This window comes from Gossypium arboreum, chromosome 3 (genome assembly GCF_025698485.1).
Source record: "Gossypium arboreum isolate Shixiya-1 chromosome 3, ASM2569848v2, whole genome shotgun sequence".
Taxonomy (NCBI): domain Eukaryota; kingdom Viridiplantae; phylum Streptophyta; class Magnoliopsida; order Malvales; family Malvaceae; genus Gossypium; species Gossypium arboreum.
The window spans coordinates 6,449,923-6,522,011 of record NC_069072.1 but is presented as its reverse complement, the minus strand read 5'-3'; the positions used below and the strand labels follow the sequence as shown (position 1 = coordinate 6,522,011).

At 33.7% G+C, this 72,089-nt stretch overlaps 2 protein-coding genes, 2 long non-coding RNA genes and 1 pseudogene across 5 annotated transcripts; 3 read left to right on the top strand and 2 right to left on the bottom strand.

Moving 5' to 3' along the window:
* The first annotated feature begins 7,587 nt into the window (after positions 1–7,587).
* On the top strand, positions 7,588–11,795 carry LOC108474975 (G-type lectin S-receptor-like serine/threonine-protein kinase At4g03230; annotated as a pseudogene).
* Positions 11,796–17,180: 5,385 nt separating this feature from the next.
* Positions 17,181–21,626, top strand: LOC108476258 (G-type lectin S-receptor-like serine/threonine-protein kinase At4g03230). Of its 2 annotated transcripts, none has more exons than XM_017778412.2 (8): positions 17,181–18,644; positions 19,008–19,514; positions 19,676–19,819; positions 19,944–20,143; positions 20,219–20,429; positions 20,574–20,811; positions 20,939–21,089; positions 21,161–21,626. In XM_017778412.2, exons 1-8 carry the CDS (start codon positions 17,420–17,422, stop codon positions 21,461–21,463), a joined length of 2,979 nt encoding a protein of 992 aa, XP_017633901.1. In that variant the 5' UTR covers positions 17,181–17,419; the 3' UTR covers positions 21,464–21,626. The 2 variants fall into 2 exon arrangements, with proteins under 2 accessions (XP_017633901.1, XP_052881428.1); XM_053025468.1 differs by having other exon boundaries at positions 17,203–18,644; positions 21,140–21,243.
* Positions 21,627–31,193: 9,567 nt separating this feature from the next.
* Positions 31,194–32,240, bottom strand: LOC108476259 (uncharacterized). The gene is made up of 2 exons (XR_001870092.2): positions 31,787–32,240; positions 31,194–31,470 (listed from the first exon to the last, which is right to left on the bottom strand). It is a non-coding gene; the product is annotated as an uncharacterized LOC108476259 (long non-coding RNA).
* Positions 32,241–35,475: 3,235 nt separating this feature from the next.
* Positions 35,476–40,147, top strand: LOC108476257 (G-type lectin S-receptor-like serine/threonine-protein kinase At4g03230). The gene is made up of 8 exons (XM_017778410.2): positions 35,476–37,498; positions 37,705–38,169; positions 38,245–38,403; positions 38,511–38,728; positions 38,820–39,030; positions 39,132–39,369; positions 39,444–39,594; positions 39,691–40,147. The coding sequence occupies exons 1-8, from the start codon at positions 36,100–36,102 to the stop codon at positions 39,997–39,999; spliced, it is 3,150 nt and encodes a 1,049-aa protein (XP_017633899.2). The 5' UTR covers positions 35,476–36,099; the 3' UTR covers positions 40,000–40,147.
* LOC128290240 (uncharacterized) lies at positions 38,998–39,564 on the bottom strand. The gene is made up of 2 exons (XR_008279913.1): positions 39,429–39,564; positions 38,998–39,338 (listed from the first exon to the last, which is right to left on the bottom strand). It is a non-coding gene; the product is annotated as an uncharacterized LOC128290240 (long non-coding RNA).
* Positions 40,148–72,089: the final 31,942 nt, after the last annotated feature.

The following is a 72,089-nucleotide window of genomic DNA, read 5'->3' as shown; positions in this document are numbered from 1 at the left end:
AAAGGACTATTTTCCCCGAAAGCACGTCTACGTCAGTACGGAGTCAGTGTCCATGTCAGCAAAACGCGTCCCTGGAGGAGCGTTTTACCCCGCTCCAACAGTCACTTGAAGGTTTGAACTCCAACGGTAAAAAAAAAAAAAACTATAAAAGGCCCCTCCCCCTTTTCATTTTTTTCACACAATAGTCCTCTCACAACAATTCTCTCTAAATTCTTTCCAAATTCTCTCAAATTTCTTTCAATTTTTGTCAAAGTTGTCTCTAATTTTTGCAAAAAAACTGGGTTTAATTTTTTTTGAATTAGTTTTATTTTTTAAATTACAAAAATATTCGATCATGTTAGCAATGGCCTGTTTATTAATTCATCTCGATAAGAAACACATCTCCGTTGAGCAAATAACAATCTGTAGATCGGGTGTTGCAATGCTATATTCGTAATATGTCTGGTCCTCTATCGCCGTTGATAGAGAAGTTCCTACGGGAAGCGGGTTTTTGGCATGTGGCCACGATAGGCCGGGGGTGCAAGTTGGACACGAAATTAATCATTATATTGATAGAGAGGTGGAGACCCAAGACGCACACTTTTCATCTTCCATGCGGAGAGTGTGCTGTCACTTTAGAAGATGTGCAATTGCAATTGGGGTTGCCGGTGGATGGGTACGCAGTCACCAGGTCCGCATCATCTACTGATTGGGGAGCCGTATGCTACGAGCTTTTGGGTGCTATATCGGATAATATTAACGGAGGTCGGATCGAGATGGGCTGGTTACGAGACACATTCCCAGAGAAGAATAATGATTTGACTGAACTCGAAGGAATACGATATGCTCGGGCATACATTCTTAAGATGATTAGAGGTTATCTGATGCCAGACTTGTCACGAAACCGCGTACATCTGAGATGGCTGTTGAAACTCGTTGATTTTAGAGCAGCAGGTGAATTAAGTTGGGGGTCTGACATGTTAGCAACATTGTATCGGGAGATGTGCGGGGCGACGCGATCGAATAAAGCCAAAATCAGAGGATGCCTATCACTACTGCAATCATGGGCACGGTTTCGCTTTCTATTTTTACGTCATCGAGTGAACCACCTATATACATTCCCATTAATAACGAGGTAAATTTTATATTAGATTTTACATTTATTACGTAGTTTTAAAATATAATTGTATGCTAAAAAAATATTTAATTAGGTGGAACCATTCGATGAGTTATGTTGGAATACCCACATCTCTTGAAGATATACGGCTTCTATTAGACCAACGGTCAGAAGCACAAGTTTTGTATTAAATAAAATATATATACATAATAAAATAATCGTTTTGTATTTAGTATTTAGTATTTAGTATTACCTATATAACTAATATTATTATCATGTTCATATAGTTTCAATGGACACCATAAGAGGATCCGACAATTCGAGCAGTAATTCTGGATGAATTTTTTCAAAATCCGAACATTTGGCATGTGAAGGTCCTATTGGTAAACTATGCTATCCTGGAGATACACCAGTTAGATAGGATATTGCGGCAATTTGAATTTCGACAACCGATTCCCGTGGAACCTGAGGTACTCGATGATGAACACAAAGTCGACTTACGGCTATTGAATACGGATTGGCCGAGACACTGGTCAGAATATATTAAAATGTGAGAAAATCGATATGACTATATAACTACTCGGGAATCGATCATCGTTCTTGAGTTAGCATGCGTGCCGAAATACATGTCATGGTTTAAGATCCATGGCAAGCTATATTTACTGTCAGAAGAGGAGAGGCGACGACAAATTCGTGTGCAAAGGGAACGGCGAGGCCCTTTAAATCCAAGAAGAAGGGATGACGACGCGGGCCCATCAACAGCGTCCACACAGCCACCTGGCTCGCCAACACTTCAACCGACGACAACCATATCACAGCCTTTTCAGACTATGCCAGGTGCGTATCCTAGCCCTTATATGTATCCTAACCCTTTTATATTTCCTTTTCCCAGTCCTATGGCAGGTTGGAATGCATGGCCCGATTCATCTCTGTTCCCAATTACTCCGAGTCAAACTCCGATCAATAGGCCACTGTCGCATGAGGGATCGCACGAGGCTCCGTCGGGGAGCTCTTCTTTTTACCATTCTCCACCGCCTTATGAGATTCAAACACCTCCACCATAGGTGATGCAAACACCTCCGCACTCATTATTTTATCAATGTGGGTCATCCTCCCAACACTCACAACCAGATCCCCTGCCGGTGGAACCACAATCCCCATCGGAGCAACCACAACCCTCGTCTAAAGCTGAACCAAGAAGGAATCTAGCGCGTAACCGTCGACGACCCCCATGTGGCACTGATTTCGACCGGTACCAACATTGATTTTTTTAATATATTTGTAGAAACTTTTTTATATATAATTTCATATAATAAAATAAAAATTATTTTTAATATTATAATTGTACTTTACTTTTTTTTTAATTTTAATATAATAAATATTCTTTTAAATTAGCCAATAATTTTTATTAAAATAAATGTTATTTTGACAATGGTAATATTTTTAATATTTTTAATAAAATATAAATAATGAAACATAATTTTATTACAATAACTATCAACTATTCCGATTTGGATATGATCGAGTTATATGGCCTGGGTTCCTACACCATCCGCACAACCTCTGTTGGTTCATTTTTTCTTGGATATCCATATTGTTACGTATTCTAGTCGAGCAAGGTCCACCCTTTGGTTTGCGATGCAATTCTCTATCCGGTAACAGCTTAAACGGAGCAAGCGATACAGACGACCACTTACGTTCATCTGGGATTAGTGGGAATACGTGTTTTCACACGTTGTACATGTATTCTATTTTGTACACTTGGTCGACATACGTCATGAGATCCAGATGGAGATTCTAACAAGCTGCAATTACATGAGCGCATGGAAAACGTAGTGCGTCAAACACCCCACAGTCGCATGTCCTATTTCTTAAGTGTACACGATATTGCCCGCCAATAATACCTTGGTTCGGTCTATCAAACTCTGTCACACGAAACCATAGGTTGTCGCGATCGTGACAGATTGTGTGCATGGTGTTGGCTCGTGCCTTCGCCTTATTAATCTCTAGCAATACATTTGCGCACCATATATGGCCTCCCTGCATTTGGCTTTTATAACTCGCTACTCGCTTTGGAAATAGTGCCGCTAAACGAAAATATGTCTCTCACACAACAACTGTTATCAGCAAATGAGGTGTTCCTTTTAGAACAAAATTTATGCATTCGACCAAGTTTGAGGTCATATGACCATATCGTAAGCCGCCGTCGTATGCTTGTACCCCTTGTTCGAAATGTATGTTATAAAGGTAGTCTGCGCCTTCTTTATTAACTAAATGCAAAATCACTAACATCTCGTGAAAACGGTCCTTACTTATCTCAAACCCTGTCAATATAAATTGATAACGAAAATTACATACCACTCTTCCATTCAGAATAAATTGAATATTACAAACGAAATTATATTAATAGAGATTAAATACCATATTGGTCACTTCTCGTCGTTCAGTTATTGATCGATATTGCCTATAGTAGTTGGACGTAACATGCCTTAGGCAATACCGATGGTGTGTACAATGCCATTGGCTTCCTTGTCGCTCAATTGTGGCTAGTATTCCAGTGCCCTGATCTGATATAATGCATATATCAAGTTGGGGGAAGACATGCATCCTTAACCTAGAAAGAAAGAAATCTCAGTTATTAGTTGACTCCCCCGGTGTTATTGCAAATGCAATTGGAATGATTCTCCCATTGTCATCCTGTGCCACAGCTAGCAATAGCCAATGGGTATATCTACCATACATAAAGGTACCGTCAATTTGTACCAATGACTTTCAGTATATAAATGCGTCCTGACATTGCTTGAAGCTCCAGAACGGACGCTTGAATACTTGGCATCCACGGAGCAATCGGTCGTTATAGTATGCAGGTGTCGTTTCAAGGTCTATTATGCAACTTGGGACATATCTCTCCAGCACCCAACACTATTGCCACACTTCATTATATGAAGCGTCCTACCTACCATGCATCTTTTCTAACACCTTCTGCTTAGCTACCCAAAACTTGCGGTAAAAGGGCGTATACTTCAATTGGCTACGAATATTGGCAATTAAGACTGGCACTGAAGTCTTCGGATCCGCATTCAACGTCGGTAGTATTAAGCTAGCAATCATATCTGAATCTATCTTGGGATGATATTGTAGAACACCTGCCAACAAAGTATGTTAAATAATACAACATTAGGTAATAACAGTTTTATTCAAAAACCCTAAACAGCTAATGATACTTTACCGCCAACATATGAATGTGGACCTTTGTATTTTTTTATCTCCCAGAAGCCTGTCTTTTTCCTCAATGAGGCCATGATTTTCCATGAACACATACCATCTTACACTGCACACTTGGCCTCAAACTTATTGAATTTGGATTTAACCACGTTGTAATTAACCCCGTTCATGATGTTATGTTATTCAATGCAGCAAAAAAACTATCGTTATTGGAAAACTCCCTACCAAATTCAATTTCACCCGAATTTAATGACGAACTTGTACGGTTACGCCTTCTGTGTGGTAGATCTAGAAACTCTAACGCATCATCTTGAGATAGATCGACATTATGTATGTGGGCTGAAGGTGAGTACGCCCTGAATCACGGATCTTCTTCTTCTTCATCTGAACCCCATTCAACATCTTCAGGTATGGTTGGAAAAGGCTCCGGTTCAGAAAATAATCCAACTTCTGCACCATCGGGGCCGGGCTCTAGAGGTGGATGCACATTGAACTTATCGTTCGACCCACCATCATCTGCAACGAACAAGGTCCCCTCGCCGGTGGATTTCGTAGGGAGTATATCATCCCTTCTTCTAGATGGCTCATAATGTCCCCAATCTGATGTGGATTGCCAACCACTAGAATTTGATGTCATTCTCCAGTACGTATTTCCAATATCAAACATCGACCCACCGAGGTACATATCTCATCCACCAACGGAGTGTCGTGCAGGGGTTGTGTATTCCATACTGCTACCAAACATAGATGCTTTCGTGTTTTGCCACCTACTAATGGAGTGTCGGGCAGAGGTCGTGTATTCCTCTCGAACAACATTAGATGTCGAGGTCGTAAATACATCAATTGGTGATGAAAATTGTACATATAACTCAAGATAGGGTGATCCACTAGCAAGATGAGTCTGCACCATTGCCTCTAAGCTACGGGGACCTTTGATGTCGAATGATCATATCTTACGGAATCTACCGAAGTACAAAATCAATACTTAATAGACAAAACTTTCATTGGCGTTGTTTCGAAGATTTTACGCCTAATTCTTTTACGAAGTTCTGTGAAATCTATGTTCTGGTTAAAAACCAGTCGTGCTGTGCTATCTGATAAAAAAACAACACCATTCTCGGTGTCACGGACCTCGCCATCATAGTAAATAACAGCACTAACACGTTCACCCATCCTCAGTTTCTATTTTACTTTAGCCTCAATTTCTCTTGCTGTAACTTATGCAACCTGAGAATGAAGTTTGGCTCATTTATAGTCTAAGGCTTTTTCAGATACTACAGTAGCAAAAGAGCGTCCACGTGGGAGCTTTTTTCTGTAATTTTGCTGAAAGTGCATCATTCTTGAAGCATTTTTGACACTATTTGTTTAGAAACATCTTCTCAAAATTATCTTATTAGATACCACTGTAGCAAAATAGCGTCCACGTGGGAGCTTTTTTCCATAATTTTGCTAAAAGTGCATCCTTCTTAAAGCGTTTTTGACACTATTTATTTAGAAACATCTTCTCAAAATTATTTTATTAGATACCACTATAGCAAAAGAGCGTCCATGTGGGAGCTTTTTTCCGTAATTTGAAAGTGTATCATTCTTGAAGTGTTTTTGACACTATTTGTTCAGAAACATCTTTTAAAAATTATTTTATCAGATACTACTGTAGTAAAAGAGCGTCCACGTGAGAGCTTTTTTCCGTTATTTTGCTGACAGAGTGCATCCTTCTTGAAGCGTTTTTGACACTATTTGTTCAGAAACATCTTCTCAAAATTATTTTATCAGATATCACTATAGCAAAAGAGCGTCCACGTGTGAGCTTTTTTTCATTATTTTGCTGACAGTGCATCCTTCTTGAAGAGTTTTGTACACTATTTGTTTAGAAATATCTTCTCAAATTTATTTTTTCAGATACTACTGTAGTAAAAGAGCGTCCACGTGGGAGCTTTTTTCTGTAATTTAATTAATAAACCCTAAAAAACCCTAAACCCTAATTTAATTAATTTTTTATTTTCATAGTTAATTTAATTAATTAACCCTCAAAATTAAATTACTTTTTCCCTTAAAAAACATTAAAAATCCTAAACCACTAAAAACCCTAAACCATAAAAAACTCTAAACCACTACACCCTAAACTATTAAACCCTAATTTAATTGATTTTTTCTTATTTTCATAGTTAATTTAATTAATTAACCTCAACTCTAAGTGTTCATTAATTTTTCCCCTAAAAAACACTAAAAATCCTAAACCACTAAAAATCCTAAACCACTAAAAACTCTAAACTACTAAACCTTAAACTACTAAACCCTAATTTAATTAATTTTTTCTTATTTTTATAGTTAATTTAATTAATTAACCCTCAACTCTAGATGTTCATTAATTTTTCCCTTAAAAAACTCTAAAAACCCTAAACCCACTAAAACCCTAACCTTAAAACAATCAAAAACCCTAACATTAAAAAACCATAAATCCTAATATAATTGATTTTTTTTTATTTTCATAGTTAATTTAATTAATTAACCTTCAAATCTAAGTGTTCGTTAAATTTTTCCTTAAAAAACACTAAAAATCCTAAACCACTAAAAATACTAAACCACCAAAAATCCTAAACCAGTAAAACCTTAACCCTAAAAAAAGAGACAAAACGCGTCCCTAGGGGAGCGTTTTGCTGACATGGACACTGACTTCGTGCTGACGTGGACGCGCTTTCGGGAAAAATGGTCCTTTCCCGTAAATAATAAAAAAGTCGGACCATTTCGATAATTAACAAAAAAAGGACTTTTTTTAGTAAATTACCCCCATAAATGTCGAATTATTTTTAAAAATATTTTAAAAAACTTTTAAACATAATCATTTTAATATTAACTAAAAATTTTACTATATTTCAAATAAAAGGAAACATCAAATATAAATATGGCAAGACAAAATCTCCAAATACGACACTCGTAAATAAATTTTTTCAAGTCTACAAAACACGTGGTTTACATATTTTATTTGTTTACTATTATCATACATGCATGAATACTTTTTATTCCGTTAAAGTAGTATTCCGTATTCTTAATTTTTGTTGAAACCTATATTTTATTATTATTATTATTATTATTATTATTGTTGTTGTTATTATTATTACCTTTTGATATTATTGATTTTATGATTCATCTTCGAGTTTATGGTTAATTATAATAATTTCGTCTTTGAACCTGTATTCCTAAGAGCATCACTTTTGGTTGCTGGAAACCTTTATTAATTTGTCACATGATTGGAATTTATTGTTGAATTTTTAAGCTCAAGATAGATCACTAAACTAAGCCTTAAATGTGGCGGGGGCTTGACTACGAGACTCGGCGGGGTCAACGTGCTACAGTCTTAGGCTTTTAAAGATCAGACTGGGACAAATGAGAAATATACAGCGCTCATTGTATAGTGCAATGGCGTCCTTGAGTGGTAGCAAGAGAGTCTTTAGCTTATTCTTCATTTCAAACTCTACAAATCGCATGTTCTTTCATAGGTTCTCATTGTGTGCGTTGTTCTTATACTTTTGCCTCGACTGCTGCTTTGCAAGAGACACCATAACGTTTGATAACCCACTTAATAGCTTGAAAGGACCACTCATATCTGCGGGTGAGAAATTCGCACTTGGGTTTTTCACTCCCAACAGTTGAAGCTCCTACGTTGGGATCTGGTATTATAATAGCTTGGAACCAAAGACAATTGTGTGGGTTGCCAACAGGGATGAACCAGTGTCTAATTCCACGACCTGGGTTTTCGGCATAGACGATGATGGTAACCTCATGCTCCGATAAAAGTAACCGTCAAAATAACTTGATCGCTTTAGTAGGCATTTCATCTTCTTCTTCGAGGTCGCTGAAGCTCTTGGATTCTGGAAATTTGATTTTGAGTGAAGGTCTTGATAATTTCTCAACGAGCGTAGTGTGGCAAAGTTTTCATTATCCTACAGATACGTTCCTTCCTGGTATGAAGATTAACAACTTGGTATTGACCTCATGGAAAAGTCTACTTGACCCTGCATCAGGACGCTTAAGTTTTCGGCAAGATGCAGACAGAAAAGACCAGTACATCATCACTAACAACAAGTTGTTACCATATTGGAAAAGCGGACCAGTACATCATCACTAACAACAAATTGTTACCATATTGGAAAAGCGGGTTATCTGGAACGTCCATTGGGGATGATGAGATTTCGCCTCTTGTTTCCCTTATGCTTCTGAATACCAGTTACAGTAAAACAAGAGTAAGTTGTTTGATGCTTTTTAATCGAAAGGGAAATTGTAGTGACAGGCAAACCTGAAACCAAAGCCACGACTACAACAACACCAGATTAGTGATGGGTTCGGATGGAAAGTTGCGATTTTTCACTATGGATAATCAAACAGATAAGTGGTCTTTGACATGGTGGGAGCCAAGGGACAGATGTAGCGTGTTTGATGCTTGTGATAAATTTAGTAGCTGCAATAACAAAAATAGGGTACCCTGCAAATTTTTACCTGGATTCAAACCACAGTCACAGGAGAACTGGAATAAATGAGACTTTTCAGAAGGGTGCATAAGAGAATATCCAGTGTGCGGCCAACACCGCAAGGAATTCTTGAAATTAAGCATGATGAAAATGCAAAAGCCATATTCAAAATTTGATGTCAATGGCACAGACGAATGCAGGGATAAATGCCTTGAAACCTACCACTGTCAGGCATATTCATTTTCTGAAAAAGAAACCTATCTAAGGAGTTCTGAAGGTAATCTTACTTGCTTCATTTGGACTGATGACCTCAAAAATAGTCAGGAGTCGTATGTAAATGGGGGCATCGATCTTTATCTCTGTGTGCACCTTTCAGGTCCCCAGTCCTACATTTTGTTATAAGCTAAGAAAGCTGTATGTGTTTATAACTGTATTTAGCTCAGCCAATATTCACTGTTGCAACCTCAGGAAACACGATTTGTAGGCCTTGTGGCACTAACATTATTCCCTACCCTCTTAGCACTGGACTGAGTTGTGGTGATCTGAAGTACTTCAAATTCAACTGCCATACTGAAAATGACACTGGCCTGGTTAGCTTCAATGCGAATGGTCGAACCTATCGAGTTAGTAGCATCAATCAGGAGACACAAAGCTTTTCCATCCAAGTTGAAAAATGTAGGCCAAGGGATTCAAAAGAAAAGTTGTTGCGGCTTCCTCGGCTATCTCCATTTTTCGTGAGTGGGTGTAATGTTTATGTTGCCCAGAGTAATTTTAGTACAGATTCTTTCGGAGAGAATAAATGGTTTTATGAAGTAGAACTTCGGTGGAAACCACTGCCAGAGCCAATTTGTAGGTCATTTAAAGACTGCAATGATTGGCTAAACTCATCTTGCAAAGTGGCAGACGATGGAAAAAAGATATGCACTTGCAATCCACCCTTTATATGGAATTCATCAAAAGTCAGTTGCAGTGCAGGTCAGAACTGACGAAGTTATAATTTGCCTTAATATATTCTTTTATGGTTTAAATTAGGGAAACAGTTGATGAAATTCAATGTAGTTTATAAGTGCCTGCTTTTCATGTTAGAAAAAAAAAATACACTTTACTTACCATTTATATTGTTCTCCACTCTACTAGAAGCTACCTTGCAACAACGTCCAGGACCTTTAGAGAAAAAAGACGCCAGCGTATTTGATCATCCTAGGGGTCACTATAGCTATGCTGTTCATCTTGTGCGTCGCTTTTGCTTGGAACCATAAGAGGAGAAGAATGCCCAATAGACGAGGTAGTCAGTGCTCATAACTCTAAGAGCAGGTCTTTTGATAAATTTTTTTTTAATTCTCAAAAGAGTTTAATTTTGGGATTTACAACCCAGGAAATCTGGAATTTAGCTTGTACGGCAGCGCGAGACGTGTCCTAGATTTCATAAATTTAGATGATTTCAAAGAAGATGATAAAGAAGACATAGATGTACCATATTTCAATCTGAAGAGCATATAAGTTGCCGCAGATAACTTCGCCGAAGCAAACAAACTTGGACAATGTGGCTTTGGACCTGTTTACAAGGTAATACTGGCTATGTATGGCACTGTTATATCAATTCTTACAGGGTTGCATTACCTGAAATTCTTTTCTCATTACTCAGGGTAAGCTTCCACGAGGACAAGAAATTGCAATAAAGAGGCTCTCAAGAGGTTCGGGCCAAGGTTTAGAGGAATTCAAGAACGAAGTTGTTTTGATTGCCAAGCTTCAGCATCGTAATCTTGTCAGACTTCTCGGCTATTGTGTTAAAGGATATGAGAAAATGTTAATCTATGAATATATGCCCAACAAAAGCTTGGATTCCTTCATATTCAGTTAGCTTCTAACCCTGAAATTTTTACACTTTTCGGGGTTTGTCTTTCTTCAATTATATAGTAAGCTTAAGAATACTTAAAAGTGGCATGATAACATTGCAAGATCGATCGCGGTGCGTGTTGTTGGACTGGGAAAAGCGCTTCGACACAATCTTGGGAATTGCTCGAGTACTGCTTTATCTCCACCATGATTTTAGGCTGAGGATTATTCATAGAGATTTAAAAACAAGCAATATTCTTCTAGATGAAGAGATGAACCCGAAAATTTCTGATTTCGGCTTGGCTAAAATTTTTGGAGGCAAACAAATAGAGGCAAGCACAGAGAGAGTAGTCGGTACTTAGTAAGTTTTTAGCAGCCTTGATTGTTTGAACCAAATAGAAAATTTCTTTTAATTTCCAAGTCTTGATCAAATCAACTGCTTGTTATCATACAGTGGCTACATGTCACCAGAATACGCGCTTGATGGATATTTCTCGATAAAATCAGATGTTTTCAGTTTTGGTGTGGTATTGCTTGAAACCATCAGTGGAAAAAGGAACACCGGATTTTATCAAGCCGAACAACCCTTAAGCCTCATAGGTTATGTAAGCATTAATCTTTGATTATTCATGCTTGGAGATCATTATCTTTGCTCTTGTTTTAATTCGACATTGAACTGTTTCAGGCTTGGAAGCTATGGAAAGAATGGAGGGCTCTGGATTTAGCAGAGCAGTCATTGCGTCAATCTTGCAACGCATACGAATACATCAGGTGTGTCAATATTGGGCTCTTATGTGTACGAGAAGACCCAGACGACCGTCCCGCCATGTCAAATGTGCTTTTTATGCTGGGGAGCGAAACACCAAGTCTTTCAATCCTGAAAAGGCCTGCATATGTTGTAAGAAGGTCTCTTTTAAGCTCAGCTTCTTCTTCTGGTAACGAGATATGGAATACAGAGCTTACGACCTCCACCTTGGAAGAAGGCCGATGACTGCCAACATTGCATAACTATATCTATATGTATATCAAATTGATTATTTTATAAATGTAAGAATTTACTAGATGTGCATTCTTTCCTGTTTGATACTTGTATTCATTTGTATTCAATAACATCATATTTATGTCAGCTTTTCTCTACAGTTCCATTTATATAGAATATTTTACTTAGAAAAGGCCTATTTTCGTATTTTATATATAGGAATGGGCCACTTAAAACTTTATTTATCGGAATGGGCCAAAAAAATTCAAAACGCGTCTTATCCCATGTTTGGACTAAATTTTAAAAAAAAGTGTCATTTTTTTAAAATATTATAAAAATAGACTAATTTTTTTGAAATTTTACAAGAATAAGCCTCTATAAAGATCTAAAGTGACAACACTAAAATTTTTTAAGGTATCACTAATTAATATGAAAATAAAATTTATAAAACAGATATTTATATAGACTCAAGTCTCATTACCATTATTTTCTTAAGCAATATGAAATGTGAGATATATATATATAGAAAGAGAGCCATGAATAGGTTTGCTGTAACACCCCTAACCCGTATCCGTCGTCGAAACAAGGTTTCGGAGCATTACTAGAATTTGCAGATCACCTAAAAAAATTTTTAAATACTTACCGATTCAATGCATCATATAAATAAAAATATTACCATTCAATCAATAGTTTGGCACTTGTATAAGCATCGAATAGCAACATTGTTAGTATACTTGCACATATCTCATATAAATTCAACATTGATATATCTATTTTCTCAACATATCGCACTTGAGTTTAATAATAGTCTCAACTTACATAATTTCCTTGTATCAACATATCAAAGATAATCATATATGTACATGTCATGAAACATATCATGCTCTTACCGTTTCTTCATAAGTATATATCAATCATTTCATTATATCAATATTTCATGCACCATCATTTCCATATATTTTATGTATATTTATTCGGTAATAGTTTATATCAAACTTAACATAAATTATATTCCATGTACTTATACTTATTTCGTTTATCTATCTTCATAATTATTTCATACAACTATTTTGTACATATATTTCCATACGACCAGTTCTTGTAAACATCTCACACAACCATTTCATATAACCATTCATCATCTGATACATATTACCTGAATATCAATTGTTCAACAGATGTCATAGCGTCTCCCATCCACGGTCTTATTTATCTTTGACATGATGCCATAGTGTCTTTCAACTATGGTCTTACTCATTTTCTGTCATGTTGCCATGGTGTCTTTCAACCATGGTCTTATTCATTTCATGTCACGCTGCCATGGTATCTTTCAACCATGGTCTTATTCATTTCCTGTCATGTTGCCATGATATCTTTCAACCATGGTCTTATTCATTTCATATCATGTTGCCATGGTATCTTTCAACCATGGTCTTACACATTTCATATCAAGTTGCCATGGTATCTTTCAACCATGGTCTTATACATTTCATATCAAGTTGCCATGGTATCTTTCAACCATGGTCTTACACATTTCATATCAGGTTGCCATGGTATCTTTCAACCATGGTCTTACACATTTCATATCGAGAGCACACTCCCTGAACCTCATCCTTACAAAGGATTACCGGTCCAAAGCTAAATCCTCAGTAATATAAACTCATAGAGTATTGTCGGGATTACCATCCGAGCTAAATCCTCAGAACGACAATTATTCTAATGAGCTTGGATCCAATTACCAGTCAAAGCTAAATTCAGACCCTAATTCGGATTACCCGTCTGGGCTAAATCCATTTTCCACATATTCTTTGGGAGGGCTATATCAGGATAGGATCACCCGTCCGGGCTAGATCCTTTTTACTGTCAATTCCTTTTCAGAGATCCATCGAATTTTCCTTCCATTCAACAGGGATTTCTTCCCCTTTTTATCAAATATATCAATGTTTCATAAATTTTCATATAATGAACATTCAAATCATATTCATATCAAAAACATACATTTCAAGCATTTAAGAATATAATTCAAGTTACATGAACTTATCTCATTGCTTGTTTGTGTTTATAATTTCATTAATCCGATATCTTTTCTTTTCCACGATCAAGTCTCATATTTGTGTCGTCCAGATCTTTATAAATAAATTTGATCATCATTTTCATTCATTTCATATTCTAATGCATTTAATTAATGCTCTAGGCAAAATTACCATTTTGCCCCTAAGCTTTTAATTAATGACGATTTCATCCTTAGGGTCAGGAAAATAAAATTCTTGCAATTTAATCCTTATTTCCAGCTATTATTCTCATATATATTGATAACAGTCCATGAATTCTATAAAATATCAGAATTTTCCATAATTTCAACACTTTTCAATTTAATCCCTAAAACATGTTTTCCCCCGATCTTGAACTAAATTAATAATTTCATTCAATTTTGTAATTTAAATAATAAAATAATCCATTTCATACAATTTGGTCATTTCTGACATTTTTACAAAATTGCCCATAAAGTTTTACTTTTATTCAATTTAGTCCCTGAGCCTAAAATATACAAATTAGCCATGCTAGATGAATATTCATACATATTTTTCCTTATCCTCATCTCCATTCCACATCCTTAATGTAGATAACACACTTGTAAGTAACATTATCCATAATTTTTATTATTTACTTTTATGAATATTCAAGCTGTCTATCTGCGTCATAGTCACTAAATTATTTATATCTGGAGCTATAGAACTCAAAATTAAGATCCGATAATTTTGATTGAAACTAGACTCATATATATTCCTACCATAAAATTTTAAGAATTTTTGGTTTAGCCAATAAGTACAGTTTATTCTTTAAAGTTACCCCTATTCTGCTGTTGACCATTCTGACCCTTCTTCACTAAAAATTAATTATCTCCTCTTACAGAATTCGAATGATGTTCCCATTTATTTATATTGAAAATAGACTCATTCAGGATTATAAAAATATAAATTTAAACCCACGATTATTTTTATTCAATTTTTAATGATTTTTCAAGTCAGAATAGGGGAACCCAAAATTATTCTGACCTTGTCTCACAAAATTTATTATGTCTCATGATTTACAATTCCATTTCTTACATAATTTATTCTATAAGAAACTAGACTCAATAAGCTTTAATTTAAAATTTTATTCATCCTATAATTAGATTTCTAAAATGTTTGGTGATTTTTCAAAGTTAGACTACAGCTGCTATCTAGAACTGTTTTACTACAAGATATTAATTACCATGTTTATAATACCATTATTTTCTTTTTCTGTACTATTTCTCATCACTTTCTCTTATTTTCTCTTCACTAACATGACAAGAACATAAGACCATATATAAGAAAATTCTAAATCAACATCAATTCCATGCTTTTTCAACAATATTAAACTTAAAAATATATTGAAATCTTGATGTTCTTACCTTTTCTTATTGACTTCAATCTTTAACTTGATTTTTCTCTCTCCTTCAGCTTCTATTTCTTGAATCCAACTTAATATTCTTGCTCCCCATCATCTCCTTGCTATCTTTCTCTCTTGATGGCTATAGAAATTCTTTCAATTTTTAGGTGAAAATAATGAATTTTTGGTGGAAGGACTAAATTGTAAAGAAAGAAAACTTCTTTTCTTCTTCTTCTCTTACGTTGGTTTGCATGGGGAAGGAAAGATGATGATTCTTCATCTTTCTTTCCTTATATATACTAAATAAAATAATAATAAAATAATAAAATATCATTTAAAAATTAAATTAAAATATTAATAAACTATTATTTATTTATTTATTTAATCTAAAATATCTCCAACATCATCATTGCTTTCTAGATTTCTCTCTTTTCCAATTGGCCATTTTGCCCTTTATTATCTTTTAAAATTTCATCCGTGAGTCATCATTTAATTTGGTAAAATTGTAATTTAGTCCTTCATAGTTCTTCACCTATTCAATTTGGTCCTAATTCATCCATTTTCCTTACCACTCTTAAAATATTTACACTATTGGTCCTTCAAAATTTTCATATTTACACTTTAATCCCTCAAATTTTGAGTATTTACTCTTGTGCAACAAAACTTTTCTCACTTTTACAATTTAGTCCTTTCTTGAATTAATATATCATAATATACTTCTCAATTTTGACATAACTCAAAATTTCCCTTTTTGTCACTTTATTTCCTTATTTTACTATATCAAGGATAATATCTTACTGTAAAAATTTTCAGGGTATTACATTTGCAACTTGTTCCTAGACAATGTGAGATTCCTTCCTCTTTTAACTAACAATATAAGATTAAAGGCTACACTATATTTTATAATTTTTTACAAAACAATTTCTATTTTTTAATACTTTGTTAACAATTTCTCATATTATAAAATTATCTTTTGAGATATTTAATCTTGTTATATTATAGAATTGTTAGCATATACAAAATGACTATTAAAAAAAAAGAACAAATTACACATATGAAACTTGTACATGCAATAATCTTCTATTCAATTTTAAATGTTTGAAGTTAATATCCATCCAATTCTAATTTTAAAATAATTTTCCATTATATCAATTTAGAAGTTATACTTTTAAAATTTTTTATTTTTATTTTATTTTATGTTATGAATGTTTGATTAATAAATAAATGGTAAGTATTTGATACTCAAATAGTATATATTTTTGTAATTTTAAAAATTGATATTTCTTTTTTAAAATACTCACTAATTTTTAATCCTAATTTTAATTTAATTTTCATCACCTAATGAATGCTAATAAATTTATTTCAGATGTATTTTAATTAGATAGATAATCTATTTAAATATAATATATAATTATGTTAAATAAGTTTTTATAGAAATATATAATATACATAAAAATAATAATTATTTTTCATATTTTTATATTTAGATTAAATTACATTAGTAGTTACTTAATTATGATTTTTAGCTATTGAATTATAAAACTTACAAATAATCACTCAACTATTAGTAATTTTTAAATATATATTTTAATATCTTACCATACTTATTTTATATTTTATAATTTTTTACTTATAGAGTTTAAAAATTTTATTTATAATATAACAAATGTTAACTTTTGTAAAAAATTAAACTCTATAAGTAAAAAATATAAAATATAGTATAGCTTTTAATTTTATATTGTTAGTTAAAAGAGGAAGGAATCTCATATTGTCTAGTTACAAAACTATATACATGTATCCTTATCAACACGCTTTTTTAAAATTTCTCTTTAAAACGCTTTCGCGTATAAACACGTTTTGAATTTTTTTAATTCATTCTGGTAACTAAAATTTTAAGTGACTCATTTTTATAAATAAAATACGGAAATTAAGGTTTTTTCTTTTATTAGTAAAATAGTCATTTATATCGAGTGGATGTCTTAGAAATTGCGGGTTCATCAGTATTCTTTCCCAGAAAGAGATAATGGAACTTATAATAGGAAGGGACCAATTGTAAAGGCAAGAGTGGGATAATGTTGACCACGTGATTTTTCCAACTTAGCCAAAATTTAATATAATTCTTAATTATATAATTGCTTTTCTCAGCTGCAGCAATGATTCCCCATAGTGCATATTTAATTTTTTATCTCACTATGGAAACATTGATTGGACATAAAAAAGATGAAAATGATGGAGAAGTCCATCATTATTGCTACTACATTAACATCATCTCAGAAAACTGTTCACAATATCAGTAGCAGAGCACATCAAAGACTTGGAATTTAACTATTGACTCGTTTTAGTCCACCGATAGTTATCTTGTACGTCAAGCCCATATCTGTTGGTATTGTTTAGAGCGATGGTATGCAGGAAAGTCATGCTGTAAAGAAGACGATGATGATAAGAACTTGTAGGTGGTCAGTAGGACTTCATATCCTCTCTGTCATATTGTCTTCTCTTCATGGCTGCTCTGCTAGAGATACTATAACAATGAAAAGTAGTATAGTTGATGGACAAACTCTTGTTTCAGCTGAGAATAGCTTTGAGTTGGGGTTCTTTGGCCCATCTAGAAGCTCTAATGGGAAGAGATATGTAGGGATCTGGTACACCTCCAATCCACAAACAATTGTGTGGGTTGCTAATAGAGCAACACCGCTTTCAGATAAAAGTGGAGTTTTACAAATTGCAGATGGTTGCCTCAAGTTATCCGACAAGAAAGGGAAGGTTTATTGGTATACAGAACCTCAGTATAAACGTTTGAATATTATGGCGACGCTCAATGATACTGGTAACTTAATTTTGTATGATGTTGATGGGTTGAAGAGAAAACTATGGCAAAGCTTTGAGCATCCAACAGATACATTTCTTTTTGGTATGAAGATTGATGAAAATCTACGTTTAACTTCATGGACCAGTGAAGATGATCCAGCACCTGGAAACTTCACGTTCAAGCAAGATCCGCAAGCAAATCGACTTGTTGTCATGAACAGGAGTATCACTTACTGGAGATCCTGGCGGGAGTCAGGTAAAATGTTTGAATTAGTGAAAAGCTTGACTATTAAAGAGGATGACACACAAGTTCAAAAAAATGAAAGAATGGTGATGAATTTTACCGGAGAATTGCAATATTGGAATTTCGATTGGGGCATGAAAGATTGGTCATTGAGGTGGTGGGAGCCGAAAGATAGATGCAGCAGGTACAATTACTGTGGGAACTTTGGCTCTTGTAATATCAACAGCACTTTACCATGCAAATGTTTGCCAGGTTTCAAACCTAAAATCTCAGAGAAATGGAATGCTGGGAAATTTGAGGATGGTTGCTCCAGAACCTCTACATCATATGGAACTGACTTATTGAGCTTGAAAAGGATGAAATTGGAATATCCAGAATCATCATACATTATTAATAATGAAGAAGCTTGTAGGGAGGAGTGCCTCAAAACTAGTCAATGCCAGGCATATACAGTAAATGCCAGTAACACTGACAGGCAACTTTCATGTTTGACTTGGACAGAGGAACTCAAAAGCATTCAGGAGGACCAAGATGACGGTTACGATCTCTACGTCCGTGTGCCAGTGTCTGATATCGGTACTTTTACTCTTCACACAGCATAGATCAGTACTCTTTTCCTGTTGGCTAGTTTAGTGCAGATTCCATAGGCAGCTTGCATAGCGTAGATCAAGAAACTTGATAGATATTACTTTGATGTAAACAAATCTGCTAAAGGATCTCTTCAAGAAAATTCTACTATTTTGAAATGCAGCATAAAAGGCATATTGTTGTTCCTGCCAATCTGATGTACCCTAAAGGTTAAGATACCAGAACAGAAAGGAAAAACACCAGCACACACAACTTCTAAAGGCAAATTTTGAATTTTCACCTCTTGCAGGAATAATTACCATCAACTCTGAAATATAAGCCCGATTTAACAATATCTATTCTACTTTGCAGCACCGACATTAAGAAGTTGTTTAACTTGTGGCACAAACTTGGTCCCTTATCCCCTAAGCACTGGACCAAACTGCGGTGATCCTGTGTACTACAGTTTCGACTGCGATATGGATACAGGACAACTAAGCTTCATGACACCTAGTGGCAATTACACGGTTACCCATGTCGATCCAAAGGCAAGCATATTTGATATTGAAATGCAGGCCAAAGAACCAGTAAATTGTCATGCTATGCATTCGTCGGGAAGCAAAATTCTGCAGCTCAATCGATCATCACCATTCAATGTGACCAGCAGTTGCAGTAGTAACTTTACTAATGATTCTCCACTGAAGAGTACAATTGAAGTGAAAATTACTTGGAAGCCACCATTAGAGCCAACCTGTAATTCATCGGCTGATTGCAAAGAGTGGCCACATTCAACTTGCAATATAACTGGAACTGGACAAAAACGGTGTCTCTGTAATAGTGCCTTTCGATGGGATGGCTTGGGTTTAACCTGTACTCCAGGTTAGGATTAAATTTCATGCATTGAGATTTTGGTATAGCACTTGCCTCTAACAATGGCAAATTAGTTTTGGTCTGTATGCCAGTATGCCGCTAAAGGTGGTGGTACCTCTGAAGCACTCCTAGCATGAAATTTATTGACCTATTTTGAACTGGTCTTGCAGAAGCTACTGGACAACTAACAGATTCTTTTAATAAAAGCAAGACACTCCCTCTTTTCCTCATAGTATCTCTGCCAATTGCAATGGCCCTGTTGTGTGCCATTCTTTCTATTTCCTTGTGGAGAACAAAAATGGTAAAGAAGAGAGGTAAATGTGGACTGTGGAGCATCTTTTATTCTATCCATATCCAGTGTCTTCCACCAAATACAGTTAGTTTTTAACAATGAGTGGTGGTTGTATCCACAACAATGTTTGTTTCTTCTGAATTCAGCAAAACAAAGAAAAGCTCATCTTCATCGGTATGACACTGAAAGAGGGGTTAAAGAGCTAATGGAGTCGAGCCATTTGGAAGGAAAAGACGGGACAGGCATAGACGTACCTTTCTTTGATTTTGAAAGCATACTAGCTGCAACAGACAATTTCTCAGATGAAAATAAACTTGGAAAAGGAGGGTTTGGGCCGGTATACAAGGTATTTCTTTTTCTTGTAGTTTATTCTTGATGGTACTATTATCTTAAAAAAAGGCTAATATGAATATGAACCCAGGGTAAGTTTCCAGGAGGTCAAGAAATAGCTGTAAAGAGGCTTGCAAGTGTTTCAGGACAGGGCTTGGAGGAATTTAAAAATGAAGTTGTATTGATTGCTAAACTTCAACATCGAAATCTTGTAAGGCTGTTAGGCTACTGCATAAAAGGGGAGGAAAAGATTCTACTGTATGAATATATGCCCAATAAAAGCTTAGATTCTTTCATTTTTGGTTAGCCTCTGAAACCTCATCTAATGTCTTATTCAGTCCTGATTGACTATTTGATTTTGCAATCATAGAGAAACCATATATATATATTATATATAGGGTACTCACTGGTATATATGTTATGGTATTGGATGCGGAAATTTGAAGATGAATCACTTAGCCAGAAATTGGAGTGGGGGACACGGTTCAGCATCATTCTGGGAGTTGCTAGAGGATTGCTTTATCTTCACCAAGATTCCAGGCTGAGAATCATTCACAGAGATTTGAAAACCAGTAACATATTACTAGATGAAGAGATGAATCCAAAAATATCTGATTTCGGCCTTGCAAGGATGATCCAAGGGAAACAGACTGAAGGAAGCACACTTAGAGTAATTGGAACATAGTGAGTTTCAAATTTTCTTATTTACAGCTGGACAAATCAGTTTCCTTTCTCCAGCTACTTTCAACCCAAAATCACACACACACGAAAGTTATGCATTTCTAATCGTAAAGATTGTTTTAAAATGCAGTGGATACATGGCGCCGGAATATGCAATAGATGGAGTTTTCTCAGTAAAATCAGATGTTTTCAGCTTTGGTGTAGTGATGCTTGAGATCATTAGCGGGAAAAAGAACATGAGGTTCTATTATGTGGAAAATACCCCAAGCCTAATTGCTTATGTAAGTAGAGATGAATCTTTCAACCCCAATCCATATATCTTTGCCAACAGCAATTCTAAATGATGTTGCAGGCATGGAGACTGTGGCAGGAAGGCAAGGCATTGGATTTAATGGACTCTACACTGCGGTCAAGTTGCAATGCGAGTGAGGTGTTGAGGTGCGTGCATGTTGGGCTGTTATGCGTGCAGGAAGAACCCAGCGAACGCCCCACCATGTCCAACGTTGTTGTATTGCTGGGTAGCGAAACTGCGAGCCTTCCTATTCCGAAGCAGCCAGCTTTTGTGACAAGGACAACACTTTCTAGCACTGCTTCAATGTCTAGTAAGGCGGAATCTAATGCTGAAATCACTCCCACTGTTGATGATGCCCGGTGATGGTGAAGGCCATTGTGACATCAAATATTGTTTGTTATTGTTATTCATTTTCAGTATTTTTCATGAATCCTGTTAATCTGGTTTTCTCTCCCTTTTTTATATTTTCGGGGTTTTTTTACATGTATATTTGTTTGTGGTAAAAGAGGATTCCCATTTAGGAAAAGTCCTATTATTATGTATGTTGTTCTTATATATCATTCAATGTCCATCATATAATTTTAAAACAATATAAAAAAAATTATTAATATATACATCCACATATAATTTTTATAAAAAATTATTTAACAAAAATATTTAGGGTTTATGTAAAAGAAGAAGAAGTCGAAGTTAGCTCGAAAATATGACTATGCCCTAAAGGTAATTATGTAATTTTATTTTTGATCTTGATAAAAAGTAATTTCCAACATTTTATTGCAACTACAATTTTAAAAAATATTTAAAATAAAATAAAAACCTCAAGTGGTTTTTATAGGTTAAAGTATATGGAAAGTACTTGTATTATAGGGATGGATCAAATTAATCCTCTATTATTAAATCAATCAATTTAATCCTTATACTATTAAAAAAATAAAATTACGAACCATAAAAACTTTAAAAATATTAACTCATTAAACACTAAATGATATTTTTAAAGAATAAATGTTAACTTTATTCTAATTTACCTTTTTTAATTCTTTTTAATAGTATGAGGACTAAATTAATCTATTTAATAGTAAAAAATTAATTTGATTAAATTCCTATAATACTGATACCTTTTAAATATATTTATCGATTTTTATGTTCAAGTGAATTAGTGATGGAAATTAATAAATCAAATTAAAATAAAAAATGAGATTGGTTAATGAAAATAAAATTAATGAATATGCAGGTTAAATTATTTAATTGGATATAAAATTATTTAATAATAGTTAAATGAAGTTTAATTTAATTGATATCAATATTATTATAGGACATAAATTAGGCGTGTTGAAACACATGCTTAAATAAACTCTTTTAAATTCCTTAATTTTTAAACAGGATTAAAATGTTTTCACTCACAAACTCATTTTTGTTTTTCAAGTTATCTCAATCAAAATCAATTATTATAAACATTAAATTATTTAACTTATTTTGGTAAAAAATGAATTAAGAACTGATTAACCCAAATTAATTAAATAATTAAAATAAATTTAAGAGACAAATCAGAAATATAAAAAAATTCAAACAACGTGATGGGCAAAAATCCAATCAAATCTTGAATTCACATTTGAAAATCATATGACTCTAAAGTGAAGTCGTTTATGGGCTGTAGTCTAACCTGTTTCGATTAAAAAATAAATATATATATATATATTATAGTAATGGGTTGTCTAGCAAGTAGCCAGAGTTTTCCGTATATCATGGGTCCTGAGTTTCGGGATGCCTCAAAAGTACCCCATCTCCCTTTTGCTCAAATTCTATGTACGCAACCAGGATTATTAGCCTTTGTTGTTACATTTCTTTAATCTATATATTATACATTTTCTAACTCCTTTTGTTAGGCCTGTAAATGAACCGAGTTTAAAAGAATAAATTTTTGTTCATGTTCGTTTGTTTATTTTTAAATTTGTTCGTGTTCAGTTTGTGTTCGTTAAAAATTATAAAATTTTGTTCACTTTCGTTTATTTAAAATTATATGTGTTCATATTCGTTTGTTTAATGTTCACGAACATATTGATTTAACTTAATCGAACATGTTCATGAACATATAATTGAACATGTTCACGAACAATGTTAATAAATAATAAACAAACAAACAAACAATAAATACATACACAAACATATATTGTTTAGATATAAAATAGTCAAATATAGATATTAATAATTATAAATGAAAAATAAAAATCAAGATAATTTTATTAATATATACTAATGGAATTTTTATAAGAAAATATCATTAATAAATAAACGAGTCAATAAACGAACTTATAAACAAGCCAATAAATAAACTTTTAAACAAGCTTGTTCGTGAACATAAATGAACCAAACACACCTCTGTTAGTGTTCATTCATTTATTAAACAAACATAAAATTTTTGTTCGTACTCGTTTATTTAGCTTAATCAATGAATATAAACGAACGTTATACAAATGGTCCACGAACAGTTCATCGAACGTTTTGTTCATGTACAACCCTAATTAAAGGGACTTTTGATATTTTATAAATATTAATTTTTATTTTGATTCCTACATTTTTACTTTTTTTACTATAGTTTTTAATATTGCTTTAAATATTTTTTGGTAACAAAATAAAAAGAAAAATCAATTATGAACTAATAGTAGCAACAAGGTTGGATAACATAAACGTTTATTTAACCATATTTGATTATTGTGAAAAATAAAATAGAATAAAATAAATAAAAATAAAGAACACATAAATTTTACGTGGAAACCCTTTCGGAAAAAAACCACAGGCAGAGGAGAAGAAAATTCACTATGTCGAAAAATTTTACTCTAATACAAGAGGAATAGACTATGTCTATTTATAGGCTTGCAAAGCCATATTCTAGTAGGATTGAAACACCTTATCCTAATCAATATAAAATAGATGGAGTTTAATAAGGTTTAAAACCTCATTCTAAAATAAAATAAAAGAAGTCTAGTTCTATATGGATTTTACTTTTATTTTATTTTCCATCGTATTTTATTTAAATAAGAATTTGGGTCACTTAATTCTAACAATCTCCACCTTGACACAAATTCTCAATGAACAAGTTCTTCATCGCGAACTTTCAATAAACAAGTTCTTCACCTCTTCCAAAAACCCTTAAGGGTTTAACTTCAACAATGAACACCAACCAAGTCTAAGCAATGCTCAAACTTGGTTATAGGAAGTGACTTAGTCATCATATCTGCAGGATTTTCATGAGTGCTAATTTTGCTCACAACAATATCACCACGAGCAATAATATCACGAACAAAATGATACCGAATATCAATGTGTTTTGTTCTCTCATGAAACATTTGATCTTTTGTAAGAAAGATGGCACTCTGATTGTCACAAAATCTTGTCTTGATTTGAAGGTCTTCATTGAGTTCACTAAATAGTCCCTTCAACCAAATAGCTTCTTTACAAGCCTCGATGAATCGCCATGTACTCAGCTTGATTGGTAGACAAAGCGATGTAGTTTGCAAAGTGGCTTTCCAACTAATTGCACAACCTCCGATTGTAAAGACGTAACTTTGTGAGAGATCTTCTTCTATCAAGGTCTCCAGCAAAATCAGCATCAACATACCCTATAACTCCATCTTTAGTTCTTCCAAACTGTAAGCAAACATTAGTAGTGCCTCGTAAGTATCTTAAAATCCATTGAATCGCTTTCCGGTGTTCTTTACCGAGATTCGCCATGTATCGCTAAGCGCTTGTCGTGCATATGATAAATCGGGCGTGAACAAACCATAGCATACATGAGAGATCCTCTTGCACTAGAGTATGGAACATGTGACATGTACTCAATCTCATTATCGATTGAGGAGATAAGGCCGATGAAAGTCTGAAATGGGTGCTAAAGGAGTACTAACGAGCTTAGCACTCTGCATATTGAACACCGCAAAGAACTTTCTTAATGTACCCTTCCGACTTAGGTACAATTTACTTGCTTTTCTATCTCGAGAATCTCCATACCAAGTATCTTCTTTGCTGGTCCTAAATCTTTCATCTCAAATTCTTCACTTAGTTGGGCTTTAACCTTTCTTATCTCTCTTTTATCTTTTCTTTGCTATCAACATGTCATCAACATAAAGAAGTAGATACACAAAAGAACCATCACTTATTTTTCTTAAAGTAGACACAACTGTCAAAACTACTTCTTTTGAAATCATGAGAAGTCATAAAGGAATCAAACCTCTTGTACCACTGTCTTGGTGATTGTTTCAAACCGTAAAGGGACTTTTTCAAGAAGCAAACATAGTCCTCTTTTTCGAGACTATAAAACCCTCTGGTTGTTGCATGTAAATATCTTCCTCAAGTTCTCCATGCAAAATGCGTTTTACATCTAACTGCTCAAGCTCCAAATCATGCATGGCCACAATACCAAGCAAAGCTCGAATCGAACTATGCTTAACAACCGGAGAGAACACATCTGTGAAGTCCACTCGGAATTTGATCAGTAACCCTTTGCAACAAGCCTTGCTTTATATCCGGGTTCTTCAACTCCTGAGTCCCTTCTTTCTTTTAAACACCCATTTACAACGAACGACCTTTTTACCTTTAGGAAGTTTTACAAGATCCCATGTTACTGTTTTTGTGGAGTGATTCCATCTCCTCTTGCATAGCAAACATCCACTTTTACGAGTCTTCACGACTAATCGCCTCGAATAATTAAATGGCTCTTGATTCGCATCTATATCTTCACCACATTTAAAGCATAAGCAACTAGATCAACCTCGGCATACTTCTTTGGAGGTTTAATTTCTCTTCTTGTCCTGTTTTTGGCGATAGAGTATTACGGTGAAGAAGCAACTCTATTCTCAATTTTGTCTTGGCTTGAGGAGTTGATTACGTATTAATCGATGCTCCACCGCTTTTGGTTTTCTTTATTGGAAGAGTCTTTAAGAGATAAGTTAGGTAGCATAGCGGTTTCATCAAAACAACATCTCTGCTAATCACAACTTTTCTATTTTCAGGACACCATAACTTATAGCCTTTTACACCACTTTATAACCAAGAAAAACGCATTTAATGGATCTCGGTTCCAATTTTCCATTATCAACATGAGCATCGCAGACACCCAAAAATCTTTAAATCGAATAATTAGCGGGATTACGGACCATACCTCTTGTGGAGTCTTTTTCTCAATGGCAGCGGATGGAGATCGGTTGATCAAAAACATGCAATAGAGGTCGCTTACGCCCAAAATGACTTGATAAGTTGGCATTTGACAACATACATCGAACCTTCTCCATGATCGTTCGTTCATTCGCTTCGCAACACCGTTTTCTTTGTGGAGTATGACGAATCAAGTGTCTCATGATCCCTTCGACTTGCACAATCTATTAAACTCATCGAGCGAACTCTAAGCCATTGTGCATGCGGAGGTATTTTATCTGCTTTTCCGTCTGTTTTTCAATCATAATTTTCCAAGACTTAAATGTGGAAAACACATCGCTTTTACCTTCGGAAGAACGCCCAAACTTTTCGGAAAAATCATCAATAAAGGTTAGCATATAATTAGCTCCACCTCTCGAAGGCACTCTGACGGCCCCCACGATCGAATGGATATACTCCAACGTTTCCTTCGTGTTATGGATTCCTCTAGTGAATCGAACTCTCTTTGCTTCCCAAAACACAAGGTGCTCACGAAATTCGGTTTGCAAATTCCTTGCCCATGAAGAAGTCCTCTTTTGCTTAATTCTACCATGCCATTCTCACTCATATGCCCTAGGCGCATATGCCAAAGTTTAGTAATATCATCATCTGACAAGGAAGAGGAAGCGGCAATTGCATCACCGATAATGATAGAGAACCACAGAAAACATATAACTTGGCAATCTTTCTTTGCCCTTTCATCACAACAAGGACCCTTTGAAATCTTTAAAACCCCACTTTCACCGTGTATCTGCACTTTTGAATCAAGAGTACTCAACGAAATTAAATTTCTTTTCAATTCGGAACATGCCGCGTCACTAAGTGTTACGACAACTCCATCAAACATCTTAACTTTAATTGTTCCAACACTTGCGATTTTACATGAAGCATTATTTCCCATCAAAACAACACCTTCGAATCTTGTTTCATAAGTTGTAAACCAATCCCGATTGGGACTCATGTGGAAGGTGCAGACTGAATCAAGTATCCACTCCTCGCTTACTTTAGAATCATTGATGAAGCAACTAGAAGTTCACCATCGTTGTAGTCTTCTACAACATCGACTTCACCGAATTTTCGGTTGTTTTCCTTTTGATTCGCAGCCTCCCTTTTAATCTTATTTTGTAGCTTATAGCACTCGATTTAATGTGCCATTTCTTCTTGCGAAGTTGCAAGTTTTACCTCTGTTTGAAGATTTCGATCTACCCTTAGATTTACCACGAGGATTCCGTTCTGTGTTCTACCACGATCATCATCAACATTCCGGTCTTGTCTCTCACGAACAATGAGACCCTCTCCACGAGAGTTGGGTTTAACCACAAGATGCTTCATCTTATCATACGAGGTTAAAGAATCATAAACCTCATCAAGCTGTGAGAGACTCGCGGCTATATAAAATCGTGTCTCTAAAGGTTGAATAAGGCGGGGCAACGAACAAAGTAGAATCAACCCTAGATCTTCCTTATCATCTTGAACCTCCATGGCCTCCAAGTTTGAGAGAATTTCTTTAAACACTTAAGTGTTCGTATCGACGCACCTTCCTCCAAACGATGAGCATAAAGACGCCGCTTCATATGCAACTTGCTTGTTAGAGTTTTCGACATACATATTTGTTCTAGCCTCTTCCATAATGCAATGCGCAGTTTTCTCTTTCATCACATCCTGCAAAATTTCGTTGGACAAATGCGATGTAATTGTGTTAATGCCTTCGATCCTTACGCTTCTTCTCTTCATCTGTTAATGTCGAAGGCATCTTATCTATCCTAGCAGGGCATCCTCTAGATCCATCTGTGCAAGAAGCGCTTGCATCTTAATTTGCCACAACGCAAATCGGTGTTGCGATCCAACAGTGAATTTCATACTTCAAAGACGCCATTACCGTGATCGAGATGAATAACCGGAAGCTCGATACCAATTTGTGAAAATAAAATAGAATAAAATAAATAAAATAAAGAACACATAAATTTTACGTGAAACCCTTTCGGAAAAAAAAACCACAGGCAGGAGGAGAAGAAAATTCACTATGTCGAAAAATTTTTACTCTAATACAAGAGGAATAGACTATGTCTATTTATAGGCTTGCAAAGCCATATTCTAGTAGGATTGAAACACCTTATCCTAATCAATATAAAATAGATGGAGTTTAATAAGGTTTAAAACCTTATTCTAAAATAAAATAAAAGAAGTCTAGTTCTATATGGATTTTACTTTTATTTTATTTTCCATCGTATTTTATTTAAATAAGAATTTGGGTCACTTAATTCTAACAATGATTATCAACCAATGAAAGAGCAACATGAAAAATTCGAGCACCAATAGGAAAACCTTTCATCAAGTCAGCCAAAATATCAGAGGTATAATTCACCTCCCTTGGTATTTGCTTAATGGCCACTCTCTTTTTGCATCTGCACAGTTCTTGGATTCGGCTCACCAAATCTCTGTTTGAATGACCTCTGATATCACCATGGATACCTTTGATAGCTAGAGCATGATCAGTTTCAACAATAACATTTTCCATACTAATTGGAGACCATCATAAATAGCCAAAGCTCAGCTTGCTGTACACTACATCTACCAATGTTTCTTCTAATTCCCTACATCCATCTACCATGCTCATCATGTGCCACTACTGCTAAACAGGCAAGTCCCGAACTCGGATTATGAGCGCCATCTGTATTTAGTTTAAAAGAACTAGTAGGTGATGAAACCTACCTTTGATCCCTAATACGATTTATAGTACTCCCACTTGAATTGACATGGCTCTGGTTAATGGATCTCACCCAACACCATGAAGAATAGATCATGCTGATTATGTTAAAAGGAGCATCTTGGAACATACAAAAATTCTTTTGTTTCCAAATCCTCCAGCAAACAGTACCAAATAAAGATGGCCAATCCACATCTTGAAAGACTAAATCAAGTTCATTCATCAAATTAGCAAAAAGCCTATCCTCCAATGAATAAAAGAAAAATCTAGACGATAGCCTCGAGGGGATGATCTACTCCCATGCTTCTTTTGTGTTACAATAGTCTTGTAACACATGAATACAAGATTCTTCAACGTTCCCACAAAACTTACACGAAGGGCTCTGATAAACCTATCCTACAACGTTCCACATTAGTAAAAAGATGACATTTAAATATATTAACCAAATGAAATGACGAACACGTTGTGGACCAATCAAAGACCAAACAAGCTTCCATTTAACCCCCGATATGTTTAAGGTGCTTTCATTAGCATACCATAAGCTGCTTTGACAGTAAAATTACAATTAGTGGCCCAATTCAAAATAATAACATCACGACCTACTAAGGAATTTGGAGTCAGTATACCTGCAATATAAGTAAGAGTACTATTATTTAAAAAACACTGTATATAATCCCAATTCCAGTTACCCTCCATAGTCACTACCTCTTGAAGGGTGATAGATTCATCAATAAGAGAATGATCCAGACAATAATTAATAAGAAAACCCACCTCTGCTAACCAACTATCTGTCCAGAATTTGATAAGATTCCCATCATCAACCGACCAAAGAAGACTTTGGCGCAAAAGAGGCCAAACCTTAGCAAGCGATCTCCAAACAAAAGAACACTTACTACTTGAAATATTCTCAAGGCAATCCTTAAAAAGCTTATACTTGGCTCGGAGCACCTTAACCCACAAAGCTTGCTTGTTAGTATTAAAACCCAACTTAAGCACAAAAGAATCATTTTGTTCTTTAAGGCATTAGATACCTAATCCCCCATTAGACAGAAGCTGACAACAATCCCCTACCTTACCAAAGGCGGTTTCTGATTAGCCGTTGGACTCCTCCAAATAAATCTCCAGGCAATCTTCTCAATTTCTACACAAATGCTAGAAGGAATATTCACAGTTTGCATAAAATAATTGGGTATAGACAACAAAACTGACTGAGTTAAAGTGACCCACCGTGCCATAGAAAGCATTTTGGCATTCCAGTTGTCCAACTTTCGTTTGACCTTATCCATAACGAATTTAAAGGTATTCACCGTTACTTGTCGATGAAAAAGAGGCATGCCCAAATAGATCCCCAAATCATCAATTTGACGAAAACCAAGAACACTACAAATAACATTATCATAGTTTGAATCAATATTCTTAGAGAAGAACACATTGGTTTTAAGCCGACTAACTTTATGTCCTAAAGCAACTCCAAACGTATTAAAAGCATCCTTAATTCTTCTTGCCTAATCAATATTTGCTTCTACAAATAAGATAATGTCATTAGCGAAAAATATATGTGAGATGGGTGATCCATTCTTCCCCAGCACAATTGGTCTTCAAGTCTTGTCCTCAACTCTTCTGTGGATAAGTTGACCCAATTTCTTCATACATAAAAAAAAATGTAAAAAGACAATGAGCAACCTTGCCTAATACCCCTTCTCGGAGAACTCATTCGGAAGCTTCCCATTCCATATAATCTACATGGAAACCGTTGTAATACATTTCATGATTACCCTAGACAAATTTGACAGAAAACCAACATCCACTAAAGTGTCTTCGATAAAATCCTAATGGAGATCATAGGCTTGTTCCAAATCCACTTTAATGGCCATCCATATTTTCTTCCCTTTTTTTACGCATCGAGTGTACAATTTCTTGAGCAATGATAATATTATTCGTAATATGCTTCTTGCCACAAAGCTAACTTGGTTCTGTGCAATAAGAGAAGGGAAGACTGGCCTAAACCGATTTGCAATAAATTTTGTGACAATCTTGTATAAAACATTGCAAAGGCTAATCGGACAAAACTGAGCCAAGGATTTAGGATTTTTAGTTTTAGGGATAAGAACAAAAAAAAATCTTATTGTAGACAACCAATTTTGCCCGGGCCCATTAGAATAAAAAATAGAAATTAAAAACCAAAAAATAAAACAAAAATAAAAAAACACACAAATAAAAAAATTCAAATGTCAATGTCCTTTTACAAATTTGACCAGCCCAAATACAATTTCAACCCAAATTCTAAAATCCCTAACCCATGACCCAATAAACAACAAAACCCGAGGCCCAATACACCCAAAGTTATTTCAGCACCTTGTGAATGCCAGAAGATTCTGGAACGAGTTGGAAAGGCACCAGAAGGTTGGTCTCACACGAGAGGCCCTCGCGCTCGGCCTCCACGTCACCCGGGGTCATCTTCTCCGTACGACCGTCCCTGCAAAAGAACACACGAGAAGAAAAGATAACAGAATACAACAGATGACAGCCAATAAAATGTATTTTTATTTTTTATTTATTTTTTTCTCTGTAAATCCGGCTATAAAAAGCCGAGAATATGTACCTGCAAATTTACGCAGAATATACACTTACACACACTACAAAATTCCAATACCAGAAATCAAAGAAATCAGAAGGTGACTCAATTTTTTTCTCTTTCGTCTTCAATATATACATATCTATATATATATTTTTTTCGCATATACCTGGCTTTTCTTTAGTTTTTTAAAAAGGAAAGAAAAAGAACAAATTACCTTTGATAAATGCATTGATGAGATCCCTTGGCTTCTCTGTTGAAATCGGGGACAGAAATGCGGATTCACAAATGAAAATGGTCTTTGAAGTGTTGATTTCAATTGAAATAAAGGCTGTTTCCATACACCTCACCAATTTTAATGGTGTACTGGTGCTGAAATAGCCTTAGAAATTAAGGGTTGCTGAGTCAAAACCCTAAATAAATTGGCTGTTTGGCTTGCGTTTGGAAGGAATGGTTAATAGCCATTCAATTTCCTTTAAATTTTGGGTAAATAATGAAACGGTACAGCTTTAGGAAGGAGCAACCCGCGCGTCAGCCCGTCCAAAAGACCCGGATCCACGCTTTTGCGCTCAAAAGGGGTTATTTTGCATCAAGTCCCTCTCCTTTTGTGTTGCATTCTGATTAGCCCCTAATTGCAACTTACCAGTTTTTTTTAAAATTTTCCCTAACATTTGCGCGTTTTTTCAATTGGATCTGCACCGCAACATTATGCTTTGGGGCCTGGAAAATTTTCCATTCTAGTCCCTATATGTTAATGCGCATTACACATTGATCCCATTTATGATTACTTTATTCGTAGATTGACCCTCTTGTTTTAATTCTGTTTTAATTAAGTTTGTTAAACACTGTATATTCACGTTCTATTACGTGTTGGATTATATGTGTGGATATTTTAATGATCTTGGCACTTTTATTCTATTATTTTGATAATTTGTATATTATTTGCAATAAAGTTCATTCTAATTTATGTATGCTATTAATTTTATGTCGTTTTTTTAAATTTATTTATATTTTTAATATTTATATTCATTTATTTTATGTGTCATTTAAGTTATCATTAGGCGTATATTTTAACATTTATATATTTAATTTGCATCCATTATTAAAGTCAAGATATTCTTATATATATATATATATATATATATATATTTAATAAACTTGTATAATTGTGTTTTAAAATTATCACGTATATAATTTATGATAAGATTAAGTCAATTTTATAATTCATATTTTAAGTCAATGTTATCTTGGTCATACTATTATTTTTAAAATTTCTTCATATATATATTACCCTTTAAAGTTATTTATGCATATAATATATTTTTTAAGAACCATATTTTAAATCATGCAACTTATTTATTGTATACATTCTTATATTATCCTTATGTATGTATTATTTATATGTTTTATCAATCCGAATTAATTTGTGCATGTAAAATTATGTTATATATATTATTTGTTTTAAATTTCCTTTATAACTATAGTTTTATAAGTATACATCACTAAATTTAAGTGTTTTGTAAGTATAGTTTTTTTTACCTTCTTGTGTATATGATTATATTTTCTAAATTTGCTTATCTATTACTTATATATTTATTGAATTTTTTTATACATTATTAATTCCATGCCTTTTTTATAAACAAATATTTCCAAATTTATATATATATATATATATATATATATATATATATATATGTTTTATAAAGTTATTATGTATATTATATCTTATCACGTATTTTATAATTCCTTCATATTTTTTTACATTATTCAAGTTACTATGTATTTTGTCATTTTTTTAGATGAATTCGTGTTTAAAATAATGTGCATATAATTTGATTCAAACTTTTGAAAATGTCCAATATCATATCGACCTTTCATTCCATTTTATTTTGTACATATTTTATGGATAATTTTACATTATGTCATGTGAATTATTGTTGTATATCATTTTTATTGATTATTCATTATCCATGATTAAGAATTTGTCACATTTTGTTTAGAATAGCTATACATAATTGGGGATTTGTCAATTGCGACTTGTTGTGACTTATATATCATGTTCATAAATTCTTCCTCATGCAAACGTTTTGATACAACTCATTAAGCATTCTATTTTAAAATAGATTAACACATTTTTGAGCAAGTCTTCAATTTTTTTTATCATTCAAAAAATTTTAAAATAAGACAATATCTAATATGTGGGGAATTCGGAAAATTGTGATCAATCGTATTGGGTATGATTTTTCGGTGAACCAAATATTTGGATAACCTTTTTATAATCTTTACGAGTTTTTTAAAAGTCAAACAATCAATAGTATTTTTAAAGATATAAAGGATCGTATCTAATCGTACTGGGTATGATACTGCATATCTTTGAAACAAGAGATTTTTGACCTCTACTTTGAGCTATTCAAACAGTTTTTTAAAAAAAAATCATACTTCGAAAAATCTTTTCTTTAAAAAAACTTTTGATATAAAGATAGCATCAAATCAATTGGGTACCAATTTTTGGGCGTAATGAGGGTGCTAACCCTTCCTCATGCGTAACCGACTCCCGAACCCGTTTTTTTATTTTACATAAACTAAATTTATTTTTTATTGAGTAAAGTGTTTTAATAGGTGATCCAATCACACCTACATCAAGAGATTGGTGGCGACTCTACATTTTTGTTTTTCAAAGTCGATCCCCATTGCTTTCAAAATAAAAAGGGTTTCGACACTTATTAATGCTACAGATAAGAGTATGACCAGAAAAACTCCACATACCTAATTACACGTCTGAACTAATCGTATCCCATTGACTCTGGTAGAACAAAGCATGGATTCCATTCGAATTCGGAGCCTTCAAGGATCCCATGCTAAACAAAGCATAACAAATTTCCTCACTAGTGACATCCAAAGCTAGAAAATCTAGAGAGCCAGAATCTAGAGTCGAGAAACAACCATGCAAAGGGAACAAGCCGAGAGCTTGATCATCCAAAGAGTAGAGTGAAGAGAAGTATTAGACTGCCTCCTCTTGAAGAACCTCATTGTCATTACACCAAAGATCTCCAACTTTTAAAGCAGAAATTCTGTTTAAATTTTGCCTAACGAGAGCTTATTATGCAAGAATTTTGTATTCTAGTCTCCAAACTGAATCCAATTTATTCTTGATTTTTGTTTCCATTATAAATCTTCCTCATCAAGGACCTTTTCATACTTAACACGCAAATTACATTCAAGTTCCAAAAGGAAACTTGAACACCTTCGGTCTAATGCAGCTTGAACCTTATCAATACGATGAGCAAGCCAGTGTTTCCTTCTAACAATATGACCAAAAACCTTAGAATTTCATCTTTTTAGTTCCGTAGTGAGTGAGCTAAGATTACTCAATATGTCCGCCCCATATCTCCAATTGTCACGAACAAGTTGTGCAAAAGACGGTTGATTAACCCAAGGGGCTAAGAAACGAAAAGGCCTATCATTCCGAGCTTGTCTTGGGGAGTTCATTGATAACAAGATAGGTTTATCATCCGATTTTAAGTGAGGAAGATGGACAATAGTCGCTTTGGGAAACACTGACACCACCACTATACCTATAACCTTCCCAACCTAGCCTAGACGTTAGACCCGAATTTAGAAGATCATATCAGTCACCGAGATGACCTAAAGGGTTATCGGAGCTTTTGAAAACAGTTATTTTAAAATATTTGTTCAATTCAGTAAAAAATTCAGTTACAATCCGTTTTATTATCCTCAAAATCTTAATTTTAATTTGGCAGCAGAAAAAAAACTGTGAAAGGAGGAAAGGGGAAGAAAGAGGGAGGTGCTTGGAGTCATTTGGCCCCATGTTTCCTTGCAACGTAGCTGCCATATCTCACTGAACGACTTGCTGCTTTAGTTTCTGGCATTGGATCATGAAAGCGACTGCCACACTTGAAAAAAAAGCCATAAACATTGACAATATAGTCTAAATGGGGTCGCTTTCATCTAATATAATGTAATAAAGCTAAAATGGTGAAAAGAGGAAGTGCATGGAGTCCCGCGAAATCAGTTATCATATCTTAATCACACAAGAAGACGAAAAAACACAAATTAAAGTTAAGGGGGTCCCTCCTAATAACCAAAAAATCCAAGCGCCTTGACTTCTTTGCCCAAACCATCCAATCACTTTTGACCCCACTCTTACCTATGCCATTGCTAACCCCCTCTAAAGGTGTGTTCATAGTTTGAGATCGAGATTTGGAGTCCTATCAAACACACTCTATGAGGTTTTTTTTTTTCAGATTTAAAGACCAGCAACGGACTACTTTTAGACTAACAACATTGAATCCGAAATACAATTGGCGGTGCTACCTGGAAAAGCATAAGAGTAAAGTCACAAGGGAAAATTCATTTTTTAAAAATCCTATTCCAGCTATATGCGACAATATTTCACCATCATCCTTGACAGTCGATTTCCTGAACAGTTTTAGCTGCCTTGTGCTTGGTGGGGGCGTTTTTAGATAATGGAAAACAACAGCACATCACTTGTTACATAGAGAAGAGAATATGAAAATTTCTACACAACAGGTGGTTCCTAAGCTAATGATTGTCTCCCTAGTTTTTGATACTCAAAACAAAAATCATTACTGCAAGAATCGTTTGTCAAGACAGATGCTACCCTCATTATTTTTGCACACACTTGTGTTTTGCAGTTACATTCTTTGTTCTTCTGCTAAAGAGACCATAACATCAAACAGTTCGATCAGTGATGGTGAAGGAGATAGCCTGGTTTCGCCAGGAAAAAGGTTTGAACTTGGATTTTTTACTCCTAATGGAAGCTCCAACACCAGGAGATACTTGGGGATATGGTATTATGGCTCAAACCCGCAAACGGTCGTATGGGTTGCCAATAGAGACAAGCCACTTTTAGATGATAGTGGAGTCTTTGTTGTTGGAGAAGATGGCAACCTCAAGATGCTGGATGGAAATGGGGAATCTTTCTGGTCAACGAATCTTAAAGCAGTGCCTTCTGGATATACAAAAGCCAAACTGACAGATACTGGGAACCTGGTGCTGTTCAATGAAGAACAAGAAAGCCACTCAGAAAGCATTATATGGGAGAGTTTTCATAATCCCACTGATACATTTCTTCCAGGGATGAGAATGGATGAAAATATGGTACTAACTTCTTGGAAAAGTTTTGATGATCCAGCTCCAGGGAATTTCACATTTCAGATAGACCAAGAAAGAGTAAACCAGTTCATTATTTGGAAAAGAACAACAAGGTATTGGAAAAGTGGTGTTTCTGGTAAATTCATTGGCCCTGATGGGATGCCTTCAGCCATGCCATCAGCAATTTCTTTCTTTTTGTCAAATTTTACCACCGTTGTACTCCACAACGAGTCCATGCCACATCTTACCACCTCATTATACAGCGACACAAGGATGACTATCAGTTTCTCCGGTCAAATTCAGTATTTCAAGTGGGATTCTGGGAAGATCTGGTCCTTGATTTGGGCTGAGCCTAGAGATAAATGCAGTATCTACAATGCATGTGGAAATTTCGGTAGCTGCAACAGTAACAATGACTTGATGTGTAAATGTTTGCCTGGCTTTGCACCTAGCTCCCTTGCAAATTGGAATAACCAGGATTATTCTGATGGATGCACTAGGAACTCGAGAATCTGCGACAAGAAGGCTAAGATCGATACGTTCTTGAGTTTGAATATGATGGAAGTGGGGAATCCAGACTCTCAGTTTAATGCTAAGGGTGAAATGGAATGCAAATTTGAGTGCCTTAGCAACTGTCAGTGCCAGGCGTTTTCCTATGAAGAACCTGATAATATGCAACAAGGTGGTAGCCGCATTGCTGCATGCTGGATTTGGTTGGAAGATCTCAACAATATCCAGGAAGAGTACGAAGGTGGCCGTAACCTTAATGTCCGGTTACCCGTTTCTGATGTAGGTACAATTCTTTTCCTTCTCAAATTCGCTTGAATTCATAATCCTTGATAAGTTAATGGTACATTTTGCTTTATGACTATCCCCTTTCTATGTTAGATGCAATATATAGATTTATGAGAAGCCTCTAAGGTCATACTCAACATTGTGTGAAACTATAATCCTTGAGAAAACATGCAGATAAAATTTGAAGTCGTTTTATGTCTGCAGAATCAACCAGAAGAAGTTGTGAGACTTGTGGCACAAACCTGATTCCATATCCACTTAGCACTGGACCAAAATGTGGTGACGCCATGTACCTCAATTTTCACTGCAACTTCTCTTCAGGGGAAGTTACCTTTGATGTTCCTAGTGGCACTTATAGGGTCACAAGCATAAGTCCAGAAACACGAAAATTCATCATTCAAACCAACGATGCAAACGATTGTAAGGCTGGAAATTCAGGTGATGATTTCTTTCGGTTCAAGCAGCCATCACCATTTCATGTTACTAGCAGATGTAATGCAGATGAAGTAGAGATAGGTTGGGATCCTCCATTGGAACCAACCTGCTCTTCACCTACAGATTGCAAAGATTGGCCAAATTCAACTTGTAATGTAACAAGCAATGGAAAGAAAAGGTGCCTCTGCAATACAAACTTCCGATGGGATAACTTGAGTGTGAATTGCTCTGAAGGTAGAATAACATCATTTTTTTCAGTATGTCCTCAAATAGTTCAAAACTTAAAAGGGTCCTTCACTTTTCCTGCAGATAATGGCTATGGACAAAAGAAATACAAGTCTTCAACCAGAAAGATCGCTTTGTCTCTAACTCTGGTAATAGCTTGCATTAGCGCAATCGTTATAACCATTGTGTCAAGCGCCATTGGTTATGTTTACTTGAAGAGAAGAAAACAGGTCGAGGGAGAAGGTAACTAGCAACCCAATTTTCTTGTCTTTTGTTTCAGAACTTGAATTACAATTTTTTTAATGGCTATTCTATATGGTTAAAAGGGGTAATGTTTATTTGAAATTCAGGGATATGGGGAAACATTCAAAGAAAATCTGCACTTCACTTATATGGCAGCGCCAGTGAGAGACATGTCAAAGACCTGATCGATTCAGGGCGGTTTAAAGAAGATGATACAGACGGAATAGAGGTGCCATTTTTTCATTTAGAAAGTATTCTTTCTGCAACAAGAAACTTCTCAAACGCAAACAAGCTGGGGCAAGGGGGATTCGGACCAGTTTACAAGGTAATAGATTCTTATTCTACTACTGTTTAAATTTCATCATCTAGTTTTGTTTGGTTATAAAGGAATGCGTGAAACTGGAACCTATTACCAGGGTAAGTTCCCCGGAGGGCAAGAGATTGCTGTAAAGAGGCTCTCAAGTGGTTCAGGGCAAGGCTTAGAGGAATTCAAAAATGAGGTGGTCTTGATTGCAAGACTTCAACATAGGAATCTCGTTAGACTATTAGGCTATTGTGTTGCAGGAGATGAAAAGATGCTACTCTATGAGTATATGCCTAACAAAAGCTTAGACTCCTTCATATTTGGTGAGTCAAATGTGTATTTATCGAATATTATATATGTATTCACAGAAACTAAGCAGTCACTAAAGATATGTTCTTCAATGGAAATGACATACCTTAACAAGATCGGAAGCTATGCGTTCTACTCGATTGGGATATGCGATACCGTATAATATTGGGAATTGCTCGAGGCCTTCTATATCTCCACCAAGATTCAAGGCTGAGGATAATTCACAGAGATCTAAAAACAAGCAACATTCTACTAGATGAGGAGATGAATCCAAAGATTTCCGATTTCGGGATGGCAAGGATTTTTGGTGGCAAAGAAACTTCTGCAAACACAAATAGAGTAGTTGGAACTTAGTAAGCTTTGCCTTTACTTGACTCCTATTGTACAATCATATTGGTTTATAGTCTCTTACCTTTTGATGTTGCAGTGGATATATGTCGCCTGAGTATGCACTAGATGGCCTTTTCTCATTCAAATCAGATGTATTTAGCTTCGGTGTTGTCGTAATTGAGATCATCAGCGGGAAGAGGAACACCGGATTTTATCAGCCTGAACAGTCATTGAGCCTTCTAGGTTATGTAAGTTATTTATGTTCTATTTCACTCACCCTCCTACAATATTTGATCTTATTCTCTACTTACTTTCATCTTTGCATATTATACAACTCTTCCCAGGCATGGCATATGTGGAAAACAGACAAGGCAATGAATTTACTGGACCAGACACTGCGTGAGAGTTGCAAAGCAGACGAGCTGCTAAAGTGTCTAAACGTAGGACTGTTGTGCGTACAAGAAGACCCTGGTGATCGTCCCACCATGTCACAGGTAGTATTCATGCTTGGCAGCGAGAATGCATCGCTTCCGGCACCAAAACAACCGGCATTCGTAGTCAGGCGATGCCCTTCTAGCAAAGCTTCTTCATCTAGCAAACCAGAGACATTTTCCCAAAATGAGCTAACCGTTACCTTGGAACATGGTAGGTAGTTCTCAAGAAGCCACTTGAAGAATCAAATTTTATTTATTTCTAGTTTTATATCATTTAATAATTCGTACTGCCCTTGATTTTGCAATTGCTATGTTTAAGAATTAAATGTAAGTACTTAATTTTTTTTTATCAGTTCCAGATATCAAATATGCTGTCAGCCAAACATTTGTTATCTGTGATTGTCTGCTGAAGCCTGTCTAATTCAAATCGTATTCTGGGCCTGACTAAAGTGTTTGGGTGGTCTTAATAGCAAATCCATACTCTTATGGGTACATACACAGTGCACCCTAAAAGATTAAATTTCCAAATTGCAGCGTGGAGAGATTGAGTTTATTGCTACGATGGTAAAGGATTAAATCTGAGTAAAAAATTTAAATTACTTTATTTAACGAATCAATATTATTTAGTTTGAAATTTTTTGTATTAATGAAATAAAATTCGACTAAATTGATTTAAATAAATTTGATTAAGTTAAATTAAAGAAGAATTAAATAGGTCAAATTAAAATTTTATTGTTAGTATTATTAAATTATAAGCTGAAGTACATAAATTTAAAATCATATATATTTGATGATTTATTTGTTTAAATCCTAAAATTTATCAATTTGAAAAATAAATAAATTTTTGAAAATTAAAATTTTTTATAGATTCTTTAAAGAAAATCTTGAATATTATATATTTTAATTTTTAAAGATTATTTTGAATTGTTTTATATGTTTTATGAAATGAACTCAAGAGGTATTCCATCAATTTGTTAATCGATTTTTTGGTTACATCAAATTACAAAAATTCAACTTGATTCAAATTCAATAAATCAAATCACTTATTTAAAAATAACAATTCGATTTGATTAATTTAAAATTCGATCTTACTTGCTGGGGTTGTCCAAAATTTAAAATTGAAATTAAAGTATGAACAAAAAAATTGATAACCAAAGTGTTATGCCCCACATTTTACATAGTTTATTCCGTTAAATATGTACGCTATTGAGATGCTGTCGGCAGTAGAGGAACGTGTGGATAAACTCGAGGGATCCATGGAGGACGTAAAGGAGGCACTCGATGGGTTCGAGGGTCACATAGACAACTGGAAGGAACAGTCCAGAGACTATGTAAAGATGTCTCTTGATTCGACCATGGATAAGGTAAACGAGTTATTTGATTCACATAAAGATAAACTGTCGGACAGGAACGATGCTCTTGAGGCCATATTGATGGCTTTGAAGGAGGAAACAATGGCCACGACGCTGGCTTTAAGCACAAGAATAGAGGAGCTCGAGGGAGAGTTGGCCTTGTGTCGAGCAGCTGTGGGGGAAGGAGTGTCAAGTGCAGCACTCAGTAGCGAGTATGTCCCGAAGTCGAAAGAGTTTGTGGGGACAAGGTCTGTATGTGATGTGGACAATTTCTTGTGGAGGATGGAAAACTACTTCCGTGGCAAAGGCATCGTGGATGATGCGGGTAAGGTACAAACTGCTTCATTATTTCTTACTGATATTGCGCTTTTATGGTGGCGAGGTAGGACCACAGATAAAAGGCAAGGTGAGATTGGAACATGGGAGAAGTTCCAATGCAAGTTGAAGGGACAGTTTTACCCGGAATTTGCCGAGGAAGAAGCTCGGGCAAGGTTGCAAGGGATAACGCAACGGGGCATAGTGGGGGAGTATGTTCGTGAGTTCAAGGAACTCGTGCTCCAAGTGTCGGATGTGACCGAGAAAGAAGCAATGCTTGCTTTTCAAGAGGGATTGAAGCCGTGGGTCAGACAGGAGGTGGAACAAAGAGGTGTCCAAAAGCTGTCGAAAGCCATGAAGGTAGCGGTATCCGTGGTTAAGCTTGGTCTAGGGAAAGACAAGCTTGGATCTTCCAAGTCCGAGGAAAGGGGCGTATGTGAAGGGAATCACAAGGAAGATACGGATGAGTATGGCAATGGCAGCGGCAACAATGGTGGTAATGGAAAACCACGAGTTGGGAAGAAGAAACCCAAGAGGAAAAGGGACAAGCTGAAATACTTTCTCTGCGACGGTCCACACATGTTAAAGAAATGTCTGATAAAATCCGCGCTTAGGAAGAAGCCGGTGGGTAAGGCCTTGGGACCTGGTTCGAGCACAAGGGGTGTCGAAGCCAAGGAGGCCGAAAGCGGGAAGAAGCCAGTCGAGTGCTTCTTATGTCATGGTCCGCATAGGTTGCGGAAGTGTCCGAGGAAGTCTGTTATCGATGGGAATGATCGAGCAGATACAGAGCCCAAGAAGCTTGGTTCGAGCAAGGGAAAAGCCGGGCCAAGAGGGCAAAGAGGAGCAAGTCTGTCATCGAAGGGAACGATGGAGCAGACAAGGAGCCCAAGAAGCTTGGTTCAAGCAAGGGTAAAGCCGAAGCCAAGAGGGCTAAGAGGAGCAAAAAGAAGCGAGTAAAATGCTTCTTGTGCCGTGGTCCACATGAGTTGCGGAACTGTCTAAAGCAAGCCGTAGTTAAAGGAAAGGCAACGTCCGAGCATGGTGAGTCGTCAGAGAGGCTTGCACCCAAGGAAGAGGTGAGTTTGTCATCGGACTTAGAGGAAGAAGTTGCAATGAAAACAGTGAAGCTGGGACCAATGAGGCTCGAATCGAGTAAAGCGTCGGAGTTGGCCGAGTCATCGACAAGGCTTCCACCTATGGGAGAGGTGGGTGGTGCATCGGACTTCGAGGAAAAAGAAGAGATGCATGTGGGACAGTTGACCCGAGTAAATGCAAAGGTACATTTGAAACACTCTGATAGTGTTTTGCATTCTAACTTATGTACTTGGCAAGAACGTAGGGGCCCTTTTGAAGTTCTTGAGCAAGGAGGCCGAGAGACTGTGGGTAAAGCGAAGCCAAGTGTTGTGAATCACGAGGATTCTGTTCGAGGGAAGTTAGAATGTGGGCAAGGGAGTGACATAACTCCTTGTCGTCGAGATGTACAAACGAGTAGAACGGCTCGAGTTAAGAAACGACGGAAGCCGAGGCAAAAGTCCCGAAGGAAGGGAAGAGCTAAGGCAACGAGTGGGATCCAAGGCGAATCAAGTCAGTGCCATTCGGGAGTCGCAACGAGGACGTTGCGAGAATGGGTGGGGGAGAATGCATGTCACGGGCCAGAGTTCAAAGCCCGTGACCATCGAACCAAATGCATCCGATGGAGGTCTATTACTTAGATTGGGATCATTTGGCCCACGAGAGCTGACCCAATTCAAGGAACTATTGGAGAAGCCTGTCAGATTGAAGCCTGGTTGGCCCGATAGCGAAGATATGACAACTTAGGCAACTATGGTAACTAATCTTTAAAGATAAAGGGAATCATATCTTGTAAAGATTAGATAGGATTTGATATGGCAATATCTTGTAAAATCCCTTAAATCATGGGATTGGTTAATCTCGTCCGTCGATATAATTGTATCTTGACCGTCGGCTTTGGGGGAGCTCAAGTATAAATAGAGAGCCTCCCCCTCATTTGTACTCACTCCATTCATTGTTTCATTATTCTTTGTGAATAAGAGAATAGAGAGCATTTACTCAAACACTTTGCGAGCGTCCCTTTCTGTTGTTCTTTTTAAGCTTCTTTTGGCATAAGTTTGCTTCCGCTGTACGAGTTGGTGCCTTGGAGGAGTTCTTAAGGAACCCTTATTCGAGTAAAGGCTGACTTGGGCGAGTTTGGACGAGCGAATCGCCTAAGGTCTCACGGATTGCGAGACGAAAGGTCTAGCCCCGTGACACTAGAAGGCAAGGATGAAAGGAGTTTATTAAGTCCATGGATGAGAGAGTCTCCAAGGATATTGCATTGCAAATTGCAACCCTACTTACACAAAATTTCAATAGAACATTTAAAAAAGTTAACCAAGATAAATAGAAGATTTGATGCAAAATGAAATCTTATCAACGCAAAGGGTAAGGAGTTGTGATCAATGAGGACACACCCAAAGAGAAAAAGAAGGGGATACAATACCATGGGTGTCAAGGTTTTTGCCATATTCAAGCTCATTGTGTCAATACATTGAAGAAAAAGAAGTCACTTTGTGTTACTTAAAGTGATAAAGATTCTTTAAGTTGCTCAGAAGAAGATGAGCATCTTAGCAACTATGCTATCTTTACCTCCCAAGTTGTTCTATTAGATGCAATTGACTCAAATTTTGTTAATGCGAGTTACAAAGGTCAAATGCAACTCTAGTTGCAACTTAGCTTTCATCTAACATGTCAATATAATTTACTATAATTGATTGACATATTTTGATAAAAGAATATTGGATATTTAAATTGAACTTCTTTGAGGACTTTTTGCAACGTATTGCCAAGTTGAAAGCGTGGAACAAAATAAGTAAAACAAAAGACTTTCAATGTGATCTACTTTTGTTATTGATGAATTTTTTTTTATATAAGACTACATCAAGATAATCTCGGCAATTTCTGTTCTTATTGAAGATCATATTAAAAGCTATTTTTAAATAGATAAAAATTCACATTGATTATAATTAAGCATGTCAATTTATGCTTATTTAAATGCAGGTTTGTTTTAGTTATAGTAGGAGATCAAGAGATTACTTATTATGTTCACTTTAGGAACTTATTAGTGCAATTTTATTGTATGAAAATTGTTCTTATTATTCAGTTTACAACTAAATTGAGTATAAAAGTGAAGTTGTAACGTGGTGAGTAACTTTTTGTATTTGTTGATTTATAATAGATTACTTTTTGTGCAAGGCTCTTTAATAATAAAAAGCTTTTGGATTAGGTAATTAAACATTTGTGTTCATCTCTATTTTATAGCTGTTAGTAAGTTTATCTAATTATAATTGAACAAAAATCTAAAAGGTAAATTTAACCAATTGATTTCAAAACGAATATTTCAACAAAATTATAAGTTTTAGGCCCCTCTAGTGAAAAAGAACAAAGGGCTTCCATGGAATTCACGAAGGTTAGGCAAGCGGGCGATAAATGCATGCAACTATTTGTGCCCATAAAAATCTCCAAATATACAGTGTACGGATCAAAATCCTGAAAGATGTTCATTTTGAACAGTATAAGTAAAACAGGAGATGGTTGAGAGTGTGACAGACATGACAATAATAAAAGACAATGCATCAAATCCATGGTCTCTAGGCAGGGGGACAAAAGGGTACAACACAAACAACAATAACATAATAATCATGCCTTTTCCCTTCACTTTCTCCTCACTTGTGGTTCATATATCAAGTGGACACAAAGATTTTATTTACCTCTCTCTTCGTTTCTTTCGTGCCGCAATTTGGACCCCATTTCCTTATAAACCCTGACCTTCATTTCATCTTCTTTGCTTTCCATGTCCTCCACCTTTTTACTATTTTAATTGGAATTTTGGGTCATCCATAAATCCCCATTAAGGTAAACACCGTTGTTATAAGCTGTAAGCCTGTGTTTACATTCTCAACTCTCCTATTAATGTGCTCCCCACCTGTCTGCAATTTTATCTTCTAAAAAAGGTAGTGATAGTATTATGCAAGTCAAAGGTGGAAAGCTATATTTGGAGAGCTACATGGCCCCATTTGCCAGCCAATTTACTTGCATGAAATGACAACCAGACGATACAACTCGACGCCAACCCTTGTTTATTAGGAGCTTCAATTTACACTTGCCAGAATATTACTGTTATTGGAAGAAACTTATTAGCGTAAGGGTAATGTGAAATTTCTGCAGGGGGTTGGTTATTCGTTCCATCTGAAATGGTCTGGGTTTAGAGATAATAATTTTATTGGAAATTATTTGTTGAACTCGATTAATAAAATGTAATCCAAGAAAAAGAAAACCCAATCATGTTGGACAAACTGTTGAATAGAAGAACAAACAATCTCTGTTTATCCAAGTGGATGAGTTTCTACAAATGAAAAAGGGTTGTCAACCTTCGGACTCTCTTCTGTTTTTTGTTTTTTGTGATCCATCATGTCATTACCACTCTAAAATTTGGATCAAGTGTTAATTCCTACCCAACATCCAAGCAGAGCATTACTGGAACCTTGTTTCCATTATTCCATTTCGTAAGCAATTTTGCGTTTTATGACCCTACCTTTTGCCTTTGATAATTGCACCCACAGTCCCCCTCTTATTGTAGGAAAATCAAATTCCAATGCCAATATTTCTTTTTATTTGATTTGATTATTCAAAGATATTTCAATTTGTTTCTTCTTCTTCTTTGTTTTTACCTATAAGAAGATGGCTTAGGGTATGTTAATTATGCGTTTAGGTCAAGTTTATGGCATGCGTGGTCAAATTAATTCTGATTTGATTAAATACAATAAATTGATGTATACTTGAATGTAAAAAAGCAGTTACATGAAATTAAAATGACAACTTTAATTAAAGAGTACAATGATAAATTATTTTTATATATTCGGTGGATAATTTTTACATTTAAATTTATTTTAATTTTTGATATTTCATATTTATATATATTTATTTATTATATTATATTATTAAATCTTAAAAATAAAAACAAATTGTTGAAAAAAATAATTAAGGAAGTTAATACTTAATTTATAAGAAATGAATTTTGAATACAACGTCCCTATGGAAGGGATAGCGAATAATTGGACCCACAGGTGAAATCTAGTGCAATTAGAAGGTTGATTGAGTATTATTAATTCAAAATGCACTATTATTTTTGCATCAATTTGAAATTTGTGTTCAAACATTATAATATTCTGTTTTATAAAATTTTAACAACAATTTAAAAGGGAAAATTTATTATATCCCAATCGAGTTTTATTGAACATTTTCAAAATATTTATAATGTTTCAATAGTTAAAAATAAAATATTATAAGTGATCTAAAAATTATATACTTAATTACTGATCAAGAATTCTCACTATTTATAGTGATAAGGTATGTCTCATAAATATCGAAAGTTATGTTGCTAGGTTAATTAACAAAGAATTATAACTATTCAAATATATATATTGAATAATTAAATTTATTGATAATAGATGTAACTATTCAAATAAGTATATTTGATATTTATATTTTATGAAGAGACATGAGAATAAGCTTTCATTTGCAACAATAAAAAAGACACGAATTATATAAAAAATAATAAAAATTAGTAAAGATAAAATTACACTTTGGCCCTCTTAAAAATAATAAAAATTTGATTTAATCTTTTAAAAATTATAAATATATAGGGTATTAAAAATTAAAATTTAATTTCACCCCCTTAAAAAAGTTTTCTAGCTTCGCCCCTACTCTGCTCAATGTTCAAAATGTAACTCTTTTCCTAGTAACTCTTTTGCACACTAAAATATAGGTGGAGTGAATAGAACCTTAAAGATACTGACATGATTACATGCTTTGAAACCTTGATTAATTTCTCATAAGTTCTTTTTTATCCTCACCCGCGGTTAAACGTCTTTTCTAAATGGTTGTACTATAAAAAACTTTTGTTGGGTATACCATAGGCTATGTAGAGAAATATGAATGATCAATACATGATTTGTACCTCATATATAATAGAGCAGTATCTTGAGTCATTAATCGAATGGGACTAGAAATGCATGGTCATGCATAAATGAGTTGATATGAGATATTAGATTCATTTGTTTATTTTAGTCAATTCAGGATTCAAGAAATAAAATATTAAACTATACAAGTGTGACTATTCCATGACTTGTGTTCAATTTAGATATTACAGAAAAAAGAAGAAGGATATATTACATTATAATATTATCATAGAGAGGTTATGTCACATGATGATGTCTTGCAACTTGAGTAGTAATAATGCATTACTAAATGCCACTCATTGTTAGTAATATTAGAAATGTTGTAATATCACTATCAACGTTATAGAATTCTACAATGTTGCACCGTATGGTTGGAACAATCGAAACTCAAAGAAAGTTGAGATTATTTTTAACCTGTCATACAAATTAAATTAATTATAGAAATGTTCTTATAATTAATTTAATTCAACAGAACTAAAATTAGACGTAATATGTGTGTGCTTGCACATACAAAAAAATGGTCCAATTAAATTAAGTACGTGGATTCCTCTTAAAAACATCTTTTTACCGTAATATATATTTCTGCATGAAGTCGAAATGGGTATTTTAAAAAAAAAAACAACATCAACATTTTGACTAAACTATTTCAACTAATTAATAATATTATATAGAGGAACCGATTTATATCAAATTAAAGTATAGATACTAAATCTTAAATTTAAACATAATAGAGAGACCATAACCATAAATTGATCTAAAACAATCTATATCTAAAACAATTGTTTTCCATTTTAATATTTTATTTTAAAAATATTTTTAATTTAATTAAATTCAATTGCTATAAATGATTATATGTATACCAAAAACGAATTAGAGATAGCATACTAATATTTCCTAAAAGTAATAATAGAAAATATGTGTACGTGCACTACGAGTGATAAAAAATATATTTGAATGAAATTTATTAATATTTCATATATTGATATTTATTACTTTCGGTCCACATAATTATTATTTATAAATTTTAAAATATATAAAATGATTTCCCATGAATGGTAGGGGAATTATACATAGTTATATTATTTATAATTTTTATTTTATGATGATTATAAAATTTAACTCATTTTACGTTATATTTTACGTAAAATGAATTAAATTTTGATAATATCATAAAATATTTTTGTTGATCCAAACTTTTTTTACATAAAAAAAGAATGAGTTGCTCATTTAGTTGTTGGAAAAAATTTCTATTGAAAGGGAGGTGGACTCTACTGGAAGGAGGCTACGAATTGTCGTTGTCCTTGGTGGAGAATTCGTGTAGGTTTCATGTGCTTCATTGGCTTTCATAGCATATCAATATAGAGATCAGTAGCCAAACTGAACCAAAAATTCCAAACCAACACCACCATAAATGGGGAATCTGCTTTCGTTAATCTTCAATGACCGGCATGCATATACAGACAAACACAAAATCCTGGTCTTTTATAGTTTAACTGTAAATATCGAATAAAAAAAAAATGCAAGAAAGACATGAATGGTGGCCTAAAAATGCTATTGCAGTTGACAGACAAAGGGTTTAGTAACAGTTGGTAGATATAGACAGGTACCCACCCAGAATCCACAGTAGAACATATCGAAAGGTAAAAGGCCTATTGGAAGTTAGCAAGGGGATCATATTGATCGGAAAAGACAGACATTAGCATTCACATTCACATGGATAGCTTTGCCAGAAAGATAAAAAGTTGCCGAAATGTAACAACACCCGTTAAGCATGGCTTTTTTTCCCTCAAGGAGATTGATCTTCCACCCAATATTCACATGGATAGCTTTGCCATAAGGATCATTGATACTACATGGGCGTTCATGGCGTGTGCCATTGCATATTTGATATTTCATTCATTGTCTTGTCCGGAAATATGGTACAAATTTGTACTCAGTAGTTGGGGTGTCACATTTTCAACACGGTTCAATTATCAGCTTTCTATCATCTCCATGTACGTGTGTTTGATTTTTGATTTCGTCCTCTCCCATAAGTCTCTGCATTCATACCAGCTAGACAACTATCCTCCATGTATATTATCCGAATTTCTTTATTTTTTATGTATAAATTCGATGCATATTTGTCCTTGAATATAAATACAATTTTCAATAAAGATGTTTATAAATCGAATTATAATAAAAATAATATATTATAGTCTCATTCTTAGTGATTTTTTAGTGATTAGTGGTGTTAATTGTGAATGATATACTCATCTTTTAAATTCATATTTTGAAGCTTTATAGAGCCCGTAAGAGCAATATGGGTGAAAAACAGAACATTAGAGCAGTCTATAAGCTAGACACAAGCAGCAGTGTTCCACAGGGCCACGTAAGCCACACAGGCATGTGGCAAGGGTGTTCAACTTTCTAGAACCGTGTATGATACTAATAGGGATTTCCGATTTTTAGGTTTTTGGCACTTTAAGAAGGGATATATAAGGAAATAAAAGGAGAAAATAGCATTCGTCTTATTTTAGCACGAAAACTACCCAAAAGAAAACCCTGAAAGATAATTTTGAAATGATTCTCCATCAAGATTGGAGATTCCAAGCTGATTTTCGAGGAAGTATCACGAGTTTCTTTTATTTTAATGGTTATTTTGTATTTTTGGTGTTTTTTTTTGTAATTATAAATTAATTTTCTAAATACTTGGGTTAATATTTTTAAGGTTTTAATCCATATTTGATGTGCATGAGTTTGAGGTTGAATAGACCCTTGTGATTAGATCTTGCATAGTCTAATGGAGTTACATGCAATCTTAGAAACAGGACGATATAAATATACCGAGTTATAGTCAAATCTAATAAGGAAATCCATAAAATGAATTAATGCCATAATAGGAGTTTTAATTAAAAATAAATTTCAATTAATCAACTTTTATGTTCAAAAGAGATGTTAGAATAAGTTAGGGATTTCTAGGGATCAAGGAAACTAATGACATAAATTACATAAATTAGATTGAGAATTTTAGATGGATTTTAGGTGGAATCTTACCTAGGTATTGTTTAGTCAATTGATTGATATTTGATTATTTTCATGTTTTATTTCTTTGACTCATTCGTAGTTAATTTAGTCAGTTAATTCTAGTTTTAATTAATCCATTTAATTATTAGATTAGATAATAGAAAGACAATAATTACTAATAATTGTAGTCAATGAGGGAATGTTATTTGTGTTCACTATAACTATATTATTAATTGATAGGTGTACTTTCTTTAGTCATTTTATTAATTAGTTAACAGACATCAAACTAGATAAGTTTGAATTGAAGGAATATATAATATATATAGAATTTTGAAATGTGGTTCAACTAAAATATAAATCTCAAATATTGCCTAAACGTGTCTATTTTTAAAATGATTAACACAAAACTATTAAAGTTCACTCGAGTTTTTATTTAAAATTTTAGTAAATTTATATGTTATGTTATTAAAATAAACAAATTAATATTTTTAGGTAACACATTTCTTTTAAAAATTAGGATATAGTACTATTTATTCAATGTTCATATGATGTTATTTACGTGTAACATTTGATAATAAAATAATAATAATAACATACTATAGAATTGAATAAAAGAGTCTCTGTCAAATCAAGGGGTGGAGACGGGGTTTGCGCACGCGGAATTCTCTTAAAACCAAAAATTTTATTTAGATCATTTATTATTTATAAAATTTAAAATTAATAATAATAAATTTATACTTTTAACTTTCAAAATAATAAAATTAATTTTTAAATTATAAAAAATAAATTATTAAAATAATAAAATTATATTTTACTATTATAAAATATACAATTTAATTTTAATCTCTTAAAACTAATTTTCTAATTTCTCCCATGATCAAACCTGATTTGAGTTTGAATATTATACTCCAAACGTAACTCATATTTGAAATGCGGTCCAAACCCTTTTGAAATATAGAGTGAGCATTAATTTAGATAGGTAATCAAATCATATTAAAATATTTTGTTTACTAATAAATAGTATTCTTGATATTTTTATCAAAAATATTTTATATTACTATTTTAATAATATATATAGATTATATATTCCATCATTATTTGATAATAAATGTTTCATTATATAAATATATTAATTTTTTAATACTATAAATATTAGTAAATTTCATTATTATTATAATACTTTATGATATTTTAAATATTTGTGTGTTATAATTAGTACCTCACCTAATCGGGCTTCACTGCTACAACCTCGCTTTGCTAGGGGCGATACTTCGTTAGAGTTGGGAATTCAAAACACCTATATTGCACACCTATAGCTCTCTGAAGTTATCTCGTCAAGAATAAGTGTTGGATATTACTTTTCATGGGTCACATATGAATTTTACGTACTTTGATCTTATCTCCAACTTCTTAAAAGTTATTGTATTTGTCTAGTAGTCAACTAAAATGATACCTACATCTTACGTGTGTCAAGACCCCTCATCAAATGAAGGTTACTCTCACGTATAAATACTCACTCTAGTATAGAGAGAGGATGTTCTCCTCCAACTACAACTTCCTTGTTTGTCCTTACTCAAGGATCACTCCTAGCTCCCTACTATCCTTCTTTCCATACGTTGCCATGTGAACTACTTTCTTAATCTCTCTCCTCTCTACTGTCTCAATGATATGATTAATATGATATTAATATTAAAATAATACTTTAAATAATATTATTGTGTTTTTAAAATTAATATAATATTTTGGATATTATTGTTAAACTAAAACTATTTGGCATATTTCATAAAAAACTATATGAAATATTAATATTAAAATTAATAGTTTAATCATAAATAACTTTTAAATAATTAGTACATTAGTTTAATAAATTGAAAATATTATTTTAACAATAATTATATTGATATAAATAATATTTACTAATTATTAAAATATTTAATATATATAATTAATTGGAAGAACAAAAGGTAAACTTTTCATAATAATAATTGAAGTAGTAAATTTGTTGGATATTAAACAACAAATTTTAATGTTTAAATTTTCGGCAATTCAATGCTCTTTTGAAATTTGCAAGGATAAAAGTTTTCAAAAAAAAAATTATCAAATAATAAACACAATTAGTGCAATTTGAACCTAGGCCACACTTGAGATGATGAACACATTTAACCATCAAGTCATTATATGAGGTTCATTTTTTGTATTCTTTTAAAAATATATTTTTTCTAAAAGATAATTTATATGAAGCAAAAACCATAATATTCAATAACAAATTATGATCGAAATTTTCTTCACCTGAATTTGGTTTCAATATTTAATTTAGCATTTAGAGTAAACGGTACCAAATGGTCCAATGAATATTTGACACTTATGCTTTAATAAAAAACATGGATACTTAATTGAAAAAAAATACTCAATAACCAAATTAACATTGAAATGAAACTTAAGTACTTATCTTGGATGAAAAAGAAACTCAAGTATCAAATTAAAAAACTTAAATATTTTTTTTGGTAAATTACAATAACAAAGCAAAACTCGAACAATAAACTTGAATACTATTTTTTTATATATTTTTTTTGGTGAATTTTTTTTTAACCTCATGTGATGGCCTGTTTGTCAAGGGTGTTCACTATCAATTATTGTCTAACCATCAATTGTCCAAGTACCATCAGGACATCACATGAGATTCAAGTATCAAATTGAAAACTTAAATATTTGTTTTCTATATTTAATGTTGACAATTGGCTCTGCACAACCCAAGAATATTTAGAGTGATTGTAAGTACTTAATACTATAAAAAAATTAGCCTCGAATGGTCTAATGTGGCAGGCAAAAATCGGCAAAAAACCAAACATCTACCAAACTGGAGAGGATGGCAACAAAACTATCTCTGAAATCACTTCCAAAAGCAAGACTAAAAAATGTGCTATAAAAGCACACAAAAACTTCTAAAAGTTAAGGATTATTAAACAATGGAAAACAAACAAAAAGAAAATATAAAACTTAAAGACAAAGTCAGTCCCAAACCAACTTGCGAAATCATTTATTATTTTGAAATACTCTCAAAATGAAACAGATTAAGAAGTCAACGAAGAGCCACCCACTTTCCAAGAAAAACTGCTATTGGTCGATAGAGTTTTAACGACGACAGACACTGTCATCTGTCCATCACAACTTGTAAAGACAGTAAAGATAGTCACAAATTAGATTTTAACCTGAAAAGAGAGAGCATGGAGTGAACACTAAAAAAAACTCACTTTTACTATTATTTTTAAGCGCTGGTAAAACCGAAGAAAAACGTTAATATAAACTTTTCGATAGTTCTTTGACCACCAATTAGGTGAATGCCACTAAAAAGTTTCTGGCGAGTTGACGATAAGTGCTGCTATAGTAAGAACATTTGTCTGCAAAAGTTTTCTCGACAATTTTATCCCCGTTATATATAAAATACTTTTTTAAGACAATTGCAAGTAAAAATCATATTTACATTTACATTTAAACATTAATTTATATATTTACAAAAATCTTTTAATACATTTATAAAAGTAAGTTAAATATTAATTTACATTTTGTTAATTCAAAATCTTATTAATTACTTTAACCAACAAAAATAACACTAAATTCTTTAAAAAAAATAGCATCATACCTCAAACTATGGATCTTATAATGCTTACATTTATAAGTATATATCTCATATTAAAGTTCCAAAGAAGATCAAATACATGAAAAGAAAAGAAAATTATCAATGACATGTAACTTCTCTTGACAACATGTGCTATTAACAGAACTATTTTATCAAAATAATTTGGGTTTAATAGTGACATTAGAAGAAGGAAAGGCAGGATAAATGAAAGAATCACTGGCACTTTTTGGAAGTGTCAAAAATTTAGTGCCCTTAAAATTATGTTATTTTGTAATGGAATGAGGGGAAAAATTGGTGGAAAGGAGAAAAAGATAAAAAGGGTAATCAATTTAAAGATTAACCTCCCTGCAAGGCAAAGAAAAATATTGACAGTATTTTGGCATCATTCACTTGATGACGTATGAATCAAAGAAAAATCTTTTAGACCGATGTTCTGAATGTGTCAAAAAACAAAAGCTCTTTATCCAAAACAAGGCCTACATTTTTTTTTTAGCCAAACATTTGAACCATTTATTCTTTTTCTTAATTGTTAGATTTCTAATCTGCAATGCTTTCATTGCCCTTTGAGGCTACCTATACCTTATTTTATCATGCCATAACTATAGTGAAATTAGTGAAGATCAAATATATCTAATGGTTAGATTAAAATCCAGGACAAGCACCACCACGCAGTTCTTAGTTCATTCCACATAGATACGTGAGAAATGTATAAGAAAAGTGTGATAACTTGCAACTTGAAATTGTAACATCCTCACATTTTTTGAGACGAGAACAACGTCAATTCGGGTTGATACGTGTTCAAAATTTTCAAAGAAGATAGAAATAGAAATATTAATATTAGTGGAGAGGATAATTAGGTATTATAGGAAATAAAAAAGACTTTTGAATTAAAAAAAAATAAATTAAGGAATGAACTAAATTGTAATAGAGTCAGAAGTGTTCGGCTTTACTGTAAAACTTAAAAGCAAGATATGATGGAATTAGATGGATGGGAAAAAGAGGTTCGTCATCTTTTAGCTTCTCACTCACGTCTCTCTTTCACCATCAACTTCAAGTTTTTTTCCTTTCATTTTAGTCCTCCATTCAAATTTCTCCATAAATTACTAGTAACAATTATAGTGAACTTATTTTCTTTCAAAGTTAACTAATAGACAAAGTTGGCTAATAGATAAAGTTGGAGAAGAAAAGTTAAGGCTTTTAAGTAAATGAGGTTAGGATGATGGAGTTGTTTTAGGAATTCATGTTTATTTCATTTTAATGCATGAAAATAGTATGTGATTATTGTTTTGATATTGAATGCTATGCATGTGTATTATGTTATTGAAGAAAAAGGGAAGAAAAGTGAAGAATAAATTGGGGATAAAGGCAAGGGAGTTGCAAAGGAATAAAGGAAGAAGAAGAAACATCCATCCAAGTATTTTGTTCTAAGTATATTAAAATTTTTACCTTGTATGATTTAAACCCTAAATGAAAAATATGATAATTTATTTTAGTAATATTTATATGATACATTAGAACTTAAGAATTTATTTGAAAGTGTTGTGTATTAATATGGTAAATTGAAAATGTGTGTAAGTGATTAATTTTATATAATAAAGACTAAATTGTAATAAGTGAAAAATATAAATAGATGAATTAAATAGTGATATGAAGTATTTAAGTGAATTATTTGACATAGATGAAATAAATGCTGAGTGAAATTTGATGATAGTTAATCATATAAAGAAAAAACACAAAATTGTAAAAAGAGTAAAATTGGAACTATTTTTAGTTGTTGAATGGATGTAGTGAATATTGTGTGTTAAATGCCCACGTAGACAAATAAGAACTAGTAGGATATAAATGAAATGCCATTCGGAAAGTGAATAAGTGTGCTAGTGATAGTGGCACTACAATGCAAGTGAAAACGAAAATACAATGCAAGTGAATGGCACTTCGGTGCAAAGTGATATCCACACGTCCATGTGAGGAATGGTGGCACTTCGGTGTATCTTATTGATATTTCTGTATATCCTAACATGTTCTATTAAGTCTGTAACACCCCAAATTCGGCCTAGACATTATGGCCGAATCCGGGAGTATCACGAAGAAGGGTTTTGAAACCGATAATATTTCGTTAAAACGTCCAAGTTTAATAAAACGTATTCATTTATATATATTATTGACCGTTACATGTAATCCTTTAAGGTTAACCAAATCATTTTGCAACAGAAGTTTGAAAAAATCGTTTAAATCAAAACCACGCACATGTTTTCAAAAAATAACATTTGTTCGCGTAAAATCGATATTTTGTCGAATCGTCATAGTTCAAAAATTATAATGCAACCAAATAAAAAATTTAAACCAAACAGTCCAAAAAGTCTGGAGAGTCCAAAAATTTCAAAACTCTCACGAAAATCGAAATTTCAGTAAAAACCATTAAATTATAATAATGAAAATAGTTTCCCGTCAAGTGGCCACTGTTGAGCCTCTATCTCACCAACCCGCCTATGTCTATGGATTACCTGAGCAGAACAAACAAACAGATGTGAGTTTTCGAAAACTCAGTGTGTAATCCAATAGAAATATTCATGCAACAAACATAGTATTTCACATACAATCAGATACAGATTCGGACCTAAGTTCATAACAAATATAGATATCAAAGTCAGATTAACAGAACAGATATACAGAATCCTACCCCCATCCTCTTCACACCTTCTCCAACTATCATCACACCATGTGGGGTTAAAAACACTCACCCATCCCTACACACCATATAGTATCAATGCGACACATAACAGATAATATGTAGTCAAGCTGTCAGAATATAGGCAAAAGGTTGCCGTACAGATCACTTCCTCCACATATACAAATCTCGCCCCACACAGATACAGAATACAGATGCCAAAATAATAGAATAAACATGCTTAACATGCTCGTATACAGATAAATACATACTTAACAGTACAATCAGGCATTCATATCAGTTCCCTACTCAAATTATACTATCAGAGTATCAAATGATCACATGAAATAGGGTTTGGTTAGCCCTTACCGACCCAACGGTAGGCCCACAGTCGATCAGTACAACTCATGCAACCCTAGTGAAAATTTCAAGATTCTGGGCCCACATGTCTGTAGGGCTCGCTCATGTGGGCCCACACGCCCAAAATGGCCTTGCCCGTGTAGCCCACACAGCCACACTCACACCGTCACATGGCCATGTCATGTGCACGGCCACACCTTCGTCGATTACGGCCATGTCTACTTTACATGACAAATATATACACCGCCACACGCCCGTGTGGTGTCGACAGACCCAATTTTTTACTTTCACCGACCTCGTTTTCTCGCGTTAGGGGTACACACCTAGTTCGATTTTGACGTGTAAGCAATCCCAAGCCCACCGGAACTTACAAACAACATTACACGCTCTCAAAATTAATTTTTAATCCACAATTAAACCAAACTAACGAAACTTTCAACAGTGAAAATCAAACACTCGTTGCTTACCCAACTTTACAAACAAACCCGACTAAAATTTTACAGGAGAAAAGTTTCGTTCCTTACGATTCACTGCCAAACAACCCAGAATCATATTACGAAAAGGACCAAGACCAGAATTGATATAGAACAGTTAAAACAACTACCCCTAATTCGAACAAAACTCCCTACCCTCACTTACCAGACACACGAAGAGTTCAAAAATCGTATCATTGCAATTTTGGAAAAATAATTTTGGCAGAACAAAGAAAAAGAAAAGAAATTTTGGATCGAAAGAAATCACAGAGCAAAAGAACATTAGAAACTAGAAGAGTGAGAAATTTTTGGGAAAAGGGAATAAATTGAAATAAATTAAAAATGAAAAAATTAAGTCAAATCCCACTACATCCACATCCCTTAACCTCCCAACTAACTCAGAAACCTACTACCACCGGACCACTATCAACCACCGTCACCAAAAATTATCATCCACACTCACACGAGAATTTGAACACAGGACCTCTAGCAAGCGAACTCCTTACCACTCAAACCAGTAGGCTCATTCTGATATGAGTTTACTAACAAGAAAATATAACCCAACCCACCAAGGATAAGGCTAGGGTTTAAAATAACAAAATTTGCCGATAGTGGGACTTTAACCCAAGACCTCAAACACACAATCAAAACACTTAACCACTGAAGCAGATACTCATTTATGTTAGGATTTACAAAAATAGAACTAAATTATTTAGGGCATTACAAAGTCTACAATTGGGCATTAGCAATATGAGGTAAGAAAAATTAATATGGCAAAGGTAAGAAGTTTGATACTTGTGAATTTAGTGTTTTAATAAATTTATTATGGAACTAAAACTTATGTATAGGTTATCTGTCGTAATTTGACATGTCACATTAAGTTCTCCATTACACTTAAAGAGTTTATTTTCAGATTTCGTATTAATATATAGTTTTTATGTATTTTACGTTATTTTTTAAACCTAAGATGGCCAAATGTGCCATCGAGAACTTAATGGTTGATTGAGTATTGTAGGAAGCCATTAGAGGCCCGAACATTAGCGAAAACATCGCTTAGAAAGGGGTATTGTGACATCGAAGCATAAAAGTTACAACTCCTCCGATAAACCTGAATTGAAGAATAAAAGGGACCATCTGCTACGATGTTGCGATACCTAACCCTAGGTATCACAACATCCATCTGGCATCTCATTTTGGAGACTGTTGGCGATACTGTGATCGCGAATCCTACACTGGGTATCCTGATATCATTGTTTGGGGGAATAAAAAATAACATTAGGGGCAGTCTTTATCCATCCAAAGCACCAATCAAGTAAAAGATGGAGAGGGGCATTTTCTGGCAACATTTTGGAGTCAAATTAGCTTTTTTAAAAAGCCAAAACTTGGTTGAAGAAAAGGGAGGCTTTAGTTTAGGTTAGAAAGCTCGTTTGTTTTAGAGTTTCCTTTATCTTTTAGCTTAGGAGTAGCATAGTTTTCTTCTCTACAGTTTTAGGATTTTAGCTTATGCTTCTTTCTGGTTTGACTTAGTTTCTTAGTTGTTAGTTAAGTCAGTTTTTGTTGTAGCTTAGTTTTATTTACATGTTAAAGACTATAAACTTATTTGTAATAACTCTTTCATCTTTGAGTTAATGCTTGTTAAGTTTTCTTTCTTTTCATCTGTTAAAGCTCACATCTTTAGTGTTTTTATTTATGTATCTTTGTGTTAGTTGTTTTTCATTTAAGTTTATTAAGTTAAAAATCAAAGCTTTCATCTTTTTTTTTCAATTTTATATTAATGGCTTCCATAGTTTTTTTTTTCATGTTTGTTAGCTTTAATATGGTAATAAGTAACTAAACCCTAGGTGGTTGGTTAATGAAAATATTGTTTGGTTAGTTTTTGGGTTCGGGGACTAAATCGAAAAAATTAGACTAATCGAATAAACTTCAAAACTTAGGATTGACACCCCTAAGGAAAAATCAAGATAATTGAGACCAATAGGAAATCTTATTGGGCACTAATTCTTTAATGATTATTTGAGACAAGAATTCCTTGCCTTGAGAGATCCAAACATCGAAGCTAAATTAAGGAAATAAGGAAGATTGGTTTCGAGATTTAGTCTTAAGACATAAATAACCTTGCCTGAGACACCACATCTAGTGTCTCGAGACATGTTGACATCGAAACAAAAGTATCTAAAATAAAATGAATCTTGTCTTAAGACAGAACATTGAAATTTAACCCAGCGTACCTGATCAGTTGTGTGCTTGTGCATTAGAACAACGATTTTATATAATAATTTTGAAAGCTTGATTTTACTACAAGTGTACAGTGTCAGTTGTAATATTTATAGTTCCGATGGAACATGAAGTATTCCAATGGGTCGAACCTAAAGGATGAGGCGATTGAGCAATAACTAGCCTACACAATAGAGTCTAAACGACTCCTAATACAATTTTATAGTACGACAATTCATAACAATATAAGTTTGCAAGAAACTTAAATATTTTATTTTAGGGACTAAATTGAAAATAGTGTAAATTTAAAGGAACTATCTAATAATTAACTAATATGGGTTGGTTAACTTCAATGTGGTTCATTGAACCTTGGACTAGGGACATTAATCACGTAAATTACCAAGTGGCTCCATTTTATTTTTCAACCTCAATTTTACTGACTTAGATGAATTAGGTCTGATTTATCTTTCGATCTCATCAATTAATCCGGGACTAATAAATGGGTTCATGATAAGATTACCTTTCAATTTCACTTTATCTTGGTTTTCTCTTAGGGGTATCATTACCTAAGTTCTTAATTATATTCGAATTAGTCCAATTTGTTACGATTTAGTTATTTGTCCAAATATTTTAGTTTACCCACATTTTCATTAACCAACCTCCTTAAAGGTTTAGTTACACATGCACAAAATAAAAAAAAATAAACATAAACATGGAAAACAAAACAACCATTAAAGTAAAGCTTGAGAAAAATGTAAAAGTTGAGATTTTCATGCAATAAAACTTAAATAGCATGAAACAAAAAGCATTTAATCAAAAATCTAAAGCAAATAACATAAAAGGAACAAGCTTTAACAGATTTAAAGTAAAACAAATTGATATAGATTAAATTAAAGCTTAAATGTCTTAAAGACAATTAAGGAATGAGCTTTAAAATACATAGGGTTAGTATTAATAAAATCACTAAGAAATGAGCTTTAGTCTTGATGGTTAAGAGCTTATTATATTGTTTAGAGAACCAAGGTTCAAGCCCCACTCTTCCCACTTTTTTTACTTTATTATCAACAATTAAGGAACCAACTCAATCTAGTATATATATTAAATGTGGTAGAAATAAGCCAAGTTTGGGTAGTAGCTTAATTGGTTAAGTACTCATTTATCCCCTTCTTACCAAGGTTCAAATCACCCTAGCCTTACACACTATTTTTTTTTTATTTTCTTCTCCCAAAAGAAGGGATTATTGCTAAACCGCCCTTACAGTTTCAAACCCTAGCTATTTAATCACTTTTATCCTAATTGAACCAAATTTTCATCCCTTTTTCCAATCCTAATAAGAATTTTAGTATTTTTGTTCCATATATCTTTCACCTTTTCTCTTATTCTATTTTCTTTTTCACCATAATTCAGAAAATTTGTTGTTAGTAATTATTGAATCTTCTAAATCGGATCAAGTTTTATTCCATTGTGTTTTATAAATTTAGAAAATAATTGTCAATTCCATCTCTAACCCCGAACCTATGCTTCATTTATGTAATTTCGCTATATAAATCTCCAAGTTTTGATCTTTAAGTTCGATTAATGGATTTAACCAAAATCTTGCTACATATTTCGCGAATCTTGACAAATCTTGACTTAAATGTTAATCCAAGTGTATTTTTTCATTAAAGGACTCTATTTAAGCATCCTGGACCAAATCTAAACGAGAGGGACATCACTCGATCTTCCGGTAACAAGTGTGTGTTTTTTCACGAGAAAATTAGGGTAAAATCGAGCCAAGAATAGACAACACAGTTGGCCACACTGGCGTTTGTGCCACCTGTGTAGGTCACACGGCCCAATCATATGGTCATGTTCCCTTGAAACCTTAGGTTTTTCAATTCTCACATGGCTTAGGACTCTCCACACGGCCTGTCGTAATGTTTCCCCTATAGATTGAAGTTTCAAAACATCACATGGCCTACCCAAACGGTTGTGTACCCCTCCACACGGTTCAGGGCTTTTTACACAGTTCGGTCACACGACCACGTGTCCCTATAAGAATTTGGGCTTTCTACACAGTCCGGTCACACGACCACGTGTCCCTATAAGAATTTATAATTTTGACCCAAATTTTTTATGATTTATTCAGATTAGTCCTTATATAATTCCTGAATTATTTTTAGGGTTTAATTTATGCAATTAAGTCCCAAATAGTATGAATAATGCTTGCATCCATGATTAAGTTGACTGAATTAATGTTATATACCTAAATATATATATTAAATTAATTATGAATAATTATGCCTATTGTATCTGTACTTGTGATTTTTATGTAACATGCTTTAAGACACCGCTATATGGAATCTTTGAAAAGCATATGTTTTGCTACTGTACGGTTTAGTTGAAAGTATAATTATTACCGCCATATCTAATTATTTATAGTCATGATATTCGTTTCTACTATGATCATTTTTAAACATGCTTTAATTTGTTGCATGGGAGGGGATGATTTGGAAAGGAGGAAGTTCTAGCAAACTATAAATCTGCAAATCCGGTGGTTCATCCACATATTATGTAACACCCCTCACCCGTATCCGACGCCAGGATAGAGTTTGAGGCATTATCGAAACTTTACACTTTCAGAATTCTAACTCGGGTCATAAAATTTCATTTAAATTTAAAACTTTTCAATCTTGAACATCTCGTCCCTTGTATAGGCCTTCAAGACCTATAACATATCAAGAGGCAGTGCGGGACAAATTCAGACACGTTAGATTTACCTTGGGCTCCTCAGAAAATTTTCCTTAACATAAAGGGACACACGCCCGTGTAGGTGGGCCGTGTGGTCACCCATGCCCGTGTGACCTAGGGCACGCCCATGTCTCTAACCCGTGGGCAACATTAACTCTCAGGCACGGCCATGACACACGCCCGTGGGCTCATCCCGTGTCCAAAACTTGATCATTCTGTTAAATTAACACGGCCAAGACATATGCCCATGTGTCCTACCCGTGTGCTAATTTGGCTTAAAGTTTTAGGTGCAGGGGACACACGGCCATACCACACGCCCATTGGGATGGACCGTGTGTCTCACACGGCCTAGACACACGCCTGTGTGTCTAACCATATGGACCTTAATAGGCTATTTTCCAAGCCTTTAGTCACCCATTTCTACTACTTCTTCTTAATAGTTACCAAATTCAAAGTAAAACATGATTATACACTTGTAAATGATCTTGATGAAGTTAGTTGTATGGAAACCTCATATCATTGGTTTCATACAAAAGGTTATTTTCCATCTAGTATTTATGGGTTCTTGTGTTTTTGTATCACATTTAAAATTTGGCTTGTTTTTGAACTCATTGCCAATTGTAGCAACCCATCATATAAGAACACAGACATGTATATAAAAGCAGGTCATAGCCTACTTTCAAATATGCCAATTTCCATGGCCTTATACAAAAAGATGAATACATCTTCACATGCCTTCGTTTGGCACTTCAATGACACATATGACAAAATACTCAAAACCCTATACATGCCATTAACAAAGTAAAAGTGTCTTTATACCAAAGCTTGACTAGTTGATAGTGTGTTGCTTCTCCAACTCTCTTCCAATCCTTATAAGTCCACGAGCCCTGTAAAATAGGGAAAAAGATAGGGGTAAGCATTTACATACTTTGTAAGCTCGAATTACCGAAAAGTAAACTTACCGAGTAATTAGCATACATATATTTTTAATTCATGAAATCATCCATTATGAAATGATTTCCTATCACAAGCACTCTGTCAATGAGTTAGTCACATATCCATATATCATGTAATTTAACTAGATGAGCTCATGATTCAACCTTTTTATTCATATATGTATATTCAATGCTAATCTCGTTGAGTTTCTAGAAAATCTCGATGGAATACCCAGTATCCGTCAATTCTCACAAATGATCATTTTACATATATGCACTCCCATGAACCTCACATTTCATGGCGGAATTACCAGTCCAGGCTAAATTCCTTATATCATGAACTCGTAAGGTGATGTCGGAATTACCAATCCATGCTAAATCCCTTATAGTGACAAACACCCTTAATGAGCTCGGATCTAAATTACCAGTCCAGGCTAAATTCAGACCCTAATCGAATTACCTGTCCGGGCTAAATCCATAGTGCACACATATTCTTCGGGAGGCTTAATCATTCAAGGAACACCAGTCCGGGCTAGATTCCGTTCTATACTCGAGATCACAGGTTACCCGTCTGAGCTAAATCCTTACTGCAACATATGCAGGATCTCATTCCACATGTAAAACATGGTTTATCCATCGAATTCCCTTTTAACCAAGACGGTTATCAACAATTCATTATCAAAGATACATTCCATGCATTTTCATGCCATCAATAAATGAAAATAACATGCATTCATAAATCATGCAATTATACATATTAGGGGTTTACTTTAAGTTATCCGAACTTACCTGGTATTCTTTTCGGGATTATGTTTCGGTTACTCCGAAACGTTGCGTTTACCTCGATCGACCTCCGAAATTTGCTCCTCGGGGTCTATAATAACAAAATTAACTCATTACCACACTACATTATGCATTTTAAGTTTAATATCTACCCCGGTCCAAATGACCATTTTGCCCCTAACCTTTCACATTTTCACTATTTAGTCCTTAGGCTCGGATAATGAAACACATGTAATTTCTATCTCACCCAAGCCTAGCCGAACATTTTTCTCTATTATGGTAGCCAACATTATCTATTAATTTCTCTTTTCTACCACACATTTACATCTTTTTTTCAAAATGGTCCCTATAAGGGTTTCTCATGAAATTCAACAAGGGAAAGATGTTTAACACACATTAATCTTTCATATTCTTCGATATTCCATCAAAATACAAGCAACTCATGCATGGGTAAATTTTTAAACATGAACTCTAGCATGAAATATGGGTAGAAATGGAGAGATCAAACTACTGGGATTTCAAAAATACAAAGAACGTTGAAAACGGGGCTTGGGAGTACTTACTATTAAGCTTGAAAATGTTGAAAACCCTAGCTATGGTGTCTCTTCAATTTTTGGCAGCCATGGAGAAGAAAATGGCTGATTTTGGCTTGATTTTTCCCATTTTAATTCATTAAAATGATAATTGACCAAAATGCCCTTATACCCTTTCTTTAAAATTTCATCCATGCAAGCCCATTTTTGTCCAAAAATTTAGAATTTGGGAAAATTGCTCTCCAAAACCTTCTAATTCATTATCTAAAGCAATTTCATACAAATTGCTTCTAGAAACCAAGTTTTGTAATTTATTCAATTTAGTCCCTAATTTCCAGTTGAACATCTTATACTCAAAATTTCTTCATGAAACTTTAACACATGCATATACTCATATTCTAGACCTCATAATAATCATAAAATAAAATAAATATTTTGATGTCGGATTTGTGGTCCCGAAACCACTATTCCGACTAGGCCCTATTTCGTAATGTTACATATTATCTGGCAACTATTATCTACAATATTGTATTGTATTTACAACCATCTGGTAGTGTTTTAACTTGCAACATTGGTGGTTCGTCCACCCATTATCTGGCAACTTTTATTTGCAATTATGTTGTGCATTCACAACCATTTGGTAGCGTATTAACCTAGAACTTTTGATGGTTCATCCACAACTCGATGTGTAGGGATGGACGAGTTTTAGGGAACTCTTATCGAGTGTATCGATAGGGTAGAATCTTATCTGTTAAGTCAATTTTGTTTGCATTCGTAAATCATGTACTTGAAATATTGAAATTTCCTATATGATATGGTATATGTGTATCTTTTTATGTATTGTTCAATTGTTCTGTTATTTCGATATACTGAATTTGTTAAATGTGATTTAATTTATGTGATTCGATTTATATGCTAATCGGTTGTACTGGTTATCTTGTGATGGGGCTCACACTGAGCATTATAACTCACTCTTTTAATTTTCATCCTTCTAGATAACCCACCAAGTTAGAATTCAAACGCGGCATCTGAAGGGTCTCGACTCAATTTTTCCTTTTTAATACAAAAATTAATTTAAGTTCATTATATAGCTTCTTTTATTATTCAAGGTTTTTAATGTTTTATTTTAAATTGTGGCATGAGACTTAGGTTTGGTTTTATTTGGCATGACATTGAATTTTATTTTAGGGTAATAAGAGTTTACTATTCATAAACTATGTGTGAAATCCCAATTTTTACTTAAAAACAACCACTTATCACTTTTCTGTTACTATATCTTAATTAAGGTTTTGAAGATTATTAAAGTTATTTGTAACTAAGTCTTTTACTAAATTAATCAAATGCTTTAAAAGGTCGTTTTCAAAAGTCCGACAGCTTACTGAGTCACTTCGGTGGCTAATGTAATCTTCCAAATTTGGGTTTAACATCTAGGTCAGGTTAGGGAGGTTACATGTTTAATCCCTGATTAATTGTGCGTATAATTGTAATGGCATGACATATTATCCTAACCTTTTTACTGAGTTCACACGAGCATTATTTTCATATACATATATCATATCAATATTTGAAAACATTTACGTATTCCATTTACCAGTCCAGTAATGAACCAACATTTACATTTGTACTATGTACTACCTCATAATATCCAGATTTCATGTAACTTTTCAATTTAGTCCAATTTAAACCATTTGTGCCAAATTCACTAAATTCCATTTAAGTATAACATATAGATAAATTCAAACATAACTCAAACACTAAATAAAATAGATTGGTAAGTCCCATATGAACTTACATTGTTCAAAATATGTAACATCCCTACAATTGATATATAATAAAAGTAGTAATAATTTGAATAATCTATAATTGAATTTCGGTAAAATGAGAAAATGATATAAAGCGAGATAAAAGAGAATATTAAGGAGTATTAAAATAATAATAATAATAATAATAATAATAATAATAATAATAATAATAATAATAATAATGATGATGATGATGATGATGATGATGATTAAAAAGTAGGTCTTAGTATATTGAGTTAAAGTAAAGACTAAATCGTAAAATATGGAAAGTTTTTGGCTCAAGTGTAAAAATTTAAAATTTAGGGGATCGAAGTGTAAAAACGAGAAATTTGAAGGACCAAAAGTGAAAATAATCTAATTTACTAAGATATGGAATTGGCATGTAAGGACCAAATTGAATAGGTAAATAATTATGAGGGACTCAATCATAATTTTATCATATTAAGTGATGATTCAAGGATGGAATTTTGAAAGATCATAAAGGGCAAAATGGTTAATTAGCAAGAGAGAGAGTTCTAGAATGTAATGATGATGTTGATGATATATTGGTTTTTTAATTAATTAATTAGTTAAATATTATTTTATTAATATTTTTTAGATATTTATTATTATTTTATTTAGAAAATGGTAGTATAAAAGAGATGAATGATGAAGGAAATGGATTGATAAACCATAAAAGTAACACATTCTAATCACATACTTGGCATATTTTTGGATGATTTATCATATAATTTAGTGAATTAGATGCTCTTAATCCTTTACGCTACGTTTGGTTCACTGTAATGGAATAGGGCTGTAATTGAATAGAGCTGTAATCAGTAATTCAGCTGTTTGGTTGAATGGAATGGAATAGAACTGTAATAGTATTCTTGTGTTTGGTTGAATGGAATAATGTTGTAATAGCATAAGGAAAAAAACTAAAATGACTAGAATACTCTTAGCAAATTTTTTAGGTAGATGACTATTGTTATTGTTATTAAATTTTAATAAGATTATTATTGAAAATAATTTAATAAAAATAATAAATAATTTAATCATATTTTAACATATTTATTATTAAATATAATTCAATAAAAATATAATTTAATAACATTCTTAATATAATTATTATTATATGAATTAAAAAATCAAAATATATAATACTATAAAAATATTGGTTCTAATTCACAACACTTAATAAGAAATCCACCCATCAGTGGCCTCCACAATAAGATGACACATGCGCACCAATAGCAGCAAGTAAGCTCGTCCTTTAGGCCCTGTATGCACCAATCAGAACTTGTCAACTCGGGTTTTAGATGTTAACCATTTACATGCTATGTTTGAGGTTTAGACAAAATGAATTGGCCATCTCTAGTTGAGGATATATCCAGATTGCAAATAATTAATCTAGGTGCAATAAGTGTTCCCCGATTAAACCAATGGAATATACTGATTATGTGGCTTCTAACTTTACATTTTCTTGAAATATTTGTATCTGGCACATGCATCGAATGCCTATTCGAATATGGGTATAAGTATATAATCCTCCCAAGACACATATCTGGACATGATCCTCTTAAGACCCATCTAAGTATATGAAAATCTTGAAAAAGAAACTGAATATATCATGCCAGACAGAAATCCATGTTCAATGTTACACCTATAATAAAATATAATCAAACTACAAACAAATAGTAGGACGCGGTGTATTACCTAAGCCCAGGGCTTCAATTTCATCTTGGTAGAAGTAATTATAACCTTTTGTTTTTTCTTTCTTGTTCAAACTTGAGTTGATCTTCTCCACAGCTGCAAGTAGATCCTGAAAGCCCCCCAACAAAAAAAAAAGTAGAAATAAAAATGAAGAAAGCATTTTGTATTAGATGATTATCATCCAAGAAGGCAGCGGTTATGCTTTCTTTAAATAGAATTCGCAATTAAAAGAAAAAAAAACCAAGAATTTTGCATTCAGAATATTTCATGTTATTAGCACCTATAAAGAGAAAGCTTTAAATCAGTTAATACCACTATTCTAATGCCTTAGCTAAACTAGGTCAGGTTCACTGTTCACATACAAGAAAGAAACAATCTAAGCATCATACCAGGGACATGGCTCCATACATTCAGTTATAACCCAAAAGAAATAGAATTGTACATTACTATGCAAATTGGTTTTTGTTCTCAGCCCTGTCCCTCACCCTATAATACATTTGAATAGCACAATGTCAAGAAGCAATTGTTTCAATTCAACAACAGGTTGTAATTTGTTTTTTTTACCATCTAAATTTTGCTTTTACTATTTTCAAAATTTTTATCATGTCCTATTTAATGTGCAAAGAGTTCTTTGAAAACCTTCTCGCCAATGTGGCTCAACCATAAGAGCACAACTCTAACATAGCATTTTATGTTTAAAACATTAGTTAAAATAGAATCCTTAAAAACCAAAAGCATAAGCTGCATACCTCCTATGATGCTAAACTAGCTATATATGAAGGAAGACTCTTATAACCATCCTTGGATACTTGTAATATTGGCCTCTTAACTTCAACTTGATTTGGGTCATTTTCTCCTTCTACTATGTATCATGGTGTAAAATAAATAACATAACACTGATTAGAGACTTCTATTGCTAGTCATAAACCCAATAATGGATTGTCAAGGGCAACTAAAAAGTGTACAAAAAGTCAATAATCTTTACCTTTAGTTACTTCTATGGAATCTGTAGCAGGCTTATTTGTAACCTTGATGTTGTTTGCTTTATCTCCATTATACCTGCAATTTTAGGTTCTAAGTTAGTTCTAAAGGAAATAAAAAAAAAAAAGACCAGCAAAAGAGAGAGTGGCTTTTATACGATATAAAGAACTTTCAAGACTCCAAAAACTTACATATTTTCTCTAAAGGATAAATCAGAGTGATCAACCTTTTGATTAGCTGTGAAGACAAAGATGGCAATATAGAAGCTCATTCATCATCTAAAATGGTAATTAACTTTAAACCCCTTTCGAATAGGTAAAAATCCAATCCATCTTCTATAGATTAAAACTGGGTTTTTAACTCTAAATCTTTCAAAAAAGTATGAAAAATCATTTCATCTTCCATAAACATAATAAAAAGTAATGGTTCAAACATTGCAATGAAAGGGGAAAACTAGGAAAGATAAAAGTAAGTAAATTTTGCAAACCTTGAGATGCTAAAGTGGCAAGACAAATATCAGAGAGCCCGAAATTCTTTAGACTCATTGATTCATCAAGACTACAACAAATAACATCAAGGGAAAACACTGATTCCATTTTCAGAATGCTGACTTGTGAGTAGCCTGAGAAACATATAATAGAAAAAAAATGAATGGATGCTTGATTTGGGGAGGAAGAAATCTGGAGAGAATTTAGGAAGAAGGGAGTTAGGGTGTTTTGGTCAAAAAACCTAAACCGTGTGGTGTTGAATAGGTATTCAGACCCCCAACCCCTGAATACCTAAACGGTGAGATGAGAGAATCAGCATGTAATAGCAATTCCGTGGAATCACCTAAACGATGAACCAAATGGCTGCTATATTATAGCACACGGAATTGAATCAGACTGGAAAAACAATTCTATCCAACCAAACGAATTGTTAATTTCATGTTTTATACTCAGGAGAGCATAGAAGAACAAAAGGAGTAGAAAACGGGCTAAAAATGGACAAAAAGGGCTGATTGAAATATCCACATGGCCAAAACAAACTCTACACGGGCTGAGTACATGCCTGTGTAAGCCACATGGGCTGGCCACATGCCCATATGGCAGCCCATGTCGATATCGCTCCCTGTTTCCCCAACACGCGAAAAAAGCCAATTTTTAGGGTTTCTGAGCATTCTAAAGTCTATAAATACATATTAGAAGAGGACCTAAGGGGACACGCAGAGTGGAAAGCAGAAATTACTCAAAGGAAGCCGTTGGAATCATCTCAGAAACAGATCCACTTCAATATTAAAGATCTCCATTCAAATTTCTCTCGAAGTTTATTTGAGTTTTTTATGTCTTGTTGTTTTTCTAAATTTGAGATGTCTTCCTTTTACATTATGAACTAAATTCCCTAGATACCTAGGGAAGATGAAACCTAAGATGGATCTTATTATTTAATGTTCTAAATTTAATAATAAATACTTGTTCTTGTTCTTAATTATGTGTTATTAATTCTTGCCTTAATATTTTCAGGATATTCATTCAAGTTTGGTGTACTTATTCAGTGGAGCAGAAGTTCCTGTTTAAGAGTAGATCTAGCATAATTAAGTGAAGTTAATTGCAATCCTAGAAATAAGACGACATAAATCTGCTGGATTAGAGTCAAATCTAATAAGGGAATCTTTAAATCGAGTTCATGTGACAATAGGGGTTTTAATTAGAAAGAGATTTCAGTTAATCAACCTAGAGTCAGTTGTTTTTAGTCTCGAAAGAGATATTAACATAATTTAGGGATTTCTACGGATCAAGACAAGTGAATAAATCATTTGATTCAGAGTCAGGATAATAAGTGAAGTCTAGGTGGATTTTTCCTTAGGTATTGTTTTAATTGTTGGTTTATTCGATTATTTTCTTCATTCTTTGTTGCGTTCATTAGTTAATTAGTTTAGTTAAATTTAGATTAAAACAAATCCATTTTATTCTAGGCTAAATAATAGAAATATAGTTAATACTAGTACTTTTAGTCCTTGTGGATACGATATTCTGGACTCATTATAGCTATATTACCATTCGATAGGTATGCTTGCCTTTGTCGTGATCGTAGTCTATTTTAGTGAACCATAAAACAATCATCAAGTTTTTGGCACCGTTGTCGGGGACTAAAATATTAGGAACACTTAATTTTTATTACTTTAGTCATTTTTATTTTTATTTCAATTTACTATTGTCTTTATTTTAATTTACTAACTTATCTTTTATTTGCTTCTGGCAGGTTTCTTTAGTTTATGACTAGAAGAAATCCGTCGGGACCATTACTTTTTGACAGAGAAATTGAAAGCACAGCTCACAGAAATCATAGAGAAATAAGGTGGAGTCTACAGTATATAGAGGAAGAGCACAAGGACGATACCAATAATACCAAAGAGATGGCTGAAAATCAGAATAATCCGCTACCTCCTGTAGTTGCCGCGAATCCTGTGAATCAAAATCCTGCTCCTCGTATTATGTACGACTATGCTAAGCCTAATTTAGCAAGGGCTGAATCGAGTATTGTTAAACATGTCATTGCTGCAAATAATTTTGAACTAAAACCTAACACTATACATATGATTCAACAGTTTGTTCAGTTTGATGGTTTGCAAGATGAAGACCCAAATACTCATTTGACCAACTTCTTAGAGTTCTGTGATACTTTTAAGATAAATGGCGTTTCTAATGATGTCATTTACCTTCAGTTATTTCCCTTTTCATTGAGGAATAAAGCTAAACAGTGATTAAACTCACTACCACAAGGGTCCACTGCTACATGGGAGCAAATGACAGAAAAGTTTTTGCTAAAATACTT

Coding starts and splice junctions, on each gene's coding strand:
- LOC108476258 (XM_017778412.2), top strand. CDS start 17,420: ATGCAGGAAAGTCATGCTGTAAAGAAGACGATGATGATAAGAACTTGT. Junction 19,515..19,675: donor GGGTTTAACCTGTACTCCAG/GTTAGGATTAAA, acceptor CTGGTCTTGCAG/AAGCTACTGGACAACTAACA. Junction 20,812..20,938: donor CTTAGAGTAATTGGAACATA/GTGAGTTTCAAA, acceptor TTTAAAATGCAG/TGGATACATGGCGCCGGAAT.
- LOC108476257 (XM_017778410.2), top strand. CDS start 36,100: ATGAAAATTTCTACACAACAGGTGGTTCCTAAGCTAATGATTGTCTCC. Junction 38,170..38,244: donor GAGTGTGAATTGCTCTGAAG/GTAGAATAACAT, acceptor CTTTTCCTGCAG/ATAATGGCTATGGACAAAAG. Junction 38,404..38,510: donor AAAACAGGTCGAGGGAGAAG/GTAACTAGCAAC, acceptor TTTGAAATTCAG/GGATATGGGGAAACATTCAA.